Here is a 72,089-nt window from a genome sequence, read left to right as displayed (position 1 = left end):
TGGCGTCATAAAATTCAGAAAACAAACATCCAACATGTATTAATGGCAAAAATCAAATTTTGGGTTAAAAATGTTGAAAGGGAAATTGGAGAGTAACCGGGCCACTATTTCTGTTTACCAAGGATGGGCACAGGTTCCATGACATAGAATGATGCCTTCAAAGAAAACTTATTCTAAGCTACTCCTCTGCTTGAAAGGGTGTTACAGCTATTAAAAATTTGTAAGTAATCACTAAAACTTGTATTATATTTGTTGAGTTAAATAGATAAGCAGGATATAAAGGGGTCTAAAACGTCAGATAAAAAATGGGTTGAGTTATAGAGAATAAAAACCCCTACTGTTTTTTTGATATAAAAATTTTACCCGGGCCCGAGGCTGTTTAGGGGCTAGAAAGGGCGGGGCTTCCCAAACCCCCTTTCTCCCCATACAGCCGGGGCCTGAAAAAATTGATAAAAAAAGACAGTACATTTTTTTCATTTATCATTTTTTACATAAAACTGCCCAAAAACAAAAAAAACCCTTTTTTTTAAAATAGCAAAATTTTTTCAAAAGGGGATTTTTGTTCAAAAAAAAATTTTTGAAAAACAAAATTCCTCCCCCCCTAAATTTAGAAATTTTGGAAAAAGGGCCGCCATTTTTATCCCCCCCACAGAGGGGAGCATAAGCTTTTCCCATTTTGTCCTTTCCGAGTGTAAAGCCCCGTCCGTCCCAGTCCGTGCCGTACGTCCCGAAAATTCTTGTTGAACGCAACTCCTCTTAAAACCGCGGAATGGCAGATTTTGCTTAAACTTACAGGGATAACAACCTTAATGCTGTAAGATGGTACAGTTAAAAGGAAGGGAATTTTTCCGCTGGCGACCAAAATTTAACAGAATTATGGCCCTTTGTTGTTTTTTCATTATATTACTATGTTAGAAATTTTGCTGTGAACGGCAACTCCTCTTAAACCGGATGGCAGATTTTGCTTAAACTTCCAGGGATTAACAAACCTTAATGTGTAGATGATAGTAAAGGTAGGAATTTTTTGCTGCGACCAAATTTAAACAGAATTATGGCCCTTTGTTGATTTTTAGTTTTCAAAACTTGTGGCCACCATGTAGTCCAAAAAATATTTGACCTAGAGTCATAAGATTTGACAGAACAGTGGGTGTGTGGGGGCATCCGTGTCCTATGGACACATTTCTAGTTTCTTTCGACTCGGATAAAAGATGCAAACAGAATTGTAGGCCTAAATACGATAAAAATTCTTACCTTTAATTTTAAACATCGATCCAAAAAAATCCACTTAGAATCACATAAACTAAACTCTAGCTGCAATATTTGGGTCTTGAATTGTCAAATTTAAAAAAAGTTCATCAAAGAAAAAGTCAAATCGGCAATCAACACAAGCTACACAAAACATGCGTCTTATTTTTTTAAACAAAATAATTTTGTTCACTTATTGAATAATAATCCGGCGAAATAAAAGTAAACAGTTTTAAAGTTCTCAAAGAAAATCGTCCAGCCTGTTTTTATGACATTACATGTATAAGTATGACGTGAAACATCGATGATGTCATTTGGCAAATACTAAATTAAATGACGTCACAAAGTGACACTTCATTAGTTGGTGCTAAAACTTATTCGTTATCTTAATTTATTCGTAATTGAAATTGAAATAATTAATAAATAAATATTGCATCTTGATTCAAGACTTGTAAGGGTATGAGATTACATTGTAGAATTCACATGCTGATGAAAATAAGAATATAAGTAATTGAAAAAAGTCCGTTAAAATGGGCGGGGCTTATTTTTGATATCAGGTTACTGACCTGATATCAAAAATAATTATCAGGCAAGTGTTATCGGGCAGTTACCATAGCAGTTGCATGATAAAAGAGTATCATGATGGAGAACTTGTATTTGACTTTTGTGGATTTTTTTAGACCAGATTGTCATAAGACATGGAAATGTCATGTGTGTTAAATTCTAGACATAAAGTCCATGAATTACAGATCAAGATAATCTTACAATGAATGTGTTACTGTTAACCTCCTCATATTTAATCCCAATGCATTCCTATAATGTGGAGGAGGATCACACTCATATAAAATACAGATTTTCTTTTGGTTGTATTTGTGTATGTAATACATGCAATAATCACTCATGAAAATATTGTATCTGGTCCTCCACTCCGTGAAATATATTTCCATCTTGCATACAAAACAAACAAATATCCTCTATATAATTTTACAACAAACTTGTTCATTTGTGTAGTTCTAATGAAGATATTTGTGTAAATCAAAATTCATCCTGTGTAAAATGATAAATGGATATTAAGTTGCACATTTTGTTTTCAGATGGTTGCAATCCACCAGTGTTAGAATCCATACAGAAATTGTACCCTGTAAGTATCATGTAATGTAATTCTGATTACAAAATTGTATTTTTTATTGTTTTTAGTGGGAAAACACACATTTAACCTTCTATATAAGCATGTAACAAACCAGTCGCAATGACTTTTTATTGTATTGAACTGGAATGTTAAATACCAGATATTAAGACAATCTTATTTTCCTAAGGTGTTTGTCATGGTGTTTAAGAGCATACTGTTGAAATTGAATAATTTATAAATCTTAGCACATACCTGAGAGGATGCAAAATTTTAATGACCTTTACAGAATTTAGTACTTTGTGCTACATAAATTAAAAGTTTTGATCTTTCCGCTAAGCTCAATAGTTTGACTAGTATTGTATCTTGTGGTGGTCTTACATCAGAAAAAGCTTTAATGTAAATAAATGATTTCACCAGTGACAGGTTGACTTAAAAACCAGGCATGCAGATGGAAGTGTTTTGTTGTTGTTTTTCAATAAAAGTTGCTTAAATTATGCATGACATTAATGTTTGTATATTACAGGATTTATTTGACTATGGTGATGATATAAGAAACCTCAAAATGAATGTAAGAATCAAGTTTAAGAGTAAAAACTCTCAAAGTCTGGGTGATCTATTCCTGGGTATGCTCAAATATTACAGTGTGGAATTCAGGTGAACTATTCTTACTTTTTAGCTCACCTGAGCATGCTCAGGGTGAGCTTTTAGGATCGATGATTGTCCCATAATTTGTCCGTCGTCCGTCCGTCGTCCGTTCACATTTAGTTGTTAACACTCTAGCGGTCACATTTTTGCCTCAATCATCATCAAACTTGGTCAGGATGCTTATCTAGTTGATAGCTCGGATGAGTTCGAACATGGGTCATCTCGGATGAGAAACTAGGTCACAAGAGCTAAAATAAGAAAAACCTTGTTAACACTCTAGAGGTCACATTTTTGCCTCAATCATCATCAAACTTGGTCAGGATGTTTGTCTAGGTGATAGCTCGGATAAGTTCGAACATGGGTCATCTCGGATGAAAAAAAGTAGGTCACCAGAGCTAAAAAAATAGAAAAAACCTTGTTAACACTCTAGCGGTCACATTTTTGCATCAAATCATCATCAAACTTGGTCAGGATGCTTATCTAGTTGATAGCTCGGATGAGTTCGAACATGGGTCATCTCGGATGAAAAAGTAGGTCACTGGAGCTAAAAATAGAAAAACCTTGTTAACACTCTAGCGGTCACATTTTTGCATCAATCATCATCAAACTTGGTCAAGATGCTTGTCTAGGTGATAGCTCGGATGAGTTCGAACATGGGTCATCTCGGATGAAAAAGTAGGTCACAGAGCTAAAAATAGAAAAACCTTGTTAACACTCTAGCGGTCACATTTTTGCATCAATCATCATCAAACTTGGTCAGGATGCTTATCTAGTTAATAGCTCGGATGAGTTCGAACATGGGTCATCTCGGATGAAAAAGTAGGTCACCGGAGCTAAAAATAGAAAAACCTTGTTTTTGCATCAGTCATCATCAAACTTGGTCAAGATGCTTGTCTAGGTGAAAGCTCGCATGAGTTCGAACATGGGTCATAACGGATGAAAAACTAGGTCACCGGAGCTAAAAAAAGAAAAACCATGTTAACACTCTAGAGGTCACAATTTTGCCTCAATCATCATCAAACTTGGTCAGGATGTTTGTCTAGGGTGATAGCTCGGATAAGTTCGAATATGGGTCATCTCGGATGAAAAAGTAAGTCACCGGAGCTAAAAATAGAAAAACCTTGTTAACACTCTGCGGTTTCACATTTTTTGCATCAATCATCATCAAACTTGATTTTCAAGATGCTTGTCTAGGTGATAGCTCGGATGAGTTTGAACATGGGTCATCTCGGATGAAAAAAAACTAGGTCACAGGAGCTAAAAAATAGAAAACCTTGTTAACACTCTAGAGGTCACAATTTTGACTTTAATTGTCATCAAACTTGGTCAGGAAAACTTGTCTAGGTCATTGCTGGGAATAAATCGAACATGGGTTCATCTCGGATGAAAAACTAGGTCCAGGAGCTAAAAATAGAAAAATCTTGTTAACACTCTAGTGGCTACTGTTGTGATCCAAATATTCTGTTAATTGGTCTGAAAAGTTTGTTTTGATGATTTCTAAGTCAAGTTCGAAACAATTGGGTCATTCTTGGATTGAAAAACTAGGTCACACCCGCCCAAATATGGAAAAATCTTGTTTAACATTCTAGTGTCAACATTTTCGACTCAATTATCATCAAACTTGGTCAGGATGCTTGTCTAGGTAATTGCTTGGATTGAGTTAGAAATCGCATGTGAAACTAGGTCACCGGAGCTAAAAATAGAAAAATCTTGTTAACACTCTAGTTGCTACTGTTTAGATCAAGTATCCTGGAAATTGGTCTGAAAGTTTGTTTTGATGATTTCTTAGGTCAAGTTTTTGAATATGTGTCACCTGGGTAAAAAAAACTAGGGTCGCACTGCTCAAATATGGATAATTTCTTGTTAACACTGTAGTGGTCACATTTTTGACTCACCTGTCATTGAGACTTGGTCAGAACGGTTGTCTAGGTAATTGTTTGGATGAGTTTGATAAGTCAGGTGAGCGATCTAGGGCCATCATGGCCCTCTTGTTTCATGAAAAATACATCCCAGTGTTGAATAAATTTCTTTTTATACCCTAAGAAGGTAAGGATGGTGTGTGGGGTGGGGTTAGGATGGTATATAACACAGTTTTTATAGAAAAATTATATTTTACTAGTTTAAACTTTTTTTATGAAAAATACACAAAACCTATCAAAATTAAAAGTAGTTGGCGCTTCTGCATCATGTATGATATTGGGCATTATAACATACATAAAATTACAGATTAAGAAACTGTTACTGATAATTATCCTAGGTGTGAGTATAATATTGACAGTGGCATTAAAAGGGGAGCAGTGACTTAGTCGTTAAGGTGTCTGCCTCTCAACTGATGGATCATGAGTTGGAGCCCTACTTGGTCACAAATTATGATTCCTGATATGACACCAGTACTGGTTAGTTCCAGGAAGGGGACTTGAAAGTGATAAATACAAGTTGCAACACCTTGTTTTGCATCAAGCTTAAATTAATATGTTTAAACTAAGTGGGCATCTGTCATACTGCATACAGTCATACCATGTACAAGTTAGATTTATATAGAAGTAATATAAATGCTTTCTTTAGTATTAAATTGTTAACATTTTAGTTTTGATGATGATGTGATAAGTGTGAGACACAGGGAACTAAACTACCATTACATTTGTGTAGCAATCATGGGACACCACTATCAGAGAAGAACATGTGGAAATGTCTAAAAATCGAAGGTTTGTGCTGCGTTGTCAATAAAAAATTTCTGAGAAGTCCATTTTTGAATTTTAAGTGATTATTTGTATCACATACAACATAGTTTTGAGGCATTTTAGGTAGTCATTTTGGCCTAGACAATCCGTTTGTAGTCTTAGATCTTATGATGGAAACAATAGCATGTGAACTAAAATAATGATCTCATTTATAACATGCACATTATAAGAGTTAAAGTAGCATACCGCATGATTCATGCTTACGTTCATTAAAAATTTTGAAAACATATTTAAAAAAGTTAAATATTGTGAAGTGAAACAAAGATAGTTATTTACACATTACAAACAGCACTTCCAATCCATATAAATTACCTAAAAGATGTCAGAATATGCAAAAATAGCTGTTACTGCCTGAATCAAGCAGTAGAATTATGGTGATAATTACCGCAAATCAGTCATCAATGTCACAAGTAAATTATTACTTGAATTTAAATCTATTTTACTTTTCTTTGCCAGTCACACACATTTTATTTGCCAGTGTAACTGTTCATATTTTTTTTTTCACTGCAAATATACAGTAAACTTCACTTATAGCGAACACGGTTACAGCGAACTTCCGGTTATAGGGAACAATTTTTTTTGGCCCGAATTTTTGCCCTTCTTTATTTAATATAAAAATATATTGTTATAGCGAACACGGTTATAAGGAAATTATCGCTTAAAAGGAACTCATTTCTTAGTCCCAATTTAGTTAATAGTACAGAAAATTACACTTTTATAACGAACTCCGAAAATATTGGCTATACCATCCATAAATAGATCCCGCATTTTCAACGCACGGATTTAAAAAATCGGGCGAATGTACCGTTTATCGTTGTATGCACTTCAATACATCTATTCAAATGAATTTGTATAGTTTTCTATTTAGGATATTTTTAGCATGGAGCTCTTTTTCACCAAGATAAAACGGTTATTTATTTATTTTCTTCAATAGTTTTGCTTGAGTAAAATAATTATAATAATTTATAATCGGTTTTCAACATAATCATGCATGCTTGCAAGCATGATCCATTGCAAACTGCAAAGTACGCTTTGATTTAAATGAAAAAGAAATCTATATCTTACATTAGTAAAAGTCACCTTTAAATTATAATAGAAGATATTCAATATAAAAAGGAAGGAAAAATCGAAATCTTGTTTTATTCTTAATCATGGAAAGAAAACGAAAAGAGTTTAGAAAACAAAATATTATATTTTATGTGAAATTGATATAGGGAGTAAAAACTAAAACTGAAAAGCAATGATTTTCAAATTCCAAAAAGTACGCTCTTGGGTATTGTGTCTAAAATATAAATAAAATGACTAATATTTCTATTTCTTAATCAAATGCTCTTCAAAAATGGCGGACAATGGTAAACAATCAGTTTGTTATATGTAAATATGTTCGCTATAAAAACTCCTGATACAAGGAACTAATTCGCTATATGCTTACAAGGAACTCCGGATATAAGGAACAGGTTTTGAATGTCCCAGTGAGTTCGTTATAAGCGGAGTTTACTGGATTAATTCAATTGAATATTTTTTATTTATTGGCGATGATAACAGGTTATACCATCAGAATAGATAGATATATATCTAATGGTGCCATTTCAATATCCATAAAATTTCTTTTAGTCTTATAAAACTCAAGAAATCAGGACAAGCTACAGTTGACTCTCAATAAGTCAAAATCGCTTTACTCAAAATTCCGCGTAAGTCGAAGTATTTCTAAAGTCCCGTCAAAATTCCTTCTTTATCTTTGTATTTTAACTCCGCTTAGGTCAAATTTTGACTTACCGAGACTCCTGTTTAGTCGAAAAGAAAATTTGGTCCCGTCAATTAAAGTCCAACATATTTTCATCTCAATTAGTCGAATTGTGAAAAACAGCAGACTGATCAAAGGTCGGCAAACATCAAGGTGAGATGTTGTCTCTTGTGATTCACACGTTCCATTAGAAATTTTTTAAAATGTCGGTCATCATGTATTATTTTACAAGTCGTAAAAGTGGCTTTAATTGGTTTCAAGACTTAATTGGTTTTGACAGTTAGATAACAAAATTAAGACTCGTGCCAGTCTGACAGGTGTTAGTAAAAAAGATCAGCCTAGGTATTGATGTGTGTTATCAACGTAAATGACATTTGTATACTTAATGTTCCGTCATATTGCATACATTAAATATGTAAGTACTTCCGGTTCACGATAGTTGCTACTTTCGTTTTTCGTCCGATGATCAATTCACTTCAAATATTAGATAAATTGGTGTTGAAATAAAAGTGTTATTGTGCTTTTATTGTAATGATATGTCATGAGTCTCAATTAGTCGAATTGTGAAAACAGCAGACTGATCAAAGGTCGGCAACATCAAGGTGAGATGTTGTCTCTTGTGATTCACACGTTCCATAGAAATTTTAAATGTCGGTCATCATGTATTATTTACAAGTCGTAAAAGTGGCTTTAATTGGTTTCAAGACTTAATTGGTTTTGACAGTTAGATAACAAAATTAAGACTCGTGCCAGTCTGACAGGTGTTAGTAAAAAAACAGCCTAGGTATTGATGTGTGTTATCAACGTAAATGACATTTGTATACTTAATGTTCCGTCATATTGCATACATTAATATGTACTTCCGGTTCACGATAGTTGCTACTTTCGTTTTTCGTCCGATGATCAATTCACTTCAAATATTAGATAAATTGGTGTTGAAATAAAAGTGTTATTGTGCTTTTATTGTAATGATATGTCATGAGTGTTTATTATAATCGTGTGCTTTACTGATGAATACAGACAAACTTGCATTTATGTCATTTCTACGAATGTTTGTGTTTATGTTTCACTATTAATATACATGTATTAAATTATATATTTTTGTTCATAATTTGTAGTTGAAAGTGATTTACCGTCATTTCAACGGTTAAATATTGTAGCATTGCCGCTATCAACAATGATAAACCTACTTCTTTGTACATTCAATCAGGCACATGTATATACATGTACGAATGTCAACGAAATGGCGGCAGATCCACCTTACTCGAATTCCGTTTCTCTCGAAGTAAAATGCCCAGTCCCTTGGATTTCGAGTTACCGAGAGTCAACTGTAGTTTTTTTTACAGAGAACAAGCCATGTTTGTCAGGAATCTAGAATGACTAGTCATCTTTCTATCCACCCAGAATAAACTGAAAAATCATTAAAACTAAATATTGTACATATCTGTGTAAATGAAAAGCAGCTTCAAATGAAAGTTTTATTTCAATACTGTATGATGGAGAAACAATGTATTATTTTACTCCAATCTTTGTTCATTTTGTATTCTTCATTTTCATGTAGTTATCCTGTGATAAAAAATGATACCGTGTTTACATAATTCTTTTTTTTCTTCACAGAACCTTTTGATAAAAGCAATACAGCTCGGTCATGTTTTGATGAGAGGACTTTTGCTAGAGTGATGCATGTATTTGCCAGGAGTTACCGTCAGTTGGCTCGAACACATGACCTGGAATCAATCCTCTCAACTCCATACTGATATGCCTGGAATTCTTTTCTAGAAGCACAAGAAATTCTTGGCCAAACAACACACTAACATGCCACTGGATTGGTTATGCTGCAAAATGAAGGGGAAGGAATTATTGATATTCCTTACCTTTACAATAGTGTTAACTGTTTATAGAGGGTTATAAATGAGAGACAATTCTGCTCCATTGCAATGGAAAGATTAGTCAATGAGAAAGCTATGGAAGTTTTAAATGGATTGATTGCATTATATCTTATTGCATTATAATTCCTCAAGGAAAGTAGAACAGTGAAGCTGTGATGATACTGGATTCTACTGTAATCAAATGTTTCCATGATAAACCTTTCTAGACATTTCCAACAGCTAATTGAAAGATGATTTGCTACTTGGATAAACAAGAACAATTCACTACATATTGATATTGAGAGTGAAAAGTTTCATGTGCTCAGAAGGGATGTTATATATTATCATTATCTGTTTTACTAACTATATTGTTTTTTAAGCTTACCTGAGCTGGCCAAGTGTGAGCTCATAGGATTGTTTAATGTCCATTGTCCTTCCACATTTAGTGCATTAACACTGTTGAGATCACATTTTAACTTAAATTGTCAAAAACCTTGGTCAGGGTATTTGTCCCAGTAATTGCTCGGATGAGTTTGTTCATCTCGGATGAAAAACTTACATCACAGCCGAAAGAAGAAAAATCATGTTAACTCTAAAGGCTACTGTTTCAGTTTAAATGTCCTGGAAATGGGTCAGAAAGATTGTTTCGATAATTTTTAGGTCAAATTCAAATATAGGTCTTATGGAATCAAAAACTAGGTCACAGACTAGGTATGGAAAAACTTTGTTTCAATAAATTATCATGATTTCTATGATATTCAATAAAACATTATCATCACATCTTATATCATTGCAATTATCAATTATTGACCATCATCATCAATTTAATCATCATCATCATTATCTTATCTTCAATAACATGTATATACATTATTTATGATATTCATTACTATTATAATGATAAATATGATCATCATTTCTAACAACATCAATTTAATTATCCCTATTTTTATAAGAATTTTTTTTGCTGTCATCATCACTATCATCATCAATTTTATCATTGTCATCATTTATCTCATCTTCAATAATATAACCCTCATTTATATGTTAATCAGTACTTATAATGATGAAAAGAACTCCACCGAGGTATTAAAGCCTTTAACATGAAATTTGAATGTCTTGATTATAACAGATTAGGCACTTAAAACAGGAAGTTTTTCTAAAGATAATTAAGAAATATACTCAGAAATTAATTGAAAATTTATTTTTGTGCTACTCTTATCCTGATTTGGATGAAAAGCATTTTTCACAAGTAGAATAATAATTCTTGAAAAACTAGAGTGAGTGAAAGATCTGAAATTTTGCACACAAGTTATTGGTATAAGCCTACATCAAATGGAACATTCATCATGAATAATTATTTCCAGTCCAATCTAGTAAAAAAAACCTCAGTGGAGTCCCTCTAATATTATCATCATTACTCATAACATTGATTTAACTATCTATTTCTGTTAGAAACATTTTACTATCATCATCACTATCACCATCATCAATTTATCATCATTTTAATAAATTAACCATTATTTTTATGATAATCATTTCTACTCTAATACAATACATTAGCATCACCTCTAATATCATTTCAAATTATCCCCATTTTCTTATCAACTATTTTATTATTATCATGAATAAAACATCATCATCATTATCATCAACATCATCATTTGTCATCACCTATAAGATAACCATGGTTTTTAGGATATACCTATTTCTATGACAACCTTTTTGTACTATCATCATCATAATATTTATCACCTCATCTTATATATTTCATAGTCATTACTTTAACATTAACTATGATCATCATTTCTAAGAACATCATTCAACTATACCTATTTCTATAACAATTTTTTTGTCTTCATTATCATCATTAATTCATCATCATCATCTTGTATAAGTAAACTATTATTCTTTGATAACTATTAAAATTTTCTGCTACATGCAAATATAAAACATTATCATCACATCTCACCTCAAACTATTCCCATTTTCTTATCAATCATTTTGTTATCATCCTGACTAAAATTTCTTCATCAATCACCATCATTATCATCATCATCATCATCATCGGTCCGTAGACCAAATGGTTTTCGAGTGATAACTAAAGAACCCTTAGGCATAGGAACTATAAACTTGGTATGGTGATTGGTCATGACCAGTAGATGACACCTATTGATTTTGGGGTCAAGGGGTCAAAGGTCAAGGTCATATTGACCTTGTAAGCAAAAATGGTTTCCGATCAATAACTAAAGAACCTTAAGGCCTAGGAACTTCAAACTTGGTATGGTGATTGGTCATGATCAGTAGATGACCCCTATTGATTTTGGGGTCAAGGGGTCAAGGTCACATTGACCTCTTTGGTAAAAACGGTTTCCGATCAATAACTAAAGAACCTTAAGGCCTAGGAACTCCAAACTTGGTATGGTGATTGGTCATGATCAGAAGATGACCCCTATTGATTTTGGGGTCAAGGGTCAAAGGTCAAGGTCACATTGACCTTGTAAGTAAAAACGGTTTCCGATCAATAACTAAAGAACCCTTAGGCCTAGGAACTTCAAACTTGGTATGGTGAATGGTCATGATCAGTAGATGACCCCTATTGATTTTGGGGTCAAGGGGTCAAATGCCAAGGTCACGTTGACCTCTTGGGTAAAACGGTTTCCGATCAATAACTAAAGAACGCTTAGGCCTAGGAACTTCAAACTTGGTATGGTGATTGGTTATGACCAGCAGATGACCCCTATTGATTTTGGGGTTAAGGGGTCAAATGCCAAGGTCACATTGACCTTGTAGGTAAAAACGATTTCCGATCAATAACTAAAGAACGCTTAGGCCTAGGGACTCTAAACTTGATATGGTGATTGGTCATGATCAGTAGATGACCCCTATTGATTTTGGGGTCAAGGGGTCAAAGGTCAAGGTCACATTGACCTCTTAGGTAAAAACGGTTTCCGATCAATAACTAAAGAACCCTTAGGCCTAGGAACTTCAAACTTGGTATGGTGATTGGTCATAACCAGCAGATGACCTCTATTGATTTTCGGGTTAAGGGTTAAAGGTCAAGGTCACATTGATCTTGTAGGTAAAAACAGTTTCCGATCAATATCTAAAGAACCCTTAGGCCTAGGAACTTCAAACTTGGTATGGTGATTGGTCATGACCAGCAGATGACCTATTGATTTTGGGGTCAAGGGGTCAAAGGTCACATTGACCTTGTAGGTAAAATTGTTTTCTGATCAATTGACTAAAAACACTTAGGCTTAGGAACTTCAAACTTTGTATGATGATTGGTCGTGACCAGCAGATGACTCCTATTGAGTTTTGGGTCAAGGTGCCAAAGGTCAAGGTCACATTGACCTTGTAAGTAAAAACGGTTTCTGATCAATAACTAAAGAACGCTTAGGCCTAGGAACTTCAAACTTGGTATGGTGATTGGTCATGACCAGCAGATGACCCCTATTGATTTTGGGGTCAAGGGGTCCAAGGTCAAGGTCACATTGACCTTGTAGGTAAAAACCGGTTTCAGATCAATAACTAAAGAACACTTAGGCCTAGAAACTTCAAACTTTGTATGATGATTGGTCATGACCAGTAGATGACCCCTATTGATTTTGGTGTCAAGAGGTCAATGTCATATTGACCTTGTACTTAATGACGGTTTCTGACCAATAACTCAACAACTCAAGTTGCCTTGGTTGATATTTTTATATTAAACTAAAAATGCTTTTGGTATACACATTTGAAGGTCTTATGTAATATAACAACTTGGCTGTCATTAATGAGGCCTACATGATTCATAAAATTTATGCATATACTATTTGGTAAGGTTTGTAATAACTTAAATTGCTGCACACAACATATGGGGTCACAATAATTTTTACCTTGTGACTAGTCATGACCATTAGATACTAGATAACCCTTATTAATTGTTTGTTCACTGGGTCAGAAGTCATGCATAATAACCTGATCACATGACTAATTGGCTGTCGATAGGGGGCATACATGTTTTACAAACATATCTTGTTATTATATATATATAATAGTAATGATAATCATCATTTCTAATGACATCAACTAAACTATCCCTATTTCTATATAAAACATTAATGAATCATCATCTTGAAAAATTAACTATGAAAATCATTTCTACAATAATATTAAACATTATCATCACATCTTATATAATTCCAAATTATCCCCATTTTCTTATCAATCTTGATCATCTTGAATAAAACTTCATCATCATTTGTCTTTTTTTTAAGATAAATATGTTTTCTAGGACAAACCTATTTCTATGACAATTATTTTGTATAATCATCATCATTATTATATGATGATATTTATCATTATTATAGTAATGATTATCATGCTTTCTTTAAACATCAATTAAACTATCCATATTTCTATTGAGTTTGTTCAAATTATAGCCCTTAGGGCAAATTGGCCCAAACCCAATGGTGTCATTGATTTTCCTTATATGTATATAATTTTTAGCTCACCTTGCACAAAGTGCAGGTGAGCTTTTAGGATGGCAAACCAAATGGCGTCCGTCGTCTGTCGTCCGTCAACATTTTAAATATTCTAAGGACATCTTCTATGATACCGCAAGGCCAATGTTAATGAAACTTGGCAGGAATACTCTTTGTATGAAGCTCTATCAAGATTGTTCAAAGAATTCCATTTCATGCAGAACTCTGGTTGCCATGGCAACCGAAAGAAAAATCTTTAAATATCTTCTTTTAAAGAACCGTAAGAGCTAGAGCTTAGATATTTGGCATGAAACATCTTCTAATGAGTGTCTACCAAGTTTGCTCAAATAAAAGCCCTAGGGTCAAAATTGGCCCGGCCCCAGGGGGTTATTGATTTTCCCTATATGCATATAGTAAAAACTTAAAAAAATCTTCTTTTAAAGAACCCAAAGAGCTAGAGCTAAGATATTTGGCATGAAACATCTTCTAGTGAGTGTCTACCAAGTTTGTTCAAATAAAAGCCCTGGGGTCAAAATTGGCCCCGGCCCGGGGGGTCATTGATTTTCCCTATATGCATATAGTAAAAACTTAAAAAATCTTCTTTTAAAGAACCCAAATAGGTAGAGCTAAGATATTTGACATGAAATATCTTCTAGTGAGTGTCTACCAAGTTTGTTCAAATAAAAGCCCTGGGGTCAAAATTGGCCCCGCCCCTGGGGGGTCATTGATTTCCCTATATGCATATAGTAAAAACTTAAAAAACTTCTTTTAAAGAACCGTAAGAGCTAGAGCTTAGATATTTGACACATGAAACATCTTCTAGTGAGTGTCTACCAAGTTTGTTCAAATAAAAGACCTGGGGTCAAAAATTGCCCCGTCCCAGGGGTCATAGATTTTCCCTATATGCATATAGAAAAAACTTAAAAAATCTTCTTTTAAAGAACCAAAGAGCTAGAGCTTAGATATTTAGCATGAAACATCTTCTAATGAGTGTCTACCAAGTTTGTTCAAATAAAAGCCCTGGGGTCAAATTGACCCCCGCCTCAGGGGGTCATTGATTTTCCCTATATGCATATAGTAAAAACTTAAAAAATCTTCTTTTAAAGAACTCAAAGAGCTAGAGCTAAGATATTTAGCATGAAACATGTTCTTATGGGGTGTCTTCCAAGTATGTTCAAATAAAAGCCCTGGGGTCAAAACTGGCCCGCCCCGGGGGGCATTGATTTTCCTTATATGTGTATAGCAAAAACTTAAAAATCTTCTTTGAAAAAACCCAAATAGCTTGAGTTTAGATATTATACATGAAACATTTTTAAGTAAATATCTACAAAGTTATTGTTCAAATAAAAGCCCGGGGGTCAAAACTGGCCCTGCCCAGGGGTGTCATTGTTTTTAACTATATGTGTATAGTAAAAACTTAAAAAATCTTCTTTTAAAAAACCCAATGAGCTAGAACTTAGATGTTTAGCATGAAACATCTTCTTATGGGTGTCTACCAAGTCTGTTCAAATAAAAGCCCTTGGGTAAAAATTGGCCCCGGGGGGGGGGGGGGGGGGCTATATACAGGTGAGCGACCTCAGGGCCATTCATGGGCACTCTTGTTTCTATTATACTATATAGGCCTAAGCTTAGATATTTGGTAAGAAACGTTGTGTGGTGGACCTCAGAATATTATAAAAGTTGTTCAATTATAGCCCTTGGGTTAAAATTGGCCACAACCCGGGAGAACATAGATTTTCCTTACATGTATATAGTTAACCTTTTAAAAAACAATTCTTCTCTAAATCTACAAGAGCTAAAGCTTAGTTTCCATAGCAACCAATGACTTTCATAGCAGCCATTGACTTACCAAAGCAACAAATTAATCTACTATTGAATTTCATAGCAAGCACTGACTTCCTGGGAAGCCATTGATTTTGTATAACAACCAGTGACTTCTTATGTTACTGTTGTTTTCTTTTAGATATTATTTAAGTGACCAGTAATGGTTTTACACATGCAATATTTCAGATACAAATATGAACTACATGTATGTGATATCAGTTTAAGATAAAGATTTTATATCTGCTTTAAAATTTGTTTATAGTTTATAATATTACTTTTTCCTTGTCACAGAGAGTATCAATATTCAGGTGAGCGATACTAGGTCATAATGGCCCTCTTCTTTATTGTAAATGGTTGATATAAGTGGCTTGTTGTTTTATGTCCCAATCATTTGTGCCAAGTAATTTTAAAACCTTTGAATTGTCAATAAGTTAAATAGCAGACATGAAAAATAGATGCTTTTACATTGGACCTTTGAGTGTGACCCTGACCATAAGGGTTGTGACTTGATTATGGTGTCATAATGGTGATCATTTCTGCAAAGTTATCTTAAAAACATTGCAGCAGTTTAAATGTTATGGACAGATACGAAATGAAGACTTTCTAATATTTGACCTGTAAGTGTAACCTTGACTTTGGGGATAGTAATTCAATAATTGCGTTTTTCACATGCTCTCATAATGGTGATCACTTGTGCCAAGTTCAATAAAAAAACTTTTCAGCAGTTTAAAAGTTATGGAGCGGACATGAAATGTAGACTTTTAATTATGAAATGGAGACTTTCTAACATTTGGCCTTTACAGTGACCTTGACCTTGGGGGTTGCAACCCAGTTATTGCGCTCTGCACATGGTCTCATTATGGTGATCACTTGTGGCAAGTTATTTCACAAAAAATTTCAGCGGTTTAAAAGTTATGAAGCGGACACAAAATGTAGACTTTTATTATGAAATGAAGTCTTTTTAACATTTGACCTATAAATGTGACCTTGACCTTGGGGGTAACAACACAATTATTGCGCTCCGCACATCATCTCATTATTGAGATCACTTGTGCCAAGTTATTTCAAAATTTTTTCAGCAGTTTAAAAGTTATGGAGCGGACACTAAAATGTAGACTTTTTAACACTTGACCTTTAAGTGTGACCTTGTTCTTACCAGAGCTACATTATGGGGTTTTCTTTTGTTATTTCTTTTGTTCTTTTTAACCCCACAAGAGAAACGGAATGAATGACATCAAAGACATCTATTGTTATGAGAACAATAGACCAAACCCTATAATGTAGCTCTGGTTTGTACGGACAGAGGTACGGACGGACATTCCAACATTTTGACTTTAGGGGCTATTTTCTTTAATATTTAGGGCTACTAGTCCCTAAACCCTTTGATCCCTGAATGAACCTATTGTTCTCTTTTGTTCTCTTTACTGTTATATAGCTCCTAAACCCAAAATGTTTGCTCGGACAGACGTACGAACGGACAAGTGCAACGCTATATGCTCCCCACTTTGTGGGGGCATAAAAATTCAGTGGTTTAAAAGTTATGAGGCGGACATGAAATGTAGACTTTTTAGCTCACCTATCACAAAGTGACAAGGTGAGCTTTTGTGATCCCTTTTTGTCTGGCGTCAGTAAATTTTTATTTTAAGCATCATCTCCTCATAAACCACTATACCAATTTCATCCAAACTTCACAGGAATGTTAATTTGCTACAGGGGGTCATTGTTTTCCCTATATATATAGTAAAAACTTAAAAAGTCTTCTTTTAAACAACTCAAAGAGCTAGAGCTAAGATATTTAGCATGAAACATCTTCTAATGGGTGTCTACCAAGTGTTTTCAAATAAAAGCCCTGGGGTCAAAATTGGCCCCGCTCTATGGGGTCATTGTTTTTCCCTTCATGTGTATAGTAAAAACTTTAAAAATCTTCTTTTAAAAAACCCAAAGAGATAGAGCTTAGATATTTAGCATGAAACATTTTCTAGTTTTCTAGTAAGTGTCTTCAAATAAAAGCCCTGGAGTCAAAATATGGGGGGGGGGGGGGGTTGGAATGTTTCATTGGTTTTCCTTATATTTGTATAGTAAGAAACTTAAAATAAATATGTTCTTTTAAAAACCCAAAGAGCTAGAGTTTAGATACAAAGCATGAAACATCTTCTAGTGTGTGTCTACCAAATTTGTTCAAATAAAAGCCCTGGGGTCAAAATTTGCCCCACCCCAGGGGTCATTGATTTACCTGATATGTATATAGATAAAACTTCAAAGATCATCTTGTGAAAATCCAAAAGAGGTAGAGCTGAGATATTCAGCATGAAATATCTTCTAGTGAGTGTCCAAGTTTGTTCATATAAATGCCCCAGGGTCAAAATTGGCCCTGCCCCAGGAATCATTGATTTTCCTTATATGTATATAGTAAAAATTGTGAAAATCCCAAAGAGCTAGAGTTTAGTTATTTGGCATGAAACATGTTCTAGTGGATGTCTACCATGTTTGTTTAAATAAAAGCCCCAGGGTCAAAATTGACCCCGCCCCTGGGGTCATTGATTTTCCTTATAATTATGTATATAGTAAAAACTAATCAAAATCTTGTGAAAATCCAAAAGAGCTAGAGTTAAGATATTTGGCATGAAATATCTTCTAGTGGATGTCTACCAAATTTGTTCAAATAAAATTGGCCCCTCCCTAGGGGTCATTGATTTTCCTTATATATACATATATATAGTAAAATCTTAAAAAGTCATCTTGTGAAAATTCAAAAGAGGTAGAGCTTAGATATTTGGCATGAAACATGTTCTAATGGGTGTCTTCCAAGTTTGTTCAAATAAAAGCCCTGGGGTCAAAATATGGGGGGGGGGATGTGTCATTGGTTTTCCTTATATTTGTATAGTAAAAACTTAAAATATGTTCTTTTAAAAAACCAAGAGCTAGAGTTTAGATACAAAGCATGAAACATCTTCTAGTGTGTGTCTACCAAGTTTGTTCAAATAAAAGCCCTGGGGTCAAAATTTGCCCCACCCCAGGGGTCATTGATTTACCTGATATGTATATAGATAAAACTTCAAAGATCAACTTGTGAAAATCCAAAAGAGGTAGAGCTGAGATATTCAGCATGAAATATCTTCTAGTGAGTGTCCAAGTTTGTTCATATAAATGCCCCAGGGTCAAAATTGGCCCTGCCGCAGGGGTCATTGAATTTCCTTATATGTATATAGTAAAAATTGTGAAAATCCAAAAGAGCTCGAGTTTAGATATTTGGCATGAAACATGTTTTAGTGGATGTCTACCATGTTTGTTCAAATAAAACCCTTGGGTCAAAATTGGCCCGCCCCAGGGGGTCATTGATTTTCCTTATATGTATATAGTAAAAACTAATCAAAATCTTGTGAAAATCCAAAAGAGCTAGAGTTTAGATATTTGGCATGAAATATCTTCTAGTTGATGTCTACCAAATTTGTTCAAATAAAAGCCCTAAGGTCAAAATTGGCCCCTCCCTAGGGGTCATTGATTTTCCTTATATATACATAGTAAAATTTTAAAAAGTCATCTTGTGAAAATTCAAAAGAGGTAGAGCTTGGATATTTGGCATGACACATGTTCTATATTTATTGAAATAAAACCCCTAGGGTCAAAATTGGCCCAAGGTCGACCGTTCAATCCCCAGCCTGGTCAATGTTTGTTTTCCTACTCTTTCTGTCATCTTTTTATTAGCTCACCTCTCACTTAGTGAAAGGCTGAACTGTTTAATAAAAAGGCTGCCAGAGTGAAAACAACAACATCTAAACCACTTGTCCATATTTGAAATAATTTTACACAAAAATTTCCTTGGTGACAGTACACAAAAATTGTTCAGATTAAGCTGTCCCTTGTTTTCAAATTGTGCCATTTCTCAGGTGAGCGATCCAGGGCCCTCTGGGACCTCTTGTTACTATTTGATAGCATTCTGGCTTGTCATCTAACTAGCAGTGTAAATTTCACATGATGATGCAATTATATTTTTTATGTTCAAAAATATTTCTTGAAATATTATTCAACACTTTTTAGTAATTATTGTTTATTAATACACATGTTTGGGGGGCGTCCTTGGCCGAGTGGTTAAGGTTGTTGACTTCAAACCACTCGCCCCTCTTAGCTGTGGGTTTGAATCCGGACAGGGACTTTGGATTCTTTCATGTGAGGAAGCTATCCAGCTAGCTTAAGGAAGGTCCGTGGTTCTTCTCAGGTGCCCATTCGTGCCTAAAATAATCCTCCACCAGTAAAGCTGGAATGTCGCCATATAATGACCTACTAAGTAATAACTGTGTTGGTGTAATGTAAAACCCAATTAAACAAACATATGATAAAGGTATTACCACCTTTAATGAATATTGTTATTTCACTGCCAGTTTGTACAGATGATTCTAAACGTCCATCATACTGTTGTATTTATGGTATAAAAATCATATTCATACCCCCACAAACGAAGTTTAGGAAGGGTGGGGGGGGGCGGGTAAATAGGAGTCAGCTTGTCGTTCAGTTGGTCGGTTGCCGTCGGTCAGTCTCCTTCAAGGTCAAGGTCACCATTACTAAAAATAGAGAAATGATTTCCAGACAAATAAACTAGTTAGGATTGAAATATTGTAATCAAATATGGTGTATAGCAAGCTTATATGAAGACCCCGTTTGGTATGCCTTTGGTTGGTATGACCTTAACCCTGGGGTTAAGGTCACCATTACTATAAATAGAAAAATGGTTTCTGGACAATTACTAGAGTTAGAAATGAGATATTGTAATCACACTTAGTTAATAGCAAGTTTATATGAAGATACTGGTTGGGATTGCAATTAATTGAAACTAGAACTATCACTAAATGTGATTAATACCCCCACAAGTCTGCTTCGGAAATGAGGATGTTACTAGTAACAGAATACCTTGTAAAAGAATTGAAACATAGAGTTATGGTTGTGGGCAATTAAAGATAATTGTGGTTCATGTAAGTTGCATTTCCTTTCAATGTGGTTGGCCATTGATGAAGTTTAATTGAATTACTCTGTAATAAGTCCAGAAAGACAAAGAAAAAAGAACAAAGGGCATAACTCTATAAATACTGAAGATAGAGTTATAGTTCTTGTGCACTGCACTTCCTCTTATTGTGCTTGACCATTGTATGAAGTTGTTTTGAATTCCAACCAGTACGTTTAAAGTTATGCTCCGGACAAGGAAAAAGTATCAAAGGGCAGTAACTCTGTATTTTGTCAAAATGGAGTTATGGCTCTTGTGCACTGCACTTCCTTTGAATGTCCTTGACAAACTGTATGAAGTTGTACTGAATTCCAAACAGTAGTTTTCAAGTTATGCTCTGGACAAGGAAAAGTAACAAAAGGGCAGTAACTCTGTAATTAGTCAAGATGGAGTTATGGTTCTTGTGCACTGCACTTCCCCTTATTGTGCTTGACCATTGTATGAAAGTTGTTTTTGAATTCCAACCAGTAGTTTTCAAGTCATGCTCTGGACAAGGAAAAGTAACAAAGGGCAGTAACTCTGTAATAAGTCAAGATGGAGTTATGGTTCTTATGCACTGCACTTCCTCTCAATGTGCTTGACCATTGTATGAAGTTAATAATGAATTCCAACAATAAGTCTTCAAGTTATGGTCCGGACAAAAGAAAAGCAATGGAAAAGTAACAAATGGCAATAACTCTGTAATTAGTAAAAGATGGAGTTATGGTTCTTGTGCACTGCACTTCCCCTTATTGTGCTTGAACCATTGTATGAAGTTGTTTTGAATTCCAACCCTGAGTAGTTTTAAAGTCATGCTCTGGACAAGGAAAAGAAACAAAGGGCAGTAACTCTGTAATAAGTCAAAATGGAGTTATGGTTCTTGTGCACTGCACTTCCTCTCAATGTGCTGGACCATTGTATGAAGTTATAATGAATACCAACAATAAGTCTTCAAGTTATGGTCCCGACAAAAGAAAGCAATGGAAAAGTAATAAAGGGCAATAACTCTGTAATAACTTTAGATAGAGTTATGGTTCTTATGCACTGCACTTCCTCTCAATGTGCTTGGCCATTGTATGTAGTTATATTGAATTCCAACCATTAGTCTTCAAGTTATGCTCCGGACAAACAAAGAAGGCAATTGAAAAGCAACAAAGGGCAATAACTCTGTAATTACTTTTAGATAGAGTTATGGTTCTTGTGGCACTGCACTTCCCTTATTGTGTTTGACAATTGTATGAAGTTGTTTTGAATTCCAACCAGTAGTTTTCAAGTTATGCCACGGACAAGGAAAAGTAACAAAGGGCAATAACTCTGTAATTAGTCAAGATAGAGTTATGTTTCTTACGCACTGCACTTCCTCTCAATGTGCTTGACCATTGTATGTAGTTATATTGAATTCCAACCATTAGTCTTCAAGTTATGCTCCGGACAAGGAAAATGCAACGGACAAAAAAAAAAGCATTGGAAAAGCAACAAAGGGCAATAACTCTGTAATTACTTTAGATAGAGTTATGGTTCTTGTGCACTGCACTTCCCCTTATTGTGTTTGACAATTGTATGAAGTTGTTTTGAATTCCAACCAGTAGTTTTCAAGTTATGCCCCGGACAAGGAAAAGTAACAAAGGGCAATAACTCTGTAACTAGTCAAGATAGAGTTATGGTTCTTGTGTACTGCACTTCCTCTCAATGTGCTTGACCATTGTATGTAGTTATATTGAATTCCAACCATTAGTTTTCAAGTTATGCTCCGGACAAGGAAAATGCAACGGACGTCTGGACCGACCGACCGCCCGACCGACCGACCGACCACAGGGTGACTCCTATATACCCCCCCAAACTTCGTTTTTGGGGGTATAATAATTCTTTGTACACAGATGATACTTTATTTAATATAGGTCGAGTTCAAATTTTTCTTCAGACCACTTATTTTTCAAAAAGTCAAAGTTGCTGGTGGGGGTATTAATGGCCTGTATTAATTACTGGAGTCTAAGCATCTCTTAGCTCAAGCAAGTGAGATGGTTTTGACCCCTGGTGTTGCTTTAACATTTGTAATACTCAAGGTTAGCCTTGATAATCTTTCCTGTTTTGGAGTCATATGACCTAAATTGTGTTGAGGCTTATAGGGAAGACTGGGTATGCCCAACTATGTTGCCTCTTTAAATAAAGTCTTTATTATTATTATTATTATTATTATTATTGGTGCGCCGTAAAACCAAACAAAGACCACATTCCAACAATAATTATAGGTTCATAACTTTTATTGATTTGATATGCTGATAAAACTACACATTATCTAGTGTTATTTAATTTCAAATTAACTTTAAATATAAGCAAAACAAATTACAGCCCACATTCTTACAAATGAATGTAGAGCTATTTCATACTATAATAAATCAAAACGTATATAAAATTCCCTTTATATTTTGTTTTGTTATAGGATAGTAATGGACACCTTTTTAGAATTATAAAGCTTTATAACATTTGAATTGAGCCATTATTCATTTTTTCAATTATATGTTATCAGTGTGCTAAATCATTTATACTGTAAAACTTCTAATAAACGCCCCTCCCCTAATAAAGGCCCCACAGGCTTTTTGATATGGAAAAATCTACTCATAAGTAATGAACACATGGGTAAATCCATAATATTATTCAAGTCCTTCAGAATCCATTTTATTTTATTGTAAACACAAAAATGTATCGTATGAACTTTAAAACCTTAACACTTTTTAATGTTATTACCAACACTTGCTAACACTGAATGTCACAAATTTACAATGATTTCTGAATTTAGCAAAAAATGTGTTGGTATAATAGCCCTTCTGGAAAATGTTTAGCGATTTTTAGGAATTTTAGGTACTTTATAAATAATGAACCAATTATGTTAATTCTATGTGTTGCACTATTTGTCATGTAATTGGCTAGAGGCCTAAAGCATTTTTAGTTTAAGTTTCAAGAAGTGGAAGAAATAGAATAGTTTATTTCATTGAAAAATCATACACTTTAATGTTATCAGCATATTGACTCGCAAACAACCTGTTTTTAGTCTTGCAGTATGCCACACCTGCGGGACTTGTTACACCCACTAGAATCTTCACTTTGGTTAGGTCAGATGATAACTGATGTATATTGTGTGACAAATGTCCACACACAAACACTGCCCCAGACTTATCTGCTGTCAGTTGATGTGGCCTTTTCAACTGGTCATCCTTGTAAATGGCCTTGACTTTCCCATCCAAGTTTAAACCTATCACACAGTTATTCTCGGTGTCAGATACATATATAACTGTGTTGTCTGCACTGACTGTGACGAAACAAGGATCATTAAACAGATGCTTCCCATGTTGATCTTTATCAAATGTTTTCAGTACTTTACCAGACATGTCAAGTATCTTTACTGTTGCTGGAAAGGTTGTGTAAGATACTACAAACTTGTTGTTACTATAGGCAACACCACAACAACCTCCTCCTACTTTTATATCTTCAGTGTTGGTCACTGTCATGCACTTAGAGAATGTTATTAGCCTTACTATTCCAAATCTAGGACATGTAACAGCAACTTTGTTATTGTCAACTTTAGCAACAGCTGGAGAGTTGGAAGGCAGGTCTATTCTTTCATATGATGAAGTGCTGACTGATAAATCCTTGAATATAATTAGCTTACTAGCATTATAATTAGTTACCAGGAGACAGTTTTCAGACAATAAGCATAAAGATGAAAATGAGTAACATGTGAATTTAATATCTGTGTCTAAACTTGCAGTGCTTTGTACTTCAGGTTCATGTATTTCTTGATAGGTGAAAAATTTATCACAGTCTTGTAAATTGGTTATATTTTGTTCCAAAGCTTTGCATTCTACTTTGTAATAATGAATTGAATTGTTCTTACATTGTTTATCTGCATCTGGTTTCAATTGATCAATGATTTTTTGCCCCTTCTTCATAGCAACAAACAGTTGACATCTTTGATTTGTACCTTGATGATAAGCCAGCTCTGTTGATATGCTGTTTAGATTTGTTTTCATTTTTGAGGTTTCTTCAATGATTGTTTGCAAAACTTTCTTGTCATTCTTTTTTATGATTTCAATTTTCTTTTGAATTTCATTTTCCTCATCATTTAATAACTTTTCTAATTTATTTTGATGTTCTTGTAATTTGTCAATCTTCTCTCTTTTCTCTTCTTCAAGTCTTTGTAAGGTTTCTTCTACTTTTTTCTCAAAGTTTTGAATTACATCTTTTTGATGCTTTTCAAACACTGACAATATTTCTTTCTTTTTTTTCATGACTGTATCCAATATCTTTGTTTCTTGTGAAGCAACATATTTCATGTTTATGTTCACATGCTTTTCTGTATTGTCCAAATCTTTCATTAACTCATCAAGATTTTCGTTAAGTTCTTTGATTTCTTGGCTGTTTTCAATTCCTGGAACAAGAGCTGGCAAATGGTCGACCATTATACTACAATTCCAATGGTCTTGTGTCTTGCATTCAGTACAGGCAAATTTCTCGCAAGCTTGACAATAGAACTTGAGCAATTCATCTTGATGAACAGAACACTTCTCTAGACAGAAATCCTGTGGCATGTTATCCTTATCTTTGATGGTATGGGATTTCATGTATATTTTATGGTACTTCAAACAAGTCCCACACAAGAACTTAAAACATTCCTCACAAAATCCTTCAGCAGGAACATATTTCTTTTCATGTTTATCACATTGTTCACAAAACATTTCCTGAACTTCATCAGAGTCCTGTGTAAATGAAGCACTGAAGTCTATCCTGGATTGTGCCATGATTATTTTATTGAAAACATGAATTAACTACACAGTACTAAATTCTATATAATTCTGATTAAAATTGTTCAAATGAGGATCGAAGTATAGATCTATCCACGACAAATTGATTATTCTTATTCAAATTGTGTGTAGAGACGGTAGTTAACTGGTAATTCTATTTGATCTTTCTTGTTATTTATAATGGATTTATAAATAGCAGTTGTTAAGGTAAATCTCTACTGAATGAATGTCAAAGTATTAAACAACTGATTTAACTAAATTGCTGCATGTTTTAATTTGTTTTATTCATTTTTCATGCAAAAAAAAAATGTATGAATTGTAATTGTCATGTTTTGTAATATTTTGATATTTTTTGTCAATTTTCTCCCTTTAACTAATTTAGCCCGATTTCCTTGTGTAATCAATCTTATAATTTGCAATCGCTGAACTTTAATTTACATTGGTTTTAACCCTTTACTTTATATAGACGTGTTTTGACAGCTTTTCAACTCCCCCCCCCCCTTTTGAGGCTTCAAACAGTGAAAAATTACCCTATTTAGACCCCATTTAACACTGTTTTTCATTTGGGAAATGTTGCCTAAAAAAAGTGATCACTTTTACGGTGCCGCCCATGATCGCCAAGATAATTTTGGACATGTGAGAGGCTTAAAGTGACCCCAGGTCGATCGTAAGGTAATGTTTAACCAATGCTGAAAAGCCTTAGACTCTATCTCAATCCATTGAGAAGTTGCAGCACTTTGAAATCAATTTTGATGGAAAAAATCATCGCAAAAATAGTGATTTTTGGCAATTTTAAGATGTCCACTTGTTGCCATGGTAACAGGAAATTTAAGACTGAGCATGTTGTTACAAAGGCAAATGTCCAATCAACATTTGTGCCAATTAGTTTGATTCGAATTGAAGCATTTTTCATAGTTTTATAGCAGTTTGAACTTGTAACAGGAGGCTGTTCAATATAAAATGGCCATTTTTAAAAATATGCTCATGAGGAAAAGGGTTAAAGCAGCATGCCTCCAGATTCATGCTAATTTTCATGAAAATTTTGAAACTGTATTTGAATGTGTAATATTATGAAGTAACCAAAGGAAATCAATTTACACATTAACAATGGCACTAACATTAACCATGTAAATTATCCAAAAATGGTCAAAATATGCATAAATGGTCTTAATTGCATTAGTAACACAGTAGAAATATTGTTGTAAATCATAAATCGAACATTACTGTATATGTAAAATATTACTTGAATCTTGAAACTTTTTCTTACATCTTTGTACATTTTCTCAAGTTTGATTTTATTGAAATATTTTGACACATCTGGAGGCATGTAGTTTTAATATAAAAGTTATCATAATAAAAGCACAGTATTGTCTGAATAGCTTTTTATTAGATCTCAAATGTTTAATTAGGTTATAATGTTGAACACTACATTTACTGTGTTTTCATGTGGTAATGTATGATCGTTGATGACTATGAATAAGTCAATGTAGAGTATGGTTTGGATTGAAATTGACCTTATCTACATCAAGATAGACTATCATCATTGAAGATTTATAATAGACTATGAAAAAGTCAAGATAGACTTTGAATATTCAAGACAGATTATAAATAAATCTAGAAAGACTATGAATAAGTCAATGAATTTATATGGAGCTCAAAAAGGGATAAAGTCAAACGGGATGTGATAATACAGGAGAACAAAAACGATGGTCTAAATATGATCGACATTCCTATATTTTTGAACTCAATAAAATCAAACTGGATAAAAGAATAATTGACGATTCAAATAGTGGGTTGTGGAAAGAAATAATAAAGAAAAATACAGGGCTTTTACTACAATAATCTTGTCTGTTCAAATGCTTAAGAATGCCTGTCCATAGTGTATTGATTTTGACATTTTCACATTAAAAGCATATATGGCAATGCACTCAGACTTACTACCCTCAGATTTGGCAGGGAGGTTGTCCTTGAGCTCTAAATGACCACTGTTGGTTCTGACAAAGTGGTATGTGGGGGTATTCACGCCATGACAGTAGCAGTTCTAGTTCATGACTATCTAATAAATTTGTTTCTTGTGAAGCGATTTCATGTTTATGTTAACATTTTTTCTGTATTTTCCAGCCTGAAGATTTTCAGTGAGTTCTTTGATTTCTTCAGGGTTCCCACTGTCAGGGAAAAGTCAGGGAAAAATATTTTTTTCAAGGTCAGGGAAAAAACAGAGAAATTTGAAATTGGTCAGGGAAAGCTGAAAAGTAAGCAAAAGTCAGGGAAAAGTCAGGGAATTTTGTAAGAGAAGATCTCTAGTGTTGGTCAAATAGTAAGAAGCAAAATCAGTAAAGGCTTAGACAGTGTTTTGCGTTATTTTGGGTATTTTTATTGGTTTTTTTTAGCTCACCTGTCACAAAGTTACAAGGTGAGCTTTTGTGATCACAATTTTTCCGGCGTCTGTCCATCTGTCCGTAAACTTTTTACTTAAAATGACATCTCCTCATAAACCACTAAGCCAATTTCATCCAAACTTCACAGGAATGCTCGTTTGGTGGTCACCTTTAAAAATTGTTCAAAGAATTTAATTCCATGAAAAAACCTTATAAAATCTTTTTATAAGACCCAAAAAGCTAAAGCTTAGATATTAAACATGAAACAGCTTCTAGTGAGTGTCTACCAAGTTTGCTCAAATACAAGAGAGCCATGATGGCCCTGAGTCGCTCACCAGAAATAACTGCTTTTCAGTGTTGGAATGTCAATATATTCTAATATTAAATTTGAGCATAGAATATGTTTAAACAGAAATTTTAAGAAATGCCATGACCTGGGGCATTTAAGCTTTAGCTTAAATGGGGCTAATCAAATTCATATGAGCAAACTTGATAAAAGACTACCTAATAATGCTACAAAGTTTGGTGATCATCTATCAATTATTTCAGTAGAAAATGATGTTCAAAGGTTTTTTCTATTTTTAGCTTTAGTGGCCCCTAAAAGGGGCTAATCAAATTAATATAAGCAAACTTGATAAAAGAGTACCCAAGAATGCTACAGACAAAGTTTGGTGATCATCCATCAATTGGTTCTGAAGTAGGAGATGTTTAAAGGTTTTTTCTATTTTTAGCTTAAGCGGCCCCTAAAAGGGGCCAATCAAATTAATGTGAGCAAACTTGATAAAAGATTACCCAAAAATGCTACAAAGTTTGGTGATCATCCATAAATTAGTTCTGTAGGAGAAGATGTTTAAAGGTTTTTCTATTTTTAGCTTAAGCGGCCCCTAAAAGGGGCCAATCAAATTAATATGAGCAAACTTGATAAAAGACTACCCAAGAATGCTACAGACAAAGTTTGGTGATCATCCATCAATTAGTTCTGTAGAAATAGACATTTAAAGGTATTTCTATTTTTAGCTTTTGCGGCCCCTAAAAGGGGCCAATCAAAATAATATAAGCAAACTTGATAAAAGACTACCCAAGAATGCTATAGACAAAATTGGTGATCATCCATCAATTAGTTCTCTAGAAATAGACATTTAACGGTATTTCTATTTTTAGCTTTAGAGGCCCCTAAAAGGGGCCAATCAAATTAATATGAGCAAACTTGATAAAACATTACCCGAGAATGCTACCAACAAAGTTTGGTGATCATCCATCAATTAGTTCTGTAGGAGAAGATGTTTAAAGGTTTTTCTATTTTTAGCCCTTAGAGACCCCTAAAAGGGGCCAATCAAAATAATACTAGCAAACTTGATAAAAGACTACCCAACAATGCTACAGACAAAGTTTGGTGATCATCCATCAATTAGTTCTGTAGAAATAGTCATTTAATGGTATTTCTATTTTAAGCTTTAGTGGCCCCTAAAAGGGGCCAATCAAATAATATGAGCAAACTTGATAAAACACTACGCAAGAATGCTACAGACAAAGTTTGGTGATCATCCATCAATTAGTTCTGTAGGAGAAGATGATTAAAGGTTTTTCTATTTTTAGCCCTAGAGACCCCTAAAAGGGGCCATTCAAAATAATATTAGCAAATTTGAGAAAAGACTACCTAAGAATGCTACAGACAAAGTTTGGTGATCATCCATCAATTAGTTCTGTAGAAATAGACGTTTAAAGGTTTTTCTATTTTTAGCTCTGCTGACCCCTACAAGGGGCCAATTGGAATGACATGAGCAAATTCAAGTGTGACTGTCACAAGGATGCTACAGACCAAATTTGAAGTAAATCTGCTTAGTAGTTTCAGAGAAGAAGACGATTGTTGACGCATGACGACGGACTATGGACGCCGGAGCATCCCCCTTTGATACTAATAGCTCACCCTGAGCCTTTGGCTCTGGTGAGCTAAAAGGCCCTGGGGTCAAAATTTGCCCCGCCTCGGGGGTTCATTGCTTTGCCTGATATGTATATTATAAGTAAAAATTAAAAAAAAATCTCCTTAAAAAAACCCAAAGAGCTAGAGCTTAGATATTCAACATAAAAAATCTTCTAATGGGTGTTACCTAGTTTGTTCAAATAAAAGCCATGGGCTCAAAATTGGCCCCGCCCCAGGGGTCACTTCTTTTATATATATTTGATAAAGTTGAATATTTTCAACTTCACCACAAGTCATTATATAAGCAATGACTTGCCAACTTATATTTTTCACTCTGTCAAGTTATATACTTGTGTTAAACCTGTCAATACCTGTGTGAATGGATAAACATTTTTATAATATAGTTACTGACAGGAATCTGAGCAGGGGGCATTTGTGTTTAAGAAACACATTCTTGTTCTATTGAAATCTGAAATTATCTTTGAATAAAGGAAGAAGTTAAAATCTATCTGCTGACAGGTTTATTCTTGTTTAAAATATGAATAGGATAATGTAGGTTTTAATCAGGTATGAATTTCCCAATATGTTTTGAAATTGCATTTTAATAAAGCAGTTAATATGATAAACCAGGTTGTGAAATTATAACTACTTGACAAAATATTTTACAATTCGAAAGATTTAAAATTTTAATGTGCAGCATATTTTTTTACATGTAGTATCCCTAAATTATTTTTTTCTTATCTTGTATTATTTTGAAATTGTTATGATTTTTGTTTTTATGCCCCCCAGGGCATATAGTAATTGAGCCGTCCGTCTGTCTGTGCCCACTCACAGGACAGTAATTATGTGGCTAGAGGGACAATAGGTAACTGTTCTTTCTCTTTGATGTCATTCATTCTGTAATGCTTTTATGTGGCTATTTTCTTTTGTGTGAGAGAACAATAGAGTAGCCACATAATTACTGTCCGGTGAGAACTTCCGTAGGAGGTTAACCTAAAACGGCAAGTTGGATTATCTTAAGTTCTATCTATACTACATCAATACAAAGTACATGAAATTGCCAAGGTATATACCTGTGCCATCCATTTTCCCCAGTTATTTCCCTTTTTATCACTTTGAAAATAGGGCCTTGTATGGTTAACCTTTTCCAAAAAGTTGAATTTATCTTAAATTACTTCATTTATTTGATATCTTTCATATTTGGTAGCTGGATACCTTACTATGGTCCTCTAATTTTTAGGGGTCCCTAGGGTCAAGATCACTGGTGTAAATAACAAATTTAAACATTTTTTTGCTCATACAGCCCTTTTTTCACTTGATGCCATTCATATTTAATACAAACTGCTTAGGGAGGTCCCCTTCCTTTGGGTTTAGTTAGGGGTCATTTGGGTCAAGATCAAGGTCATGAATGTCAAAAATAAATTATACACTTCTACAGTATATACAGTATCGCATAATCAAACTTTGCGGGTCAAAAACTAGGTCACAGGAGCTAAAAATAGAAAAATCTTACTAAGACTGTAGTGGTTGCAGTTTTAATCCAAATATCCTGGAAATTGATCAGGAAGGTTGTTTTGATGATGGGTCTTGTCCTGTCAAAAACTAGGTCAAAGGAGCCAAAAATAGAAAAATATTGTTAATATTATAGAAACTGCAGTTTTGATCCAAATATTTTAGAAATTGGTCAGGAAGGTTCTTTTGTTGATTTCTAGGTCAAGTTCGAATATGGGTCATCTCGCGTCAAAAACTAGATCACACAGCCTAAATATAGAAAAAGCTTGTTAACACTCTAGGGGCTACTGTTTCAGGCCAAATAACCTGGAAATTGGTCAGAAAGGTGTTTTTTTTTTCTAGATCAAGATTGAAAATGGGTCAATTCATGTCAAAAACTAGGTCACATGATCTAAAAATAGAAACATCTTGTTCACACTCTTGTGGCTGCAGTTTTGATCAAAATATCCTGGAAATTGGTCAGGAAGGTTGTTTTGATGGTTTCTAGGTCAAATTTGAATATGGGTTATCTCGGGTCAAAATTTATGTCACACAGCCCAAAAATAGAAAAATCTTGTAAAAACTGTTTCAGTCCAAATATCCTGGAAATTGGTCAGAAAGGTTGTTTTGATGGTTTCTAGGTCAAGTTTTAATATGGGTCATTTCAAGTCAAAAACTAGATCACTTAGCCCAAATAAAATGGGATTGAGCCTTCATAGTCAGGTGAGTGATATAAGGGCCATCATTGCGCTCTACTGTTTTAGTCCAAATATCCTGGAATTCAGTTTGATGAAGTTGCTTTGATGATTTCTAGGTCAAGTTTGAATATGGGTCATCTTGGGCCAAACAATAAGTCACAGGAGCTAAAAATAGAAAAATCTTGTTAACACCCTAGTGGCTACAGTTTTGATCAAAGTATCCTGGATATTGGTCAGGAAGATTTTTTAGATGATTTCTAGGTCAAATTTGAATATGGGTCATCTCAGGTCAAAAACTAGGTTACAGTCTATACATGTATATGGTAAAACCTTGTTAATACTCTAGGGGCTACTTTTTCAGTCCAAATATCCTAGAAATTGGTCAGAATGGTAACCGTTGTTTTGATGATTTCTAGGTCAAGTTCGAACATGGGTCATCCGGGGTCAAAAACTTATTCACACAGCCCATATAAAAAGGGATTGAGCCTTCATAGTCAGGTCAGCGATATAAGGGCCATCATTGTGCTCTTGTTATTATGAAATGGAGACTTTTTAACTTACACAGAAGGGGATTTATAACAATAGGGTTTACATGTTAAATTATTCAGGCATTGTTATCACTAAAATGTAAGAAAATATATATTGATAGGAGTCAAATGAAACAGTTTATCATTTGAAAGTATTAAATTGTCCCACTTTAGCTGTACTATTGGTAATCTAAGTGCTCTTTCATATGGAGTATAAAGTTAGGTGTTTCTATGTGGAGTGTAAATTTATTTCTTTAATTTATTTCTAGTTATTTCAGCTTTATGCATGCTTTTGGCAAGTCTGCTAACAAAATGTGTCTTTGCTCAAATTATTAATGTCAATATAGTTTCTGAACATACATCAGTACCTAATTACACACAAAATTAATCATCATGAAAAGTTTCCTCTATCAAGTAAATAAATGGAATTTATTATTGTTTTTTTCTGTATCTGAAATACTATTGTTTAAGCAGTTAAAGTGACACATCCAGATGAGTAAAATAAACATTTAATGAAAAATTTATTCATAGTATAGGAAGTGAATAAGTAATTTTTTGTGTTTGTATTTTTTTGGTTGGGTTTTTTATGTCATGCCAACACAGTATAGGTCATATGGCAACTTTCCAGCTTTACTGGTAGAGTGCTCTTCTGTGCATTATTTCAGGCAAAAACAGGCACCTGAGTAGAACTACCAATGTTCCGTAAGCTAGCTGGATATCTTTCATACCCGAGAGAATCCAAAGTCCCTGTTTGTTGGAATTCAAACCCACAGCAGCTGTAAGGGGCAAGTGATTTGAAGTAAAAGACCTTAACCACTCAGCCACAGATTCCCCTGGATAAGTAATTACAATCTTAAAACTAGAACTCCGCGAGTCGGATGTGTCGCCTTGTGAACAATGTAGTTTAGGAGAAATGGCCAGAACAAAAATATAATATGAAAAATAACAAAGGGCAATAACTAAAAAAATAATAAGTGCAGAGCAGCAGTTTCTGTGCACTGCACTTCTTATCAATAAGATCTATCATTCTATGATGTTTCAAGTCCATAGCTTTCATACTTGAGGAGAAATGACCAGGACAAAAATAAAGTAAGTAAATCAACAAAGGGCAATAACTCAAAAAATAAGAAATGCAGAGTATCAGTTCTTATGCACTGCACTTTTTCTTCATGAGATCTATCATCCTATGGAGTTTCAAGTCCATAACTTTTATACTTTCGGAGAAATGGCCTGGACAAAAATTAAGTATGAAAATTAACAAAGGGCCATAACTCAAAAATTAAGAAATGCAGAGTACCTATTCTTGTGCACTGCACTTCTTCTGAATAAGATCTATCATCCTATGAAGTTTCAATTCCATAGCTTTCATACTTTAATTTTGTCCGGGCCATTTCTCCTTAAGTAACTAAAATGGCCCGGACAAAAATAAAGTATGAAAATTAACAAAGGGCAATAACTCAAAAAATAAGAAATGCAGAGTACCGGTTCTTATGCACTGCACTTCTTCTTAATGACATCTATCATCCTATGAAGTTTCAAGTCCATAGCTTTTATAGTTGAAGAGAAATGGCCCGGACAGAATTAAAGTATGAAAATTAACAAAGGGCAATAACTCAAAAATTAAGAAGTGCAGAGTACCGGTCCTTGTGCACTGCACTTCGCGTTATTGATAGAAGCTTGCATACTAAGTTTGAAGTCAATCAGACCTTAAGTGACTGAGTTATGCTCCGGACAAGCTTTAGGGGACGCCGACAAGGCCGCCGCCGACAAAAGTAACCCCTATATGTCCCCTTTTCAAGGCGACACAAAAACTATATATTTTGCAAAACATGACAGACTACATTTTATATACCTGTTTAAAAACAGAAAATATAGTATGATAGCCCCCTATTAGGTGGCATTCAGGAAGAATTTAGGTTTGTTCAGAGCAAACAACTTTAAATATGAATAGAAGTAATGAAAATTTTGCTACAAAGATATTAGCACCTATTATGGTAGCCTGGCAAAATAAAGAGTAACGGACTAAGATCCTGTCAAAGATATTGCCACAAAGTTTGTCAAACTAGAGCTTTATACCAACAACAAGCTTATTGAAAATTTTTGTTTATTAAAATGTCATATGCATGATGAAGCAGTTGAATTTTGCTGATGGCACATTGGCATCTGTTCTCCAATTTAATGATATGACTGGAAAGAATGATGTTCCTATTCCTGTGCCAAACTGTAGCTTTCACCAATAAGCCATTTATGATAAAGGTCCAAATCTTCAAATTATAACTGAACCAGTGAATTCTTAGCTCTTTATGCTAGCATAAGGTTAAGAAAATTCTTATATGTTCATAAATAAGCTTGTTCCACCTCTAATCCCGCTAGTGTTAATGCCCTGTATTCAGACGGCAGCTTTTTCCACTCTAATCTTGCCAGTGTTAATGCCCTGTATTCAGACGTCGGCTTTTTCCACCTCTAATCTTGCCAGTGTAAATGCCATGTATCAGACGCCAGCTTTTTCCACCTCTAATCTTGCCAGTGTAAATGCCCTGTATTTAGACGGCAGCTTTTTCCACCTCTAATCTTGCAAGTGTAAATGCCATGTATCAGATGCCAGCTTTTTCCACCTCTAATCTTGCCAGTGTTAATGCCCTGTATTCAGACGTTGGCTTTTTCCACCTCTAATCTTGCCAGTGTTAATGCCCTGTATTCAGACGTCGGCTTTTGCCACCTCTAATCTTGCCAGTGTTAATGCCCTGTATTCAGACGTCGGCTTTTTCCACCTCTAATCTTGCCAGTGTTAATGCCCTGTATTCAGACGTCGGCTTTTGCCACCTCTAATCTTGCCAGTGTAAATGCCCTGTATTCAGACGTCGGCTTTTGCCACCTCTAATCTTGCCAGTGTAAATGCCCTGTATTCAGACATCGGCTTTTTCCACCTGTAACATTGCCAGTTTTAATGCCATGTATTCATACATCAACTTTTTCCACCTGTAACATTGCCAGTTTTAATGCCATGTATTCATACATCAACTTTTTCCACCTATAACATTGCCAGTTTTAATGCCTTGTATTCAGACGTCAGCTTTTTCCACCTCTAATCTTGCCCGTTTTCATGCTGTCTGCTGCAGAAGAGTATTTCTCTATAAGTTGAATGTTAAGTGAAGCAGGCACACTTCTTAAAGCTTTCTCGAAATGTTCCGCACATACAGTACATGTTTCTATGTTCTCTGTTAGAGCAAACAGGGCAGCCTGAAAAAATATATGTAAAGGTAAAGACTTGATATACAGCCTTTTGAATAAAAGTATACAACAAACTTGAAAATCTTCCTATTTTTAAATAAAATAAAAAAACAAAGATATAAATTTGTACATAGGACACAGATGCCCCCACATTCCACTGTTATGTCAGTATTCAGTCATACAGCTGGACACACAAATACTGCCTTACAACATTAACAAATAGATAAAGACGTGAATTGGTCGAGGACAATCAACCAGACAAATTTTGAACGTTTTTCCATACAGATTTCATAATTTTAAAGCTAAAGATCTGAAAATCCTCACTAACAAACTAGTTTGTTTATTTCTGATTATATTGACACTTATATCTGAGGTCCGTTAAGGAGGGCATCAAAATTACCTAAATTGCCCACACTACAGTACCATGTGACGGACAGATATGTAATGGCACTAATTTAATTCAGATAAAAGCTTGGGCGTTTTAATTTTCTATTTTTAACATGATAATAATACATTATTTCAGCATCAAATGCTGAAGTTTTTGATATTCTATTGTTTACTCTGCAAATGATTATAGCTAATACAAAAGGTCAGGCAAAGCACTCTTGATGTCCAAATTTTCAATGTCAATGTTCTTGAAATAGACATTAAAATATTACTGTTAAGTGTTTACATAAGTTGAAACAAGCAATTATCATAGTATTAAAAATACCAATTTCTCGAAAAAATCTAAGTTCAAGGGGGACATAATTCTGGAAATATTCTTGCTAGAGTAGTTTACCTTCTCAAAAATGTTGAGTGATAATAAGAAACATATATATGAAGTTTGAAGTAGATACATTAGGAAATAAAGAAGTTATTTTTTATTTAAAAAAGACAACTTTTTTTTCATAAAAATTCTAAGTTCAAGGGAGGTAATACTGATAATTTTTGTGCTAGAGTTGTAAACCTTGTCACATATGATGTGGTTGATGACCAGAAACTTATATTTAAAGTTTGAAGTAAACACCTTAAGAAATAAAGAACTTATAGTGAACAAGCAATTATCATAGTATTGCAAGCAATCCATAAGTCCCCTACCGGTAAGAGCCCAAGCAACATTCTGAAGGGCCATTGGCCATTCACTTATGTTCCTATTCTAAGTAAATTTGTTAAAAAAGTTATTTAAAAGTTATCACAAGAAACAGTTTTTATGTACAGACAGACAGACTGAAGGACACTCTAAAGTTATTTTTTAAACATCCCTGTTATCAAAATATAACATTTTTAAAATCCCATCATGATTGAAGAAGTTGGAGTAAAAATTACCAATTTCTCAAAAAAAAGTCTAAGTTCAAAAGGGGCATAATTCTGGAAATAGTCTTGCTAGAGTATTGAACACTCACAAATGTTGAGTGATAATAAGAAACATTTATATGAAGTTTGAAGTAGATACATTAAAAAAAAGAAGTTATTAAAAAAAAACAACATTTTTTTCATGAAAATTTTAAGTTCAAGGGAGGCAATTCTGATAAATTTTGTGCTAGAGTTGTAAACCTTGTCACACATGATGTGGTTGATGACAAGCAACTTATATTTAAAGTTTGAAGAAAATACCTTACGAAATCAAGAACTTATAGTGAAAAAACTTAAAAACTAGAATCAGAAATCTTGAAATTCAGTCTATTTGTTGCCATAGCAACCAGAATTTTCAACACAGGAAGATAAGAAAAAGATGTGCATAATTTCCATACTGCCATCTACCCATATGTCAAGTTTCATAAACATATTTTCAGTACTTTTTGTGTTATCACTGGATCCAGGTTATGTGTAAAATTTGCCATATTTTCAGTATATTTGTTGCCATAGCAACCAGAATTTTCAACATAGGAAGAAAGGAAAAAGATGTGCATAATCTCCATACTGCCATCTATCCATAAATCAAGTTTCATAAAAATATTTTCAGTACTTTTTGCGTTATCACGGGATCCAGGTTATGTGTAAAATTTGCCATATTTTCAGTCTATTTGTTGCCATAGCAACCAGAATTTTCAACATAGGAAGAAAAGAAAAAGACGTGCATAATCTCCATACTGCCATCTATCCATATATCAAGTTTCATTAAAATATTTTCAGTACTTTTTGCGTTATTGCGGGATCCAGTTTTGTGGACGGACGGACTGACGGACGGACAGACGGACGGACGGAGGGTAAACCTAAAGTCCCCTCCGGTAAACCGGTAGGGGACTAAAAAGCTGAAAAATTTAAATCGGAAATCTTGAAATTCAGGTTATTTGTTGCCATAGCAACCAGAATTTTCAACATAGGAAGAAAAGAAAAAGATGTGCATAATCTCCAGACTGCCATCTACCCATATTTCAAGTTTCATAAAAATATTTTCAGTACTTTTTGAGTTATCACTGGATCCAGTTTATGTGTTAAATTTGCCATATTTTCAGACTATTTGTTGCCATAGCAACCAGAATTTTCAACATAGGAAGAAAAAAAAAAGACATGCATAATCTCCATACTGCAATCTATCCATATATCAAGTTTCATAAAAATATTTTCAGTACTTTTTGCGTTATCGCGGGATCCAGTTTTGTGGACGTACGGACTGACAGACATAAACCTAAAGTCCCCTCCGGTTATACCGGTAGGGGACTAATAAATCAAATTACTTAATTATAGAAGGAATATGCATTTATTCTTAATTAAAAAGTGAATGATAGATTGACAACCATTGAACAAATAAAAAAAGTTTAAAAACTAAATCAGGCATTTTTGGGGCCGTCCGGGTTTGGTTGTTGTCTGGTTTTGGTGGTCCCCAACCAGTAGCTAAATTATGTCATGGCCTACCTCTCTACACAAGGACTCCAGATCAGCACCTGTATACATGTCTGTTCTCTCAGCTAATAGGTCAAGGTCACAATTTTGTAAAACCATATTTCTTGTGTACAGTTGTAAAATGTCTCTCCTTGCCTGTAAAGACAAATATGCATAAAAAATACTTCATAAACAAACATTAAAAATTAGACTTCAACAAAATCATTCATTTTTTTCTCCTTATATGGGTAAGGGGAGACTTCCGGGTTTGCAGTCACACCAGCTCTCAAAAACCTAATCTGTGTAGATGTTTCAGTATATGTATATATAAAATAATTATAGATAACATGTTATCTACATCTCTGGTGTTACACAAAATAAGGAGCTTTCAGGAGTAGAAAAGACCTGAACTTCAGGTGAATGCGTCAAAACTTGTACCCATGATAATAATGCATGTGAGTAGAACCCTTTTTCTTCTATATGCTTGCTGGAAAACTTCTTAAAATGCAAGGAAAAAGTATCTAAAGGTTAAGATGAAAGAAATGGTTATAACATCTGTTCATTCTGACAATGTTGTAAGGTGGTAGCACATTAACACTCAAATAAGTTTTATAATTCCCCTAGTACAATGTCACTGCAGACATCCTAGGTACCTGGTGTTTAAAATAAAATTAACCTGTGTGTCTGGATGTTGAACATAAATGATTCTATCCATACGTCCTGGGCGCATTAAAGCGTCATCTATAAGATCTGGCCTATTTGTTGCTGCTACAACTAACACTGACCTGTTATCCACTGTGTTATCACCAGTTTTTCCATCAGCCTGCAATACCAAAACACAATATAAATTTTAATTAACCCTTTGAATACTAGAGGCTGTGTTTAAATAATGCTACCAGTTTACTATTAGTTATAAAGATATTTTACAGGTTATATGGCCACATATAAACGGTTGTTTGTATATATAACCTTAGCCCACTAGGCATGGGTTATATTGTAAACAAATGTTTATAATATATATTGCCATATAATCTGTCAGGAATCTTTATGACTAATTTATAATACTGCAAACTTCCTTTTTTAGGGTAAAAAATGTGATTTCCTTATAAATTGACAGCAGCCGTGTATATATAAGTGTATAAATGTCACCATTACCCAATGAAAATCGACATTACAAACATGCAGTATAATACAACCTGACAAACCAGCACATTCATACAGATCGACCAAACTATCATTTTTAACGCAATGTTATAAAAAATTCCTAACAAAGTACAGGTAGTTTCAAGTCAAAGTACAAATTAAGTATTAGAAGGATCAAAATAAAATAGTTAACAATAATTGAATAGTCATGCCACCAATAAACCAAATTAAAGACATCTATTGGATAAGATATTCATTTACTTATTTATTGCTACTTTTTCTCAAAATGAATGGAAAAGATAACTTCTTTGCGCATAGTATTGATATATTTTGATTTTCAAATTTTATCATTTTTTATCATTATTCTCGTAAAATAACTGAGAATGCATGTATACATAAATGGAGAAGAACCACCTGCAGTTGTTGCACATTTTTTATATGCAGGAAAGTAATGTAAAAACAACTTAATGCATTGGTGGCCCTGGTAGTTTTTATTATCAAAACTTTACATCCAACTAGCACATAGAAAGCATGGCACACTCAATTGTTGCAATTAATACAAAATCAGATGATGAAAGGCACAAATACCAATTTAGAAGTATACTTTTATGTAAGAATAGCCCTGGGATTTATTAAATCCCTCAGGCTTTAAATGTGTCCTCATTCTGCAGAATAATGTTAATGCACAAAAAAGAACATGCATTAAGATTCCTCTATTAATTAAAGCATTTACAAACCAATGCTAATGCAGCATTCATACAAATTTGTGTTGATATTAATTAAAGATTTTCTAAGTATATTGTTGTGTATACATACTGAGTAATTGATTAACTATCCATAGAAATAACCAAGGACTACGTACATTTAAAATTTGCTGCAACTTCTCTTACTTAAAAGTTAAGTTTGGTGGTAAAAAAGTAAATTCTGTCATATTTTTCTAAAAACATTCAAAGTGAATCTTTATACATTCCTTAACCTATAAATACATGCATTTTAGAAAAAACAAGAGCTGTCGGTAGGACAGCAACGCTCGACTATTCTTAGTGCTTGATAGTAAAAAAAAATGCTTGATACAGTTACCTCCTCCTGTTTACAGGTTGGGGTAATGATGGTGAACAAGTGTGCAAAGTTTCAAAGCCATATGTCAATGAACTTTGAAAATATTTGAGGTATTACAAAAACTTTAACATAAATTCTAAGTCAAAAAAGGGGCATAATTCTGTCAAAATGCTTGATAGAGTTACCTCCTCCTGTCTACAAGTTGGGGTCATGATGGTGAACAAGTGTGCAAAGTTTCAAAGCCATATGTCAATGGACTTGGAAAATATTTAAGGTATTACAAAAACTTTAACATAAATTCTAAGTCGAAAAAGGGGCATAATTCTGTCAAAATGCTTGACAGAGTTACCTCCTCCTGTCTACAGGTTGGGGTCATGATGGTGAACAAGTGTGCAAAGTTTCAAAGCCATATGTCAATTGACTTGGAAAATATTTGAACTATTACAAAAACTTTAACATAAATTCTAAGTCGAAATAGGGGCATAATTCTGTCAAAATGCTTGAAAGAGTTACCTCCTCCTGTCTACAGGTTGGGGTCATGATGGTGAACAAGTGTGCAAAGTTTCAAAGCCATATGTCAATGGACTTTGAAAATATTTGAACTATTACAAAAACTTCAACATAAATTCTAAGTCGAAAAAGGGGCATAATTCTGTCAAAATGCTTGATAGAGTTACCTCCTCCTGTCTACAGGTTGGGGTCATGATGGTGAACAAGTGTGCAAAGTTTCAAAGCCATATGTCAATGGACTTTGAAAATATTTGAACTATTACAAAAACTTGTAACATAAGTGGTTACGCCGACGCGGACACTGACGCCGACGCTCGGGTGACTGCAATAGCTCTACTTATTCTTATCGAATAGTCGAGCTAAAAAAGAAAAGTAAACACACTTCTACAGGAGGTGTCTGGCCCTCAAGAGTTTTCTGCTGGGAGCTTGATCCCGCACCTTCCCCGAGTCTCACACCAATACCATCCATCTCATTTAGCAGTGTTGAAAGAATACGTTCCTGAACTCCACGGTGACCAGATTCCGATCTCTTACCTACAATAGAGTCCAACTCGTCCAAAAACAAAATTGACGGTGCACATGCTCTTGCTTTCTGAAATACCTAAGAGAAACAACACAACTTATAGAAGCTTGATTTCTTTAAGTAGCAATTTTATTTACTTGTTATAAATTTAAGTGTTTTTCTTTATCAACATATTTTGTGCTTAAAACATTACTACGCAATGGCTTTTTCGGTAAAATACAAATAAATAAATTTTAATATTAACCAGTTAAATCTGTTGCATTAACAACGTGTTTACATTTTATGGGTTTATAAAATGATGAAGACAGGATAAAAACATGAGGAGCCAACAAGCTCGACTAATCAAATACTCAACACAATATACATGAAGGAAGACAAAACTATGGGGAAAAAATCAATTATGATAAAAATATATTTCTTTATTAGTATCTAAAATGCATTCAAATGTTCAACATTTCTGCACAACATAATATTCTTATGCATGTGACCATGTCAATGAAAGATAAACAGAAATTTCTATCTTTATAATGGTAAGGGCAACAATTTGAAATCTTAAGTCAATCCCTTCAGTAACGAAAATGATAAGAGCCAAAAGTATATAAAGTTTTAAAAGTAAAATTATAAGTCCAAGGCAGAAATAACTCTTAAAATAAAGATACTAGAGTTAAGAACCTTGTCAAACATGATGCAAAATTATGAAAAAGAACAATTATACAATTATAAAAAGTTATTATTATTTATAACAAAGATAATTGTTAAAAAAATATATATATAAAAAGAATCCAAGTTTAAAATGGAGATAATTCTGGAAAAACAGGAGCTAGACTCATATATCTTATTACATATGACGTAGGTGTTTTAACAAACATATTTTTAAAGTTTGAAGTAATCAAGATATTACAGAAAAATAAGGAAAATTCTAAGGGGAGATAATTCTGGAAATAGCAATGCAAGAGTTATAAACCTAGTCACATTATTTTGATATGGGAAACAATATTAAATGATAACTTACAGGCCTTGACATTAACTTTTTTATTTGGTTGTCCTGTCGGGCAAGTACTTTTGAAAATCACTTGCCCTGACCCAAAGCTTGCTTGCCCTGACCTAAACCGGTAAAGTGTTGAAAACAACCCTACATTTATAAGTAAGGTTTGAGAAAAAGGGTTGGCAATCTTTGAAAATGGGGTTTATTTATTCTCTTATCATGCATGGGTTTCATTATAAGCCGTACAGGCTTATAATTTTAAGAAATTAAGACATTTTGTGACAAAATCATACTCATTTTTTCACTAAAATTGGTTGGAAATAGAAGGAAGGTTAAAAGGGGCTAAACAAGATTTTAAAATGTTTTCAGTAATTAAGTTACATGTATTTTGAAGGGGAAAAAAAAGTAAAAAAAAAATGGTTATTGTGACAAAAAAAAGTTTTGTGCATTTGATATATAAAAATCACTTAGATATAGTACTTTCTTCATAAAAGAATTTTTATAAAGTTGTGGACAGAAACTTTGTAGGTTTTTTTGTTTACCACGTCTTAAGTCGCGAAAATATGTGACAATTTCATTTACCGATTTTGTATTCTTTTTACTTTCTTATTTTACATCTTTTTTCCTTGTGGATATGACTCTGTAACACACATTTGTAGATGAATTTGATATTATTTTCAAAATTATCTACAGGAAAAAACGGATATACGATAAATTTTTAGATTTTAACGGCAAAAATAAAACAGCCAGAAATTGTCAAATGTTTAGACGGATAAATTAAACTATAAGTTCAAGGTTGTGATTTGAACTTCAACAGGGTTTGAACACCCTTTAATAAGAAGAGGTGTTGACATAATTAATAATGCTAATCAAGTTTTGACATATTCATCAGACAACCGGATAGTCTGTGTACATGTACAATTGCCCCTGCTGTGAGGTTCGTTATTTATCGTCTCCACAAATGTGATTCGTTCTAATTAAGTCTAATTAAGATTGATATTGTAATTTGCAAGGATTATTGGTCATAATATTGGAATTTAATATGTTTACTTATGATTTTTTTCACTTGCCCTGTCGGACAAGTTCTTTTGAAATTCACTTGCCCTGACCAAACTTTTGGTTGTCCCGGGCAGTCGGACAACCGTTAATGTCGAGCCCTGACTTATAGTTTATGATGAGAATCCAAATAAAATAAAGAAGTGAGAGTAAAAAATAACAATTTTTAAGAAAATTCTAAGTTTAAGAGGAGATAATTCTGAAAATATGGCTTCTGCAGTTATGAACTTTGTCACATATGATGTGGTTAATGATAAGGAACATATATTTGAAGTTTAAAGTAGATCCTTTAGGAAATAAAGAAGTTAAGAGTAAAATTTAACATTATTTAAGGAAAATTCTAAGTTCAAAGGTAGATAATTCTGAAAATATTGCTTCCAGAGTTATGAACCATATGATGTGGTTGATGAAATGGAACATATATTTGAAGTTTGAAGTTGATACCATAAGGAATGAAAAAGTTATTGTAAAATAATATTTTACGGCACAGAAACTTTAATCTGAAATCTGGAAGTGTGACATTGGGGTGAGTAGGACAGCTCTCCATATACTTTGTAAAGCTGAGCTAATAATTCCATAGAAACATAATATCTATAAAGAAATGTTATGCAGAAGAATATAAACTATTCAATATATTGACTATTGTAAGTAAATAAGTAACAGCTTTATTTAATGAGGCTAACACATTCAGTTTCCCGATCTTCCACGTGGGCCTCTCTATGTCATCAACATAACAAATTTTCTGTATTGCTTAATGTTATTTTAATATATCAATATTTTAAATTGTACCTGAGATATAAGTTTCTCTGAGTCCCCGACGTAGGGTGAATACAGTTGAGCTCCACTGATAGACAGGAATGTAGAATGACAAGAAGTTGCTGCAGCTCGAACCAGGGTTGTCTTACAGCAGCCTGGGGGACCGTACAGTAACACACCTCGAGGGGGCTTTAATCCCATACGTTCAAATGCCTCTGGATACTGTAATGGCCACTCTACAGCCTGAAATATACAATCATGTTGTAAGTCAAAAAATGTTTCAATCTTAAGTTTTTTTTAATGTTACCAAAAGCTCTGACCAGCTGTTTTCATTAGAAGCCTCACTGCAAAGGTTAGGTCTCAGTCAGTTGAGCCCAAAATAACAATTCAGGGCAAATACTAAGTACATCACAATAATCAGGAAATTAATATTTCCTAGAATTAAAAATATTTCCTAGAATAAAATAGACACTGTCATAATGATTATGAAACTTAACATTTAGTTAAGGACCCTTTATTTAATGACATTGGTTGCTATCATTAATAGTTAAAAGTAAAAAAAAATATTTTTATGCATAAGAAAAGTTACATTTAGTTAAGGACCCTTTATTTAATGACATTGGTTGCTATCATTAATAGTTAAAAGTAAAAAAAAATATTTTTATACATAAGAAAAGTTCCAATTATTTTTTATTCCAAATGTCTAATTTCAAGATGACAAGTACAGTAGAATCCCTACTTAAGACCACCCCGGAATTAAGACCACCCCGCTATTAAGACCATTTTTTAAAAGAACAGAATTTTCTGTTCTTTATATCAATGGTTACATAATCCAGAATTAAGACCACCCCGCTTATCCACTTTTAAGACCACCAGATTCAGGCCCAATTTATTGTTTTATTCTTTATTTGACCCCTCTTTTGAGACCACTGATATTAAAGTCAACACCTTTCTTATCATAAATTTTGTTATGATCTGCTTGAATGCTCTTAAGCTTGACACTTGATTTCACAAGGTGTCAACAACTGTTGTTATTTGGGTTATTGTATGAAAAAAAGGTGAGAAAGTAAATTTTAGAGTGGTTTAATGTTGCTTTCAGCACATTTATTTTGTGAAGAATTAATTTCTTATTTGACAGGTGAATTATATTTATCATTTAATAACTAATATTCAAATCAGACCAAATAGAATTTAATGTTAAATTTCTCAGAAATATATTTAGATCAGATTATATATTATAACATACTTTTATATTGTTAATATACATATTGTTTGTTCATATAACATGACTAAAATAGACCATGGTCATAAAGTATGTAAGCAATAAGAATATTCACAATTAAGACCACCCCGCAATTAAGACCACTTTGGACCAGTCCCGATGGTGGTCTTAATTGAGGGTTTTTACTGTACTTGTTTTATTTGTTTCTTGACTGTGTCCAGGCCTCCTATTTCATCCCAGTAGACTGGTCGTAGATCTACTACCCCTTCTGCTCCTCTCTGTAAAGATGGCCGTATTTTCTTTACTGCTATATTAAAGTGACTCTGATTCACCTAAAAATATAATAGAATCCTACAATAAAACACTATTGTCCTAAGTGATGTGAAACTGATATATATATTCAATCAAAACATATACATGTATATTTCGAATGAGGTAAAGAGGCTAGGTTTCATACTGTGTTTATTCAACAAATTCAGCAATGGAACTATATGAATAAAATATTTTACTTATCACATACTATGTAAAAAGGCATTTTACAGTAAAAAAAATTCTTTTTTCCCCTTAAACTGTAACATTTACATATTGTGAGATGTTATGATATGTTTGTATTACACATATATAACTTGAGGATTCAAAGGTTAGTTACTCCTTAATATTAAACATCAAAACATTAGCTTTCACTGAAAGACTATTAAATCATGAAATTTAATCAAAAATCAAATATAAGTTGCATAATCAGGACATGAAGGCCAATGCTCCACAGAGCTCTTGTAGAGGAAGAAAATGAAGAACTTCAAAACCAGTGAGTACAATGTATTGAGCTTGGTCTACCTACTCATTTTTGTAGTCTGACCTCAATCTACTGCCAGCTGTTCTATAGAAGTATTTACACCTTGAAATGATCAATTCTATATTCAAAACAAGGCACATCTGTAACACAAGAGAGAGTTGGGAAGGTTAATTTACCAATCAAAAGATGAAGATATATTAAAATCTTACCATTGTGTTATGACCAGCTGCAGTCTCTGACATGGCGACATATGCTGCCTCATGGCACAGAGACGCAAGGTCTGCACCAACATAACCATTGGTCACCTCTGCTAACTCATCAAGATTAATATTATCATTGCATAGTGGAATGTTCTTGATCTGTGACCTGAGAATTTCCAGTCTTTGTTGTTGATTTGGTGGATTTATTACAACCTAAAAAATTTATAACTTGAATTAAAAAAAAACTTACTATTTCCACACTGTACAAATTCCTTACACAGGAGACATTGATACAATCTGGAATATGTTTTACAAGATATAAAATCTACTTTAAAACATGTCTGGTATGAAATTATTATTAATTAATGCTTGTAACTTCTTACGTTTTCAAACATTTATACACAAATAAACCAATGAATTAGAAGTTTTTTGTTAGTCCACATATCATGTGTCATTTATACAGTTGCTAGAAAAGATGATAACTATACAAAGTATAATAAGCATTATTTAATGACAACAAACCACAAACCAGCCCCCATCAAAATTTTAATAATGTCATTATTTAGTATGTTCGTTTCAGCTTATGCTAAAAAGACTGCCTTCCAAGCCTACATTTAAGTACCACAAAAAGATTTACTTAAATGCAAGCCTATATTTCAATATTCAATCAGTACTTAGATCAATAATAATCTTGTATATTACCTCTCTGTCCAGTCGGACCAGGTCTACGTAGAGCAGTATCTAAACACAGCTGGTCTTATTAGTGGGCTCCTATGACCAGTATATTTACTGTCCTGTGATAAACCATCCAATAATGTTAGAAACTGAGCTGTAGCTCGAGCTTCATTTACATTACCAGCAACCTCCTCGTCCTGGACATAATGAATCAATCTCATCTACAAACAGTACACAGGGCCCTTCCTCACTCATTACAGTCACCTTCTCAAATACTGCCCTTATATTTGCCTCTGTCTCTCCGGGACGTGGGCCAAATATCTCTGGTCCATTGATTGTCACAAGAAATATTACCATTTACAGCACAAACATATTTGACTAATGATGTTTTACCACAGCCTGGAGGTCCATATAGCAAAATTCCATGAGGTGGGTGGGCACCTAATTGTCTAAACTTGTCTTCTGCTGCAGTGGTAAATTTGATCAAGTCTAGTAACATGTTGATTACATTATCTAATCCTCCAGGTTTGTTTAAAGTTTGCTTTGTCTCTACCATCTGATCAAACCATTCCTTTACTGTGAACTGTTTCAACAGTCCACCTTTGTTTAACTTACTAATTACAAATCCTGTATCATCATTAGATTTATTGTCAGATGTAACCATGATTTAATTATTATATCAGATATTCCATAACTTTGTGCTAGTCTAGATGCCTGGCATTTGATAATGAAAGAATCTCTTACACAAAATCTAAAAAGCAAATTCCTGCAATATTTAACTATATGCTCCAAAAATCCACGGTTCTTCTTACATTCCCTTACCTTTCCAGGATTTAAAAACACCACATCTACAAATATTTCAAGAGCATTTGTAGTATTCAAAACTTTTATAACATTTTCATCTTTCAAGGGAACCTTTTCAATGCATGACTCATTCAGTAAGTTATCAGCACCTTTAAACAGCATCTCGACATTTTCACCACTACAATGGCTTTTTAAATTTGTAAAGCCACAACTAATAACTGATTTATTAAATGTTATTGTATTTGAAGCATACTCCTGGTCCGGCCAAGCTGAACAAATACATGTCTTATTGTTTGTCTTTATTTCAACAAATGATCCAACTTTTACACCCAAAGTTCTGAATATATCCAAACTCATCTTGCATTTCTGGTGAAATTCCAAAGTAGATAACACACTTAATTCAACAGTTTCCATCTTGTGTCTTTAAGCTGTAACAAAAAAAAGCATTTCTATAAAAATCATTGAAATTGTGCAGGCAAAAAAATATATTTCCGATACAAAAGGATTTAAATATATTATTGTACAAGCTATACATATAGAGTACGCCGTGGTTTGATAAACATCAAAATTATACAAAAAAAATTAAACAAGAGGGCCATGATGACGCTAGATTGCACACCTCAGATTCAATGCTAGAAAAGGTAATAATTTCTAGTTTTCAAAGTCGGTCAGTAATGAGATCATACTGGGCATGTCATTTTTACCCAAGCTGCATAATTTTTTAAATATTTGAAAATTTGTAAATGTTTCATGATATTATCTAAGCTCTTAGCTGTATATAAACTAATTATGTTCAGGGCAAAGTCCGAAGTGTAAAAATGAACAAACGGCAATAACTCCAAAATCAGGCAAGGCAGAGTTACAGTTTTTGTGCACAGCACATCTATGCAATGAGATATATCTACCTACAAAGTTTCATAATGATATTTCTTATAGTTTTAGAGATATGTCATGGCAGGGCTCACGCTGTCGGTCGCCATAGTCGCCATTTGCGATTATTTTATAAGATTGGCGATTATTTTTGCATTTTGGCTACAAAATCTGGCGATTATTTTTTACTTCCAACAGTGTTTATAAAAGGTGTAAAAATCGATAAAGAATGCAGTAGACCTAATTAACACCAGCGGGGTGCATTTAATTGAGTGTCAACTTTTTACCGGTCACGTGCTGTTTACTATACTGCCCAAGGTGATAAAATACGGGAGACGCTCAAAATCCCCTTGATCATAATCCCCTTGGTTGATAAACGACATAGTGATCGAAATCCCCTCAACAGAAATGACAGGGTTATCATAATCCCCTTGGCAAAAATAAAGGGGTGGTCATAATCCCCTCAGTGGGTAGTCAAAATCCCCTCAAATAATGTGAAATGGTTGGGAAATTTCTTTTCTTATTTTTCTTTTTAGTTCAATGAATTTAAGAACCAACTGCTTCAAGAATTGCTGAAAAAAAAGAGAAAAGCATACAAACAATTAAAAGGTGTATGTTTGTCACAGCCAGTTAATAATGACACCCTTTATTGATGTTATTATTGCTGAGAAAATTGTAAAATACAAACAAATAAATGATAGTTGATTATAATTAATCATTGCAATTATAGTTATATGTAACAAACAATCAATTAATCTTTGCAATGATAAACACCTTTAAAGGCAAATTTGTTGCACACTAGCTTTAGATCTTTCCAGATAATAACTTAAAATGAGGCTATTAATTGCAGTTTGCTATCTAAAATTACTTCATCTTTGTTTTACTTAACTGCAAACTGTTATTTTGTTGGGTATATAATATGATGGCTCTCTGCAATAGACATGAATACCCAAAATGGAATTCATTACAAGTAACAAAGGTTCTCGTAAGCTTCTGTATGAAGGTTATGCCTACACAAAGAAAAATGAAAATAAGTCCTCAATGCGGTGGGAATGCTCTCAGAGAATTGGTCTGAACTGTAAAGGTGCACTGACTACTGATTTACATGTAAGTATATAATCAATAATAATCATTTGGTACATTGAACATGAGATAAACTAATATGTATCAATTGTGCAAGTTATGCCTGAATTAATTTTTTTCGTCTTATTATTTTTTTTAACCTTGATGATGATGTGAAATCCTTCTGCGGAAAGCTTGACGGTCTGGCGTTTCTTCCATGCAGCGATGTGCAAGAAGGCTTGACGTTACTATGTGAACAGGCCCCAGATCATCTACAGTGTCTGGTTGAGTATTTTGACTCCAACTATGTAAATGGATCCTTTCGCGCAGTCATCACTGCTAATAGAAATATGAGGTTCCGACGCTCCTCTCCAAGATTTCCTCCTCACCAATTTGGAATGTGCACAGTGCCACAATGACTGACCAGGATTAGAACAAATAACCAGTGTGAATCTTGGAACAATGGGTTTAAGCACCTTGTTGGACATTCAAATCCTTCACTTTGGACAGTTGTGCAATGTGTTGAAAAGGATGCAAAAATGGTGGCAGCTGAAATTCTGAGATGTAATCGTGGTGAACTTCTACAGAAACGAGTGAAGAAGGCCACTAAAGCTCACCAGCAGAGACTGAAAGTTTTGTGCTCACAGTACGCAAGTGGCATTAAATCCCTTGAAGACTTCTTGGGTGCTCTGGGACAGATTATCAGAATAAAATAATGTCGGTGCTATGTAAATTCTGTGAATGTGCTAACATATGTAAAATGTGCTGTCAGAAAATAAATAAGAGTGAAATATTATGTCTGGTTTTATATTTTATATTAACATGAAAATGACAACATTGGAGTATTTAAAAATAACCTGTATTATATTGCTAAAGTATACTCCATACTCTTTCCTCTACTCAATGTAACTGCTGTTTGCAACATTTCTTTATGTAACACAATAGTTTAGCTGGAGTGACAAAAGATCAAAGGAAAAAGAATATTGAGTAAAGGGGGTTGTTTTTCACAAGTTGAGGGGATTTTGACCACCCCATCATTTTTGCCAAGGGGATTTTGACTATCCATCAAGGGGATTATGAACACCCGGTCATTTCTGTTGAGGGGATTTCGATCACTATGTCATTTTTCAACCAAGGGGATTATGATCAAGGGGATTTTGATATACATTCTAAAATACATGCGAGATGTATAATTGTATAAGTACTTTAAAGATATTGTCCAGCATTTGTAATAGCCATCAAATATCTGTCAATTAGCCACAAAAATCGTTTTAAAATTGATAAACTGCATATTGACTTACCCAAAATTTACCGTGAATTGAAGTTTACAATTGTAAATTTTGATTTTTTTTGTTTTAAGCTACTTGACTAAATCGCCAGTGGAAAACAATGGTAAAATATTTAAAAAGTATTAACTTCCAAACAACTATTTGCACAACAACCAAAATTGTGAATATTTCTTCAGAAAACAGGAAAAATCCGATTGTCACATATTTTCGCGACACCGATAATTTTGATATTTATTCAAAGGTGAAATAAGCTATGTTTTGTTTAAAAATCTTTACTACTATGGCAGAAAATTTGTATTACATTGGTGATGATGATATTTTTCAGTAAATTATTCAGAAAAAAGGCTGCATTCTGTGAATGAGTTTGCAAACTTGTGTTATTTCTATAGGCTAATATGACCTAGATCTACTCCAGTTCTGTGTGAAATGTGGAAATAGACAGTGGTTATAGCTGACAAAATTTGATTAGAACAAACAAAAGAAGTTGTCTGATAACAACATTATGTAAAGTTATAATGAATCTTTAATATTATTGTTATACAGTAATTATACTAATTATAACGTTTTTATTCTGTTCTATAATAACAATTAAAGTTGTGGTTCTAAAAAAAGGTAGTTATCAATTATTCAATATACACAAATGTATCAATTTATTTGAGAATCCTTATAAAACTGAAAAAGTTTTATATACATATAATGTTTATTTAATCAAGTGTTTATGTTGTTAATCGCTAATTTGTGAAAAGTCCGCTGAACTTTTGGCTATTATTTTTTTAAGTTGAAAATATTGGCTATTATTTTCTTTTAGCCAGTGTGAGCCCTGCATGGACAAAGTTCATAGACAGTAGAAATGAACAAAGGGCAATAACTTCAAAATTAGGCAAGTCAGGGTTATGGTTCTTTTTCACTGCACTTTTACCTAATGAGAGCTATCTTCTTACACAGTTTCATATTGATATCCCTTATAGTGTTAGAGTTATGTCCTGAACAAAGTTCAAAGTATAAAAATGGACCAAGGGCAATAAGTCCAAAATTAGGAAAAGCAGAATTACTGTTCTTGTTCACTGTACATCTACCCAATGAGATATATCAACCTACAAAGTTTCATGTTGCTACCTCATATTGTTACATAGTTTTGTCCCGGACAAGAAAAGCTGACGGACGGACAACCAGACTGACAAAGCGGCGACTATCCTTCGGGGAGCATAAAAAATTGACAGCCTGGAACACAGACTATGATCTTTCTTATTTAAGATTTATGTAATACGGGGAAGTCAAAGACCGGGCCCGCGAAGCGGGTCCGGGCTTTGGCTTGCCCGGCTATAGACTACACGTGTATATTTAAAAGAAAATAAAATAAAAAAAGAATTAAAAAATATATAGAATTCTATACCTACCAATGAAATTTTCAGTGTCAGTTCTAGTCGGGCTCCGCCATTTACAATGTAACTCAATGATAATAGGCGGGGTATTCCGATAACGGAACAAATCTCAACTTTTCGGATAAATAATAAACGCCGAGTGTTCCGAGTGAAAACGAAAGCGGTGCATGTAATACCGAATGACACCTTTAAAACGGAAAGAATGAAAGGAATTTTTAACGACTACCCCGTTCATAGGCTTTGCCTAATTTCATATTATATTTAAATATATGTGTTTACACTCTATTATTGCCATCACTAATAAATCTAACATTGCGAGGGGAGGAAACGGTTTTGGGAAGAACGGTCAGGGTTGGGGTGTGGACTGGTACGAAATGACTAAGGGCCGAGTTGGCCTGACATCCTTGTTAAGTTGTATCTGATCATAGTTGTGAACAATAGAATTAAAAGAAAAGTGGAGTACTCTTACATCTACAAGGACAATATGTAAGATATCCTGCAGTTTTCATTCAACTCGGGTCTGTTCGTTTTTTCACATTGCTGTATGGGGGCTGCCATTTTAAACGGTGTTTATGTACAGAAATTCTCCGGCAATGCCGTAACTTTTCCGGAGGTTTACTCCGAAGTTGGTGATTTGCGATTGTTTTGTAAAAAAATTGTTTTGGAAATAAACATAAAAGTAAATGTATGTGAAAAATAAACATAATTGATTTTATCTGTGTCATAATACAAATATCATAATCATATATATATATATCTGGCCTGACATCCCGGATGACGGGATTTTCTATTACCCCCGTCTTTTATACAAGATTGTAAGGGAAGTAACCATTGTATAAATTTTTGCATAAAAATATGTCTTGTAACATTTTTTGCAGGGTTTTAGGAACAAATGTTATAAACAACCTTATATCACACACAAGTCGTCGGTCATTGAAAACACAGTCTATAAGATATGCAGCTAAGAAAGGTACACAAAACATTACAAATACAATTATGTTCAGATAAGGTGTCCATTTCACAGACCGGGTCCAATTTCGGCGGCACGAAATACCCAAATATACCCAAATACACCCAAATATACCCAAATGTTGCCCAAATATACCCAAATATAGCAATATTTATTTTCGTTTGTATAAAATATAGATCATAATGAGAAATAAATAAATATTTATAAAATAATATGACTTAGCCTGCTATAACTTTCATTCATTCCGTTGAAATGGGCAGTTAAGATGTTGTAAGAAAATAAGTTGTGACATTTGCTTATCTACAATATCGCTTCTTTATGAATGCAATTTTAATTCAAGATATGATATTTGTTGTCTACACTTACATTTCTAAGGTGTAATTTTGTTGAAATTTCATATCATATAGAAGAAGAATGTCCATAATATTAAAAAAAAGTAGCTTTAATGGAGTACATATACTGTATCTCACAGGCGCTAGTCACATAATCAAATATTTTACATTAACGGTCTATATATGTTATATAAAGATATATAATATATCTTATTATAGTATATAGCCCATATAAAACTTTAAAAAGTTTGTTTCAACCACCTGTGCTGTATCTTGGTTCAAAACACAATGATAGGAAAATGTATATTTGGGTATGTTTGATTATATCTTAGTGAAAGTGTATATTGTATTCATGATTAAAACAGCACTTTTTTAGTATAAAACATTTATTTTTAGTATAATTTGACAATATTTGGGTATATTTAGGCAATATTTGGGTATATTTGGGCAATATTTGGGTGTATTTGGGTATATTTGGGTATTTCGTGCTGCCCTCAAATTTAGAGTAAAAAAATCGGCCCGTGGTCAACTCGAAACCTTTCTGGTCAACTCGTCCCGTAGTCAACATATCCTTAAATGAATTCGTCCCCTTACTCGTCACTTATTTTCTTTTATTTCAAAGGTTGATATATTATCATTAAATTCCATTTACTATTAAGTTTATCATAAAATTCTGTTTACTATTTATAAATTAGGAAGTGGCTATCCAAAAGTTCTAGCCGTACTTGAGTCACGTACGACAAGCCTGGACACACTGTATTGGCTAGCCGTACGGCACTTTTGAAAATTATATGGTTCCAAGTCGAAAATGCATATGTTATTTTGTGTCTTTAAACGACGATTTTAATCAAATCTCCGCATTTGTCCTTGTGTGTTCACTTTAATAAAGATGCTCCGCAATTTTTGCAAAAAAAAAAATAAATATACCGACGGTAATTGACGCAATTATCAGAGCCCAACAACAATTATTTTCGGTGTTTTTTTTTTTCAATTTAAAAATTAAACTTAATGAAACAAAAAAGGATTATTATCAAAATTTTGTAAACTATTTCAATTGATGTTATTTAACTGCAACCAAACGCTATTTTTCTCGACGTCTTTAGATGACAAAGTACATTCTTTTCTGTAGCCAACGCGTCAATTAATCTCTAAAAAGTAAACATTCTTGACTAAAATCCTCGCTTTAAGTCATAATAAACATATGCACTTTCGCCTTCCATATATTTTTGAAAAGTGCCTTACGACTAGCCAATACAGTGTGTCATGGCTAGTCGTACGTGACTCACGTACGGCTAGAACTTTTGGCTAGCCGTACGGGCCCGTACGGCTAGCCACTTTCTATAAATTAAGGTATTGTAGCAAATTGGTTAAGTACAAAAAATACCAAACTTGACGCCCTACTGAGAGAAATCGACCTGAAATATTTGAATATCATTGACCAAAAAGGAGACAAATTGACTTTTTCATGATTAACTGACTAAAATGGTGTCGAGTTGACCACATGGCAAGTTTACCATGTGACAGATAATAGATACTTTTGACCTGTAATCCTGTAGTCAGACTCTGAACCTAACTTGCTTAATTCTACCTGTGGCGGCGTGGCTGAGTGGTTAACGCATCAGACTACATTCATTACTTAGTACTGGTTGGTTCCAGGAACGGATTCGAGAGTGTTTCAATTAGCTTATAGCGTCCAACACAATCGAATATATAGTCACACTTTTAATCAATATTTTAATTAATTTCATTGCATTTTAACAAGGTCTAGGATTTTATGAAAAATTTATGGATCATGCATAATTTTATGGAGTTTTGGATCGGTAAATTTACATACATTTCTGTTTCATTACAAACTATGTATCAAAATAGAAGAAGTATTAAAATTCTTATTTCAGAATTGCAGGTAAAAAACCAAAAAAGTTAACTGATAGAATGATTAAATCTCAATTAATGGTTTCAGAACATTTTGATGACATTCAATTATTACTTTTAACAAAAAAATCAAAATCATCATAAAAGGTTGACATTTATCTCATTACATTTGTTAATGTAAACAGTGTATAAAACAACTCCTATAAAGCTAATTTTTTTTTTAAGTTTTAGACTTTTCATAAATTTACAGACTGTCAATAAATATTAGGAAGTTTTAGACCTGTCAAAATAAAAAGTACATCTATATCTGAAGCTTACAGTTACAGAATTCTGTCTGTTAAATTTTTTAACATTGAAGTCAGCTGCTGTTTAGTCATGGTTTTTGAATAGGGGGAATATTTAGCATTATAAGCGGAAAATTAAGCTACTTTGGGGCAAGGAGAAACATCCTGTACGTTTGTATATAAGATATAAAAAAGAATCACTGTATCCTGGCATCTTTGTAACTAGCATTATTAGCATTTTAACACAAGTAGGACATCTGTGGCATCATAAACTTGGTTTCATTCATTTTCCAGATGAATTAAAAAGAAAAAAATCTATATTCTATCAAATAGAGAAAAAGAGGAACCATAACAGCAAAATTTTGCTTGGACTGAGGCAATGTTTGATAAAGTCTGTTCACGGACAGTTCTGGAAAGTGCAAGCAACCAGTCATGCACCCTAACACCAGTTTAAGCAGACTTCAACATTAAACATGAAATGGTAACATTTCAATTTTCGAATTTAGAAACGTTACCACAGATACTGTCTCAGTAAACTAAATTCTGCAGACTCAAAAATGTAAAAAATCAGTGTTTGCTTGGTTCGAAACCTAACTGCTCTTGTGTCATCTTTGCCTGTTCAAAATCCACCCATATTTATATACATGTACTGTCAATAATATCTAGGAATTGTTAGGGGGGACTTATAAATACCATTTCAGCTGGACATTCGATTCCTAATCATTTGCTTTTATACAGCCTTGATACATGTATCTGTTGATGATATTTTTCATATTCAAATTGTCCATGGTTGATAGTCACGTGGTCAAGATCACATATGCTAACTTATGATTTTTTACACTTTTTATGCATCATCTATGATTGTCAACAAGTTTATAGCCTAAAGATCAAGGTCAAACTAAGATCTTTAAGGTGTAAAGTACAAAAAGCATTTGATACCGTCAATCATGATATTTTGTGTGATAAATTAGATATATTAGGTGTCAAATCTATTTCTTGGTTTAAATCATACTTGTCAGGAAGGTATCAGAAAGTAAGTATTGGTAAAGTTTTTTCTGATTCAATTCCTATTACGTGTGGGGTCCCTCAGGGCAGTATTTTGGGTCCTCTTCTATTTCTCTGCTACGTTAATGACATGGTAACAAGTATCGATTCTGATTGCAAGTTAATTTGATATGCAGATGACAGCACAATATTATTTTCGCATAAGGATCCAAAAATTATAGCCCAAAAACTTGGAAAGGTATTGGAACGATGCTCAGATTGGTTAGTAGATAATAAATTATCTCTACACCTGGGCAAGACTGAATGTATGCTATTTGGTTCTAAATCGAAAATTAATAAATTACAAAATTTTTCCATTTCATGTAATGATCAAACAATAAAGTCTTCGTCTGAAGTTAAATATCTTGGTTTGAATATCGATTGTTACCTATCAGGAGATAAAATTGTCAAGGGCATTCTTTCAAAGGTGAATGGAAGATTACATTTTCTATACCGTTACAAAAATTGTTTATCGGAAGAAATAAAGAAACACTTATGTCCTGCCCTTTTGCTGTGTCACTTTGATTATTCTTCATCTTCTTGGTACCAAGGACTGAGTAAGTCACTGAAGCACAAACTTCAAGTAGCTCAAAATAAGGTTGTGCGCTTTATAAAAGACTACACTCCTAGGACTTCAGTGACAAATAAGGTTCTGTCCGATCTTAAATTATTAAATGTCAATGATAGAGTTAGACAGTTAAGACTCAACCACATTCATAAAGTTTTTTACAACAAAAGTCCTTCTTATTTAAAGGAATTGTTTAAGGTTTGTAGAATATCCAATTTAAGATCCAGTAATTTTAATTTTGTTTTATCTCAAAATGATTCTTATGTTAAAAATACATTTTTCTACTATGCCATTAAAGATTGGAATTCTTTACCAGACAACATTAGATCAATTGACAATATCCAAACATTTTAAACGAAAGTAAAACTTTTTTTATGAAATGAAAATGATAAACAAGTGAATAATATGTTTATTTATTATTAAATTGACGTGTAACTTATGATAAGGTTTTGAAACATGTTTATGTGTACTTGATATGTTTTAGTTTAAACGAAATTTATTTCATTTTGTTTGTGTACAATGTACTTGTCTCATTATATTGAAAAGTGTGTCTTGGTTATTGAAAATTGTCATTAATTTTAATTTTGACTTCTTTATAACTCATTTATTATTATGTAAGTTAGTGTAATAATTTTACAGAAAATGGACCCCATTGGAAATAAGCTTTTAGCTTAATGGGCAATCCTAGGGATACATAGAACATACTTATTAATTAATCTTATAATTATTTTTGTGCATTTATTTGTGTGTTTTTATATATATGCAAGTTGATTTCTGTGATAAAATTGTATGTGTATAATTATGTCTATTCCCTGAATAAATCGATACGATACGATGAATGCCAATTTCCATTCATCAGTTCTGTCATTTGAAAGGATTTTGAATTAACTTTAGGCATACTTTTAATGCACATAAGGAAAACTTTTCACACATAAATGACAGGTCAACAGCTAGAAAGGTGAAGGTTATACAATGTACTTGAATGTTGAAATAGTACTGATTATTGATGGCTGTTTTTGCTTTTGAAATAATTTGGCACACTGAGAATATGAGAAATGTTAGATTGTCAAATACATGTATGACCTTGCCTTTTACTTAACCTTGACTGTCAAGGTGAAATGATTGAAATCTGCATAAAGTGTCATAACTTTTTATTTTATTATTATTTTATACATAAATAAAATAGAGAAATAAGAAAAAATCAAGTGGTGGTGATTCTTGCTTTGTTCACTTCACAATATTTTACTTTAAAATACATTTGCAAAATTTCATAAAATATTTGCATTTATCTGGGGGCATGCTGCTTTAATTTATAACTTAACCAAAACAAATTGGTTAAGCTTATATGTAGTTTTTGTTTTCCACATAGTTATGAGTTTTTAGCTGTGTCACCAGTTTTTTTTTTCTTTATCGTAGGAGCTGCACCTGTAAAGAAGAAAGAGCTAGAGGTAGTGACAGATGCTAGAATATTGTGCACACGTCTATGCGGAGGTAACATAAATAAAGAAGGAGATGATCCGGTGATTGGACCTGACGAGGATTATCCAGATTGGCTGTGGACATTGAGGATAGACAGGAAGACTACACCACTGGAAGAACTTAGTGAAGATGATCCTGCATACTGGAAAAAATTAAAGATAGAAACAATAAGACTGAATAATTCTAAATTTTTTAAGAAATAACAATAGTGTACATTATGTATACAAGGAAAGATATTACGAAATAAAGTTACTTTCAAGGGTATCACAAAGTTAGAACAGATGTGTTAAATATTTGTTTTTACACTTGAAAATATTTAACAGGGCATTTGAAAACAAAATCTTTTGAATATCACATTTATAAGTTTATATTACAGAATTCTATTTTATGTAGAATCATTGTTGCCCTGACAACAGGAAATATGAAGCTATCATGCTCTTAAAAACTGACAGTCAATTTCTGCATTACTACATGACACCTTGTGAAGTTATTGCGGGATATGACTTGTTACCTGAAAGATTGGAGTTGTTCTGATAAATTTTAATTTGAAATTAGCCTCGTCTTGTTTTAATAACTATTATTTTTACCAAAAAAGAAATCAGTAGAACTCAGCCATTCTCAAGAATTATCTCTAGAACCCTTTAACATCCGAAAAATGATAAGTCTGGTGACACAGTGTGTACGTATATACATATATAACACAAATTTAATGAACAATAAATTGCCCAATAAATGTGGAGCAATATAAGCCAATGTTGCAAAATAAATATATCATTGAAAATTATGGCTTGAAAATTATTCTATATTGTATTAACCCACCCTACCTGTTAATTACAACCTGGTAGCGTTGTCACATTGATGAGACCCAATCTTTTTCATAATACTGGGGTAAATTTATTAACTATTGGACAATTTTTGCATATAATTATGTAGGCTATGGTTTGTAACACTGCACCAAAACTTCTTATGAGGCGGTTCATTTCACTCCGTATAGCTTCTGTCTCATTTAAGTCTAGAACTTTTGGTGGTATTCCATTACGTTGTTGTTTATAAATGTTCAGAAAGATTGTTGGTGCTCTGGACATGTGTATGTTGTTCTTTAGACATTGATAAAACCAAAGTTTTAAGCTCATCATATTGGCTATTATTGGCGCTGAGATTACTGATTAAGAACAGTGACAACAGTCTTCCTGAACTTCCCCGTGGAGTGCAACAGACTATCGCCAAATAACAAGCCAAGATTTTCTTAAAATTACCCAAAATTAAATCCATGTATGCCTACCTTGTTTTTGATATCAACATTGCAGTTTGATTTATTGTTGTATATTTTAAGGCAAGGTAGGCATATATTACTTTAAAGCTGCATGCCTCCAGACGATAAAAAAATATTTCAAGAAAATCACACTTTCTGAGACTTTAAGAAAAGTAAATAGATTCAAAATTAAAGTAATAATTTTCAAATTAAATGCCATTCATGACGGATTTTGCAGTATTTTCACCATATTTCTACAGCGTTAGTCACGCAGTAAGGGCAATTTTGTATATTTTGACCTCTTTTTTTGTAATTTACATGGGTTGTTAGTGTTGTTTGCAATGTGAAAATTATTTTTGTTGTTTACTTTTTAATACAATTTAAAAAATTCATGAAATTTAGCATGAATCTGGAGGCGTGCTGCTTTAAAATAGAGATCACAGAATGATGGGAATGTGTCTTAAATTTGTGTTTGTTATAAAATTGAATAGATGGAATATCATACCATGTCTGTCAACTGTATTTATTGAAAATTTCAACATGATAGGGTCAATATTGACTCACATTTATTTATACATGCACGCTTGTATGATTTGTTAGGGCTAATAAAGTTTGAAATCTTAAGTCAATCCCTTCAGTAACGAAAATGATAAGAGCCAAAAGTATATAAAATCTTAAAAGTAAAATAATAAGTCCAAGGCAGAAATAACTCTTAAAATAAAGATACTAGAGTTAAGAACCTTGTCAAACATGATGCAAAATTATGAAAAAAGAACAATTATACAATTATAAAAAGTTATTATTATTTATAACAAAGATAACTGTTAAAAAAATATATAAAAATAATCCAAGTTTAAAATGGAGATAATTCTGGAAATACAGGGGCTAGACTCATATTTGAGCCGCATCACGACAAAACCAACATAATGGGTTTGCGACCAGCATGGATCCAGACCAGCCTGCGCATTCGCGCAGTCTGATCAGGATCCATGCTGTTCGCTATCAGTTTCTCTACTTGTACGTAATAGGGTTTGTAAGCGAACAGCATGAATCCTGATCAGACTGCGCAGATGCGCAGGCTGGTCTGGATCCATGCTGGTCGCAAACCCATTATGTTGGTTTTGTCGTGACGCGGCTCATTTGTGCATAGTCGGAACCCACAGTAAACATTCTGTATATACTACATTTACCGGTAATACTGGTATTGGTAAATGGTAAATAGCTTGGTTTACTGATTATGCCATTTGTGTTTCAATCCCTCAATGATTTATGACTAAAAACTAGAAAACAAACATTATAGTGTTTAAAACAAGAAAATAAAAAAAAAAATTTTAAAAGTTGTTCCAAAAAGAAAATTTAAATAAATGTAACAAAAAATGAAGTTAATGTTCATGATGTGGATTTAAGTTGGTAGTAACTAGTAATTGTCTTAAGAAATAAAGAAAGACATTTAATATGAAATAACAATATTTACACTAAATTCTTGGCTTGAAGGAGGATAATTCTTAAAAATAAAATGAGCCAGTTTTGAATATTGCGAGATACGATAATGGTGATGATGATGAAAGATCAACTATTCTTAAAAAGAAGTAGACCTAATTAAATATACTATGTATATGTGTAATGCTTTAAATAACACAAAAGGTCTTAGCTTGGGTTCAAGTAATCCCAGACAAATCTGCATAAAGTTAATAGCACAACTTGGCTTTGAAATATTTTATCTTTAGAACTATTGTCCATTTCTGAAAAGCAGCAGTGGCAACTGAGCACTGACAGGAACAAATCTATACCAAGAATATAATTATTAATATAACAATAAAGGGCCTCGGCTTTTGAATGATCCTAGCTTTTCAAATGATAGAAAAACACAAGTTTTATCAAATTCTAACAAATTGTTTTGATGAAGAAGCTTTGAAAAGATTTAAGACAAACAACCTAGCAGTGAAGCTCGTTCATTTTAGTTCCTAATGTTGCTAAATGAGGCCTGTTTTTATCTATTTATGACTGGTGATGAAAAAGTTTATGCACAATTTCAAAAAAATGTTCTTCTATGGTCAGTTTCTTATATTGTATTAAAGTTGCATGCAAACACCAAAGTTCATAAGGCCAAACTTCAAAAGAAAAAAATGTTTTAACTTGTGTTCTTTGCAAATTATGACTGAATTTACTACGTATATAATTTGGTCTTTTAACATTTATACCATAGAAAGATAGTAAGACTGTGTTGGAATAAGTGGACTGATTTAAGATTATTTATGGGGATTGCTAAGGCCTTGTTTAAATACATGTTTATTTGTTCACTTCACAGCATTCTTAATACACTGTATTTAAAAAAACCCAACATTTTCTATATTTTCATAAAATAATGTGGTGTTACACTGACATGTGAAGATCCTTCAAGTATATCTTACTTCAGTAAGAAATCTCCAGCTTAAAATGTGTTCTTGAAGATGTAGGTGTCTGGTCTATCACAACTGTCTGGGTTTATTGAAGAAAAAAAAAGCAAGTTTTCTTTACTTTACAAAATTTATTCTTCTTAAATGAAGATAAGTAAACAACAATAACAATTGTGAGGTTAAAACTGCTACACAATGCTGTAAAACATCGAGTGTTACAATGTGCAATTTCTACCAAAATAATTCAAAAAGTGTTTTAATTACATATACTGTATCAATTAAATTACATCAAATATAACAGTTTTAAAAATGTTCAGCACATAATAAATGAAAGTCTTGTTAGTTCAGAGAGATGAGTGAAAACCTTATGATATGAATTAGAAAAATTGTCAGCAGACAAATAATAATGATTTCTGTTTTATGAAATGATATATATACAAGTTTATTACCCTTCCAGATTTTTTCCGCCTTTTTGATTGGATATTGATCACCCGAAAGAAATTGATATAACCGAGCCAGACGGGTAATATACACACTAAATTTCCCCGTTTGGTACCCAACGTTGTAAACAACATGCGCGGAGATGATGCGCGTACGGTTCGATTTTACGCGGTGTAAATTCCGATTTAAAAGCACTTTTTAACTGTCAAATGATAAATATTTACCAAAGTAGAGTTATGATACATATAACCATCAGTATCAAAAACAAATATGACCTTGTGAAAGCTTGATATTAATTACAAAAAAGTGCGTTCAATAGACTACTCCTTTTCTCTTGTTTACTTTTGTAAGGTACGGGAAAAATACGTCATGTATTTATGTGACGTCATGTTGTGACGAAGAGGTATCCTAAAGGGAATCTTATTTCGACGTTTCATTTGAAACAGCAATGATTATTTAAAAAAATAGTCTAAAGTCGACAGGGGAAGGGTAATAAAATTATTATTTTGGTTTTGGAGTGATATATGTGGATATATTACCTGCCAAGATAAAATATCACCCTCGCCTAACGGCTCGGGTGATATAAAATCTTAACAGGTAATATATCCACATATATCACTCCAAAACCAAAATAACATATAATATATTAATGTAACACTGATGCATGCCATAAACTGATATACATACTCCTACAATTAGAAATATGATATAAAATATAAGACTAGTTTGGCAATCATAATTTGTTCATGACTTTGTCCAAATTTTAAGAATTTGAAATCATTCGTTCCTCACTTCATATAATTAATATACAGGTTAGTTCTCATACACTAAGTTTAATGATGATATGGCTTCTGACTTTGTATTATTGATCTCATTCAGTTAGTAAAGTAACATGAAACATGATATGTTGCTAAAGTCTCATTTTTTTTTTTTAAGATAAATAACTCGAGTTGAATGTAAGGGACCAGATTACTCGATACATTCATGCTTTTTAAACAATTCTTTCATGCTCTGTACATGTACAGAAGATCTGTAGATTAAATATCCTATAACAAAAGTGAAATTGCTTTTATTTTATGCTAAAAGATTCATTCCTTACATAATAGTGATCAAACAAGCATCAAGTACATGCGAAATATTTATGTCATCAAAAGTAACTAGATATATCACACTCTATTTACTATTATAGTATTACACTTTCTATCTTGCACAGAAATTCCTTCGAATTTTAAAAATAACATGACATAAAGCATATCATGTATACATTGAATGAATTTTTGCCACACATGTTACAAATGAAAATGTTAAATGTAACTTTATATTATGCATTCTTTAAATTAAGTTCACAACTTTCTGATATTTTGTAACAACATACCTGGAAAGGATAGAAACCTTGCACATATCTACAAAGCATGCATTTAGATGAGGCCAGTTCTGATTGACACAGTACAGTATTTAAGTATACAACTGGTTGATAACATATTGGTTGCTACAGGTTGTCAGGCTTTGAGTAGTAGCTAATATAATTTATGTGCTATGGTAAAGGCCTGACTTACTAGCCATTGTACCTATCACTTCCTTATATGCTGCTTATGTGTAAACCAGAGTTTGTAACTTGTTAGAAATGTCATCATTTCAATCAACACAAACACTAGACAATATCACATTTGTACAAATATCATAACAAATACAAAAATCTCAAAAATATTTGGGTCTTTTAACAACAATTAAAACCCTGGCTAAAGGTCATGCTTCCGTTTTGTTCCTTTATTTGTGTTTGCTTCCACTGGACTTTCATTTGATTCTGACATTGTATCTTTGTTATATTCTGCCTCACTTGAAACATATGTAACATTTGATTCCATATCTACCCCACCAACAGATTTCTCTATTTGCACATATACAACATTCTCTTGATTGTTAGTATTTAACGTCTCTTTTTCTATCTCATCGTCTCCATCAATTTCTAAATCCTGAATTACAGCTTTACCAAATTCTGGCAGGACAGGGGTTTTTGGTGGTTGTTCCCAGAATTCAGCTGGTTTTACAGTGATACCATATGGGTTATCATCTCCAGGTAGGAGGTCATCCCCTGATTTGTGAAGCAGATTCCTGGAGTTTCCAGGCATCTTTACAGCCTTAAGGTCCTCCATTGAGTCACTGTCACGGAATGGGTTAAAGTTTGGAACTATCAAAAATGCGAATGATAACAGAAGAACCTGGAAATAAGAAGAAAACAGAATGTAAGAGGTTTGAAAATCATAATATTTCATCAAAAATAACATACATTAATATAACAAAGACTTTGCATATGGTACAATGCAAGAACATAAATAGAATGAATTAAATGATCTAATAAGAAATAAAAGCTTTTGTTTAGTTTCATTTCAATCAATACACCATTTCCAAAAGATTCTACGTCATTAAATGCAACAGATTTTGCTAATGGACATATTAACGTAAACCATTATTGATCGAGAGTTACAACACATGTCACCCATAAAGTTTAACCAATCATACGATTTACATTACATGTATATCTATATTTGATCTTTAAAAAGATGTATTCAAGACTTTAGGAAATCGAGAAAATATCTTCTTTTCTTTTTAATTTAATGCATATTTATGAAAATTTACTTCTCATACTGACTGATAATAAAGTGGTATAAATCAAAAAATCATTTAATAGCAAAAATTCACAGTTAATTCACAATGGGTAATGTAGTGTACTATATGCCACAGTTTTTGTTTCTGTATCATTTTAAATACAGCAGTGATATCACAGGTTACATAGTAACAATAAAATCGTACCATAACACATGTAGATGCCTGAGCTGTTCTTGTTGATTTCAGACTCAATATTGTCTGTAGTTTCTTTAACTGGTTTAACAATGTTCTGAAATAATCATATAAAACAAATGATTCCGATATCTATAACTTCTCTTATACTCTATTTACATATTGTCATCATATGTTTTGGAAATTCAGCAGATTTTCTCACATATCTTGTTATATAAACAACAAATACGGACCGGACATGTTTAAAACTTGCAGCTTTACAAATAAATATTATGCTTAAAATAAATATTTAAAAAAAGAGTCACTTTTCTACATATTTAATATGTAGATAATTAAAAATAAGTTACAGTATTATATACATGTGTTGCTCTTGATTTTTCAATCATAAATCAAATATTAATAATATGTTTCAAAGCTAAGTTCAGTACAATTTATGTCTTGAAAAATAAATGAATTTAAGAACCTAAAATCCAACCAATCAAGCAAGAGGTAGCAGAAGGATGTAATAATAATAAATACTTTTATTGTGTCCAAATTTCTTTCATATTTATTTATAACAGCAATCCTATCTAGACATATTTTTTTAATCTCACATTTATAGTATATAGCAATATCAACATTTAACTTACACATTTTGTTTTTCAAGTTGATCAACTTTCTTATGTAATGTGTGATTTTCCTGAGTACATTTCTTCACTCTTTTCTCTAATCCATCAACATAGTCCATCTTACGTTTTCGACTTTCCTTCGCTGATACCTGTTAAATAGTAAATTAATTCTCCATTTTTTAAACTGTTCAAAGTTATAAAGGGTCACTCATATTACTTAATACAATAATATGTCGAAATGGAAAGAATTATTAAGATAAAAACGAAATTTCATAAAAAACACATTTTCAATACTTAAATATACTTTACAGCAACCTGTGCATCTTTTTTTTTTAAATACATCAAATAATCACAATTTAAGTAGATACAAGATCGTAATATTTTCATATTTTCTAACAGCTTAATGTTAATTAGATTCAATAGACTATCACTTAACATGAAATAATCAGTTTTAGTGAAATATGGCATTTATGACTTTTTCCGTTAAAAAAGTTTTTCATGGATAATATTTATAAATAGATTTACAGAATATTATCTTAATTTCAAATTAAATTCCAATCCAATAGGTTGTTACTTTCAAGATTGATGAACTGTTTTTGCTGGGCTAAGTGCTAGTTTTGACAATATTTCAATCAAACAAATGCCAACTATTTCACAGAAAAGGTCAGACCTTGTAAAATACAGTGCCATTTTATCAATTAAACCACCTTACACTATATTACCATGCATCACAGTCACTTAATTTACCTTATTTCTAATCTTTCTTCTAACTGCTTTAAGAGCTCTTTCTTCCTCTTTGGTAAGTGGCATATCTGTGGGTATATTTACACCCTCTTTTGACAGAAGGTCTTTCTCCTCCTCTGTAAGTCTGAGCTCTGGAAAGTTTCCAAGTTTTGTCCCTGTAGATACATCCTTCATTGTAAAAGGTAATGACTCTGTGGTTGCTGACACTTTAATGATTTTGATTGTCTTTGTTTCACTTCCATCATAATTAACTGCAGTGTTTGTGGTGGTGTCAAAGGTCATAAGATCAGTGTGAGAGCCTAAAATGAGAAGAACAAAAGAAATAATTAAAATTATCAACACATAAGCCATTAATGATAATGGAAAACTAGATATTACCAAACCATGTGGTAAAAAAAAAACTTGTCAAAACTTCCTGTTCATGGTGAATAAGAAAATTCCAACAATTTCATCCAAAAGACAGTAAAGTGGCACTTTCACTATAGAAAGTTTCTATACAATTCTCCAGGTAAACTGGGTTTAATGACATTATCAATTTATGTAATGATTACATGTATGTAAAAGATATTTGAAAAATATTAATAAATAAAATACAATTTTACCAATTATTTATAATTGCAAAGCAAGCTAGCATAGGAGTGACATTGAAAAACATGATTTCGATGCTTGAACAATTCATATCTATTTGTCCAAATAATGTTCAACACTTGTTTATGGAACTATATCTTAAATGCTGGTATAATGCTTTTTGATATTTTGGCTACATTACTACCCCCAAGCACAGCAAATGATAGCTTGTTTAATGCCTCTTTTTACACATACATGTACAAGTCAAAGTGTAATTTCATTCTTTACACCAGTCCTCAACAAACTTAATTTTTCTATACACTATTACATGTATATGCAGTGACATGGTGTTTGTAAACAACAGCCAATTTCGTAAAATTCCCTCATCTGTAAAATGTATCGAGAAAAAAGCTTCATATAAATTTTCAACTTTTAAATTATAACTTTCATCTTTTGATGTCTTTTAAACAAGTTTTTCTGCAGCTGTACTTAGAAATAATCAAATAATCAGTTAAACAATTGAATATACCTAAGTCTATTGAAACATCCTCATCCATTGATGCCACCTCCATATTTATCTGAGATCAATGCACTAGTATCAATAGTGTCCAATTCAGAAAAGTCAAAAAATGTTCAAGGTCCATATTATCGATTTCTGTTTGCCCTGGACTACAGGACAACTGATCTGCAACTGACACTGGGCTTAGTTCATCATTTGGTACCATTTGATGAGGACTGTACTGAAAGTCACTATGGGGTGAACCCGACAAGCTTGTTACATCATTACTAAACTGAGACATATCATTTTTTCTGAATTACGAGGAGAATTTCCTCCGAGTCTACTGAACTCCACTGTCACTTCCTGCAGGTGACTTTGCTGGGCTGCATGACATAGTCATGATCTGTGAATGCTGATGGGGTCTGTGGGGCTGTTGATTTTTCTATATCTGCGAGGAGGCAATCACCAAACAAAGTGCCAAAGTCTTCTGACATCAAGCCAAGGTTAGACTGTAAAACATTAAAAAGTTCAATACCAATAAATCTTCATAAAAAAATTAATATCATAAAGTGTTCTGTGAAATGTTGCATGAATCTCTTACATTCTTGTTATATTTCATATAAGTTATATTTCGTATTTATAACTAAGTTTGGTGAACTAATTAAAGGAAGCCTGAAACAAGCTAATAAGAACAATCTTGAAATGTTATTTTTTACATATTATTTCAATTATGCAAAGCATGAAATCTTAAGAGTAACTACATAAAATCAATTACTGTTAAATCCCAGTCTTCATCTATATCCTGTACAGAATAGTTACTATCATTCAACCAGGTAATTATGTTAAGCGAGTCCATGATGACTCTTTTCAACTGATTTTATTAAACACAATTCTAAAATCTAGATTATTTATGCTCCATGTAGGAAGTTCCTAGCTAAAAACAAGTTCCCTAGTTTCAGAAATGGTCAATAAATATGTATAATATAACAACCAATCATAAGAGCCAGCTTTTGGTCCCTTAATTTTTAAATGGATCAATATGAGCAAACAGATGTGAGAACATATTAGTGAATACATGAATCATGACACAAAAGGTAAACCATCTATTATCCTGTCCTACTTCCTGGCAAATGTACGACAAAATTCCAGACAAACTTACAAAGTCTAAATTCTGTATCTTCAGGTAACTCCTCCTTCAATATTCCTTCAGACTTGTCAAAAAAGGCATAATCCAAGATTGGCTGATTAACCTGCCATTTTTCTATTACTGTAAAATCTATGTCAAGGCTTTGAACAAAAAGCTGATATTTGGCAATGCTGCATAGAATATCCACGTCCTTAGAAAACAGAGTGTAAACTTATCAATAATTTTAAATATGAAAACGAAAATTTTTCTCAATGTAGCATGTGACTCATTATAAACAAAAACGAAAACCAGGAAGTTAACCTTGTAATACAAAAATAATTAAATTTTCGGTAATTTGGGGTTTTAATTTATAAATTGTTTTAGTCAAATCTGATAAGAAATAAAAATTTTTACCTTCTAGCACAAAAAAATTTCTATCAGAAGTTAAATATTTTCCTATAAATTAAAAATTATTTTTCATGTACAAGTTGTGACAAAAAAACCGGAAATTGACGTGTTTTCAGGAAGTTTGGTAAGTTTGTTTTCTAAAAAATAATAGAAAAAATTGGTGGGGGGGAAAATCCCGGGATCGCCTATAGAAAAAGCCCGGGATCCGGGATCGTAAATTAAACATATAGTAAAATCCCGGGAAATTGACCACCGTATCGATAAAGTATCGATTATTTCATGCATTTTGTCAAAGATATGCTTCTGATATGCTTGTTGACAAATTTTAATGATGTTTTTTTTTTTTTTTTATCGTTGATGGCTATGATATATATTTGTATTTGAATGATTTCCGTTGAGACTCGCTGTACTGTTTATTCTTTTACATGTGTCTTGGTTGGTTATTTTTCATAATGTTTGATAATGGAAAGTTTAATTAATAACAGCCGTACTGAAAATATACAATTTGTGAAAATAAAAGTTTAGTTTATTAAATTATAATTGTTTGTTTAATTATTATATTATTATTATTATTATTATTATTATTAATTAATTATTTTGAAACGTTTTTTTAGAGCTTTTTGAATAAGTTTGATTTTGTAGTAGTTAGAAAAAAATCTTTTAGCGTATTTGTTCACAATGAAAAAGCGTTAAAGTGACCTGCAGAATGTCACACCAAGCCATATCAATTATTTAATAATTGTAAGTACATGTACTGGCAGTGGAAGTGATTGTATATTGGTTCGAGATTATTGACACAAATGAAAACGTGCACTTTTATAATAAATAGTTTGAGAGATGAGAGACACCTGTCTGGTGAACCAAAGCGTGATTGTACCGTAAAGTGAATAAGCCGGTTTTTTTTTTTTATTAAAATACATTTGTTTGATTTGTCACGGAACAAGATGACCTTTTAATAAATCACTGGATTTTGATTTCCCCTATAAATTAATTATATAATTTCCACTTGTCAAACAGAACAGACTTGTAAAATGTTCAAATCATTTTACTCCTATCAATATATGAGTATATTGTATCTTTAAAATATTAAAACAAACGTTTCAATAGGACAGATTAATCATTTCCCTATGGATTCATTACGATACGTGTACAATATTTAAACAGAATATCTTTGATCTAACAATAATCACATTTCAGTAAAAGCCGGGATAGTATTAGAATATAGAGATCCCGGGAATTAACGCACTGTCATGTCATATTCAGAAAAGCCGGGATAGTATTAGATATATAGAGATCCGGGAATGAACCGTCTGCCATATGCATTCAAGAAAAAGCCGGGGGATCGTTATTAGATAATAGGGTCCGGATTTGTCCACTGCCATGTCACATTCAGAAAACCGGGATCGTATTACACAAAGAGAGATACCGGGAATTGACCGTCCTGCCATATACATTTTGAAGAAAGCCGGGATTGTATTAGAAAAATAGAGATCCAAGCAGGATACATTACGAAAAGCCGGGATCGTACTATACAAGCTGTGTCTATATCATCAATCGTCGTCGTCGTCATCATTATAATATGTTATTACTTTGAGCAATGCAATAAATTTGTACATACTTTGGTTAACAAAATAAATACTTAAGGGTTACGAAAATATTTTTATAACATGGACATATAAGATCAAAATGAAAATTCGACTTCTAAGTCTCTCAAAGAACAAATTCAATTTTGGCAGGTATTTGTATTCTATTTCTAGCATATCTGCCAGTTTGTAATTGATTCGGTTTGTGTGCAGAAGTTTTAATCTAGTTACAATCGTCCTCTAATTTAGGCATATATCTAAATATGCTTTGTTACAAAAAAAAATCAATATACAGACA

At 33.0% G+C, this 72,089-nt stretch overlaps 3 protein-coding genes, 1 long non-coding RNA gene and 1 pseudogene across 4 annotated transcripts; 2 read left to right on the top strand and 3 right to left on the bottom strand.

Moving 5' to 3' along the window:
- Positions 1-2,339: 2,339 nt before the first annotated feature.
- Positions 2,340-5,658, top strand: LOC132739264 (uncharacterized). The gene is made up of 3 exons (XR_009626968.1): positions 2,340-2,386; positions 2,898-3,028; positions 5,607-5,658. It is a non-coding gene; the product is annotated as an uncharacterized LOC132739264 (long non-coding RNA).
- Positions 5,659-23,481: 17,823 nt separating this feature from the next.
- Positions 23,482-25,555, bottom strand: LOC132739257 (uncharacterized). The gene has a single exon (XM_060726933.1). It carries the CDS (start codon positions 25,434-25,436, stop codon positions 23,622-23,624), a length of 1,815 nt encoding a protein of 604 aa, XP_060582916.1. The 5' UTR covers positions 25,437-25,555; the 3' UTR covers positions 23,482-23,621.
- Positions 25,556-34,552: 8,997 nt separating this feature from the next.
- LOC132739251 (ATPase family gene 2 protein homolog B-like) lies at positions 34,553-48,076 on the bottom strand (annotated as a pseudogene).
- Positions 48,077-53,622: 5,546 nt separating this feature from the next.
- Positions 53,623-59,977, top strand: LOC132739292 (large ribosomal subunit protein mL54-like). Its single transcript, XM_060726971.1, has 2 exons — positions 53,623-53,789; positions 59,306-59,977. The coding sequence occupies exons 1-2, from the start codon at positions 53,675-53,677 to the stop codon at positions 59,569-59,571; spliced, it is 381 nt and encodes a 126-aa protein (XP_060582954.1). The 5' UTR covers positions 53,623-53,674; the 3' UTR covers positions 59,572-59,977.
- A 4,124-nt stretch (positions 59,978-64,101) lies between these two features.
- Positions 64,102-68,842, bottom strand: LOC132739282 (cyclic AMP-responsive element-binding protein 3-like protein 3-B). The gene is made up of 5 exons (XM_060726961.1): positions 68,705-68,842; positions 67,612-67,907; positions 66,886-67,013; positions 66,269-66,353; positions 64,102-65,676 (listed from the first exon to the last, which is right to left on the bottom strand). The coding sequence occupies exons 1-5, from the start codon at positions 68,745-68,747 to the stop codon at positions 65,197-65,199; spliced, it is 1,032 nt and encodes a 343-aa protein (XP_060582944.1). The 5' UTR covers positions 68,748-68,842; the 3' UTR covers positions 64,102-65,196.
- Between the last annotated feature and the right edge of the window lie 3,247 nt (positions 68,843-72,089).

Source organism: Ruditapes philippinarum, unplaced genomic scaffold (genome assembly GCF_026571515.1).
Source record: "Ruditapes philippinarum isolate M1 unplaced genomic scaffold, ASM2657151v2 ctg3608_1_1_1_1, whole genome shotgun sequence".
NCBI lineage: Eukaryota > Metazoa > Mollusca > Bivalvia > Venerida > Veneridae > Ruditapes > Ruditapes philippinarum.
The sequence above is the reverse complement of the archived record's forward strand: the minus strand, read 5'-3'. Positions and strand labels throughout refer to the sequence as shown.

Bases quoted from the DNA above. Each gene is read 5' to 3' on its own strand.
- LOC132739292 (XM_060726971.1), top strand. From the start codon at position 53,675: ATGTCTTGTAACATTTTTTGCAGGGTTTTAGGAACAAATGTTATAAAC. The intron at 53,790-59,305 runs GTACACAAAACA...TCTTTATCGTAG, and splicing joins AAGATATGCAGCTAAGAAAG to GAGCTGCACCTGTAAAGAAG.
- LOC132739282 (XM_060726961.1), bottom strand. From the start codon at position 68,747: ATGGAGGTGGCATCAATGGATGAGGATGTTTCAATAGACTTAG. The intron at 67,908-68,704 runs GTATATTCAATT...TTCTCATTTTAG, and splicing joins GGATGTTTCAATAGACTTAG to GCTCTCACACTGATCTTATG. The intron at 65,677-66,268 runs GTACGATTTTAT...TCTTATTTCCAG, and splicing joins AGGCATCTACATGTGTTATG to GTTCTTCTGTTATCATTCGC.
- LOC132739257 (XM_060726933.1), bottom strand. From the start codon at position 25,436: ATGGCACAATCCAGGATAGACTTCAGTGCTTCATTTACACAGGACTCT.